At 35.7% G+C, this 72,089-nt stretch overlaps 1 protein-coding gene and 1 long non-coding RNA gene across 2 annotated transcripts; both read left to right on the forward strand.

Annotated features, from left to right (window-relative positions):
- The first annotated feature begins 13,651 nt into the window (after positions 1-13,651).
- Positions 13,652-22,888, forward strand: LOC142614522 (uncharacterized). Its single transcript, XR_012840468.1, has 6 exons — positions 13,652-13,741; positions 15,006-15,161; positions 18,294-18,497; positions 22,034-22,456; positions 22,571-22,741; positions 22,844-22,888. It is a non-coding gene; the product is annotated as an uncharacterized LOC142614522 (long non-coding RNA).
- Positions 22,889-40,474: 17,586 nt separating this feature from the next.
- On the forward strand, positions 40,475-41,860 carry LOC142616905 (protein neprosin-like). The gene is made up of 3 exons (XM_075789658.1): positions 40,475-40,600; positions 40,943-41,086; positions 41,498-41,860. Exons 1-3 carry the CDS (start codon positions 40,475-40,477, stop codon positions 41,858-41,860), a joined length of 633 nt encoding a protein of 210 aa, XP_075645773.1.
- Positions 41,861-72,089: the final 30,229 nt, after the last annotated feature.

Below are 72,089 nucleotides of genomic sequence, written 5' to 3' on the forward strand. Positions count from 1 at the left end.
TGTGGTGTATTAAATACAACCACATCATCTCTAGTTTCATCTATTGGTTGTTCAACTACAGTTTCATTCATTTCAGCCAAAATAACTTTATTTCTAGGAGAATAATTATTCATATAGTCATTTTCTAAGAATTTGGCATTTGTACTAACAAACACTTTATTATCTTTATGACTATAGAATAAACCTCCAACCGTTCCTTTTGGATACCTTACAAAGAAAACCACTTTTGTTTTAGACTGTAACTTGTCAGACTTTCCTTTCAACACATGTGCTAGACAACCCCAAATATGGAGATGTCTCATACTAGGCTTACGCCTAGTCTACAACTCTACAAGTGTTTTAGGAACAGACTTTAAAGGTACCAAATTCATAAGATACATCACAGTATTTAAGGCATATCCCCAAAAGGAAATTAGTAGAGTTGAATAACTCAACATGAATCTAACCATATCCAAAAGAGTCCTATTCCTTCTTTCTGCTACACCATTTTGTTGTGGAGTACCAGGTGCAGTCAACTGGGATATAATCCCATTTTCAGTCAAGTAATCCATGAAATTCCCAAGAAGGTATTCGCCACCTCGATCAAATCAAATGGTCTTTATGCGTTTACCTAATTAATTCTCAACTTCAGCCTTAAACTCTTTGAACTTTTCAAAAACTTCGGACTTCTGTTTCATTGGGTACACATAACCAAATCTAGAGTAATCATCAGTGAAAGTAATGAAATACTCATAGCCACCTCTTGCTTGGATTGACACAAGACCACATACATCTAAATGTACTAGTTCTAGCAACTCTTGGGCTCTTCTACATTTTGCATTAAAAGTTCGTTTGGTAATTTTACCCTCCAAACAAGATTCACAAATTGGAAAACCATCAAAGTCCATGGGTCTTAAGAGTCCATCTTTGATAATCTTTGAATCCTATTTGAATTAATATGACCCAAACGCAAGTGCTAAAGATATGCATCACTAGTAGAAGAAAACTTTCTCTTTAATGATTTCACATGAGAGTTATTATCTAATTCAGAATTATATAATTCATGCTTATCAGGAGTTAAAATATAAATACCATCCACAATATTGCCAGAAAAAATAAACATTTTATCCTTCTTTATTACAACATTGTCTTTCAGGATAACACAATATCCATGTTTATCTAAATAAGTTGCAGAAATTAAATTCCTATGAACATTATGTACATACAAACAGTCTTCCAATATTACAACTCTAGACTCAAAGCACAAATTAAACACTCCAATAGCTACAACCGGAATCCTGCTCCCATTAGCCAAAGTAAGAAATAGCTCTCATTCATTCAACTTTCTGGTCTCCTAGAACCCCTGCAAAGAATTGCAGATATGATTAGTATAACCTAAATCCACACACCAAGAATCCGTGGGATTCTATACTAAACATATTTTAAGAAGAAATAAAATTTTCATACCCTTATTCTTGGTAGCTTTGAAAATTGGACAATTTGTCTTCCAATGTCCTTTCTCACCACAATGGAAACACTTTCCTTTGGTTTTCTTTCCTGTGTTGGCAACTCCTAAGGCAATTTGTTTACCATCTTGCTTGGTGAAGTCCTTCTTCTTCTTCTTCTTACCCTTGCCTTTCGACTTACGTTGAGAAGTAGAAGCTTCAGCCATGTTAGCATCAACACTAAAACTACCAAAGATGCCTTCCGCCACTACCAATTCATTCATTAATTCAGACAAAGAATAAATCTTTTTGTTCATATTATAATTAAGTCTGAATTCCTTGAATGATCCCGGTAGTGACTAGAGTATCATATCCACTTGGGATTCTCCATCAATATCAACACCTAAAACTTCCAGTGTATTCAGATTAGAGATCATTTTAAGACAATGCTCTCTTACTGAAGTGCCCTCAGCCATTTTGGTATCATAAATTTACCTTATAGTTTCTTACCCTACAGAACGGCCTTGCTCACCAAACATCTCCTTCAGACTTAGCATAATGTCCGAAGCTAGTTCTACATCCTGCATTGGATGTTGTAGAACATTTGAAATAGCTGCTAGGATATAGCACTTGGCCATCTCATTAGATTTCTGCCAACGATCATATCACTATTTTTTCTCAAGAGGAGCATCTAATGAAGGAAATTTTGGACATGGTTGAGTAAGCACATATTTGTGCTCTTCAACAATAAGAACAATGTCCAAATTTCTTTCCAGTCAACATAATTGGATCTCGTTAGTTTGTTTTGATTAAGAATAGCAACAAGTGGGCTAAATGATGCCATGTTTAAATCTGAAAATAACAAACATGAATATAAAAAGTAAACCAGACATTATCAATTTAGCATATAAGCATATAGTATGGAACCTTAATAAAATCACAATATAATATATGCAACAATAACCTAATCCCATATTCAATATCCCTTAGCATAGAGTGAATATTAAATACTATGATTGATTGAGAACTATTCTCATTATTAGTGTTATCATGATAACTCTTATCAAACACTAATAATATGCCGTTATACCTTTAGCCTCTAAATAATTATAGTAAGAACTCAGCATAGAGGATACTATAATATATAGTCTAGTGTGTACCATTGTCTAGAATCATGTGTAGCCACATTTCATCTCCCCTAACAAGTTTATCTTGTAGGACTATGATTCAAAACACCCTCTGCATGGAATGCAAAGCTCAAGGCTAAGACAAGGTGTTTGATCAAACTACTATAAACTAGGATGTTCAATCTTCTAGTACCATGAAATAAATACTCTCCGCATGGAATGCTAACCTCGAAAGACAGTATATATTTCATACTACTATGAATCGGCAATGGAGGCCGTGAGATCTAACCTTTGTATCTCTCTCCCACTATATATTTTAAATTAAAGGTTTTTATTTAGAAATCATCTGTAATCCAATCACACACAGCCTTACACTTAATCCATATGAAAAAACTTAGAAAAATTCAAAATTTACTTCTTTCGATCGATCGAATGTGCCCCTCAATCGGTCGAAAAAAAATTAAAAAATTCGGACCTGACAATCTGCCTGGTTCAATCAATACTCCATCGCTGCTTGATCAATCGAAAAATAAAATTCGATTGATTGACTAGCAATCGAATATCAATCGAATCAAGCAAATTGGCCCCTATTTCACTCAATCAATCAAGAGCAACTTTTGACCGATTGAAACTCGTGAACTTTGAATTTCCAGAACTTTTCTAAGGTAGTTTTCAACAATTTTTCATGAACAAACAACCATCATATGAACAAAATACATAGAGATTGATATCAAAACTAAATTTCATTGATGCTATAGCCTTAAAGTTCAATTTAACATACTTGAATCAAAATTTAAACAACATCATAACATCAATATCAGTTTTCATCAAAACATAATTTCAACCAACCATATAGAAAATCAATTGCATAACTTTCTATCATCGTGAAACTATCATCTTTGATTCCAAAACTCACAAAAACATGTTATAAAATTCAAAATTGAAGACCGCTCTGATACCAATTGTTGGAAAAATACATGTTTGTATCGCATACAAAACATACACAGTGGAAAATAAACGGATTTATTTCATTCTAAAATTAATAACATGCACTATGTAAATTTCAAAATTTAAGAACAATAGAGCATACCTTAAAGAGGTGAATTTCAAAAACAAAGATTAGAAGAACTTGGGAACACTTTTAATCTTCACTCCAATTTCACTAACGCCCAAGAAGTGTGGCCTCTTAATCAGTTTCCAAGGGAGTATTAGAGAGTGGCTTTCTTTCATACATACACACCATTTCACAGTAGTGTCACACTTACACAATTCGTATGTTTCTCTCTCTGTATCTAACTGATTATCTAATTGGGCTAACCTTTTGGGCCTTTCCAATTGGGCTTAAGTATGTGGCTTGGAGTGGGACGAAAAGGGACCAATAAGACACTAGCTCCAATAGGCCTTAGGCTTTTCTGTCAACTCTTGACAAGTCCAAAGTTACTATTAACTATACCTAATACCACTATATAAATATAGTTGCACTCTAGGCCTTATTTATAAATTATATCCCAAGACTTTATTGTACATGCAAACCCTTCATAAAATATTCGTAGTAATATAAAGTCAGGAAAGTAGACTGCCACTTTGAAGATTACTAGATCTTAATTCCTTGAGTACTCAGTTTAATCCTTTAATGTTATTCATTATATATTTATGAAATCTAATTTCATAAATATATACTTTAGTAACTCCTTACTAAAGTATATACTTTGAAGATTACTACATCTTAAGTCCTTGAGTACTCGGTTTAATCCTTTAATGTTATTCGTCATATATTTATGAAATCCAATTTTATAAATATATACTTTAGTAACTCCTTACTAAAGTGGTTAAACCTAACACTCTGAATAACCAAACCCATTAAACTTATCTCAAAGGAATATTAAAGCAACCTACACTTCATGATCAAGTCCATTATTCTCTCAAGAGTAAGACTTCATGTAAATAGAAGTTGTGAGATTTATTATTCATTTGACAGTTGTTAGGAGAATAATAAATCTCACAGCGGTCGAGTTCAATATGTTTTAACTCTTAAATCATATCAACATACCAATTAGAAATCTCCATTTCTATGATCGAAACAAATCATCTTAATTGATATGCCACAGTCTTCACAGATGAAATGCCCAATTTCATCACCGACTATGAACTAAAATTCTAAGTTTACAAAGAACTTGTGATTTATATCTTCTGTGACTTTTCACATAAATTACATATTATGCATCTCATGGACTATATGATAATGTCCCAATATTCATGTTACCATTATTTTTAGATAATAATAAAACAACTTTATTAATCACAACATTAATGTCATACATAGTATCATACAATAGGATTTAAGGGCACACATTCTAATAGGCTTCCATACTAGACTTGAACTCTTGTTCCTTGAAGTATTAAACACATCCTAGATCTACCCAATTACAAGTAAAGTGCGTTTTGTTATAGGATTAGCCAATTCTAAATGACATATGTTCTTAACATGATTTACATATGTCCTAACACCTACATATTCTATGAGCTATTTCAACTTCCTATTACACTTTGTCATGGAATAGTGGCAATGATTTGGAAGTTTTGGTGGGGACAACAAGGCACTAGGAGCTAGATTCATTGGGTAAAATGGAGCAAAATGTGTAGGCCTAAATTGGTTGGACGAATGGGGTTTAGGGAGCTCCAAAAATTTAATGATGCCATACTAGCAAAGCAATTTTGGTGGTTGTTGAAGAATCATGACTCTCTTTTTCAGGTTCTTTAAATCAAAATTTTTTTCCCACAGTTCCATTTTTTATACCAAAGATAATAAAGGATCCTTTGTGTGGAAAAGCATTTTTAATGGGCATGATGTCAGTAGAAAAGGTATGAAGTAGAGGATAGGGAATGGATCGAAGGTAAAAATATATCAAGATAATTAGTTACATGGGCCTCAACAAGGGAGAGTTATATCCTATGTGGTTGACTTACCTTCCAATGTTCTCATACCAAGTTTGATTAATCATGATGTGAAGTGCTGGAAGAATTCTAAAATTGGCAGGCTGTTCTTAGGTTCTAAAGCAACTGCGATCAAGGCTATCCCTTTAAGCCTGCTCAATCGAGCTAACCAATTTTTCTTGCCCAACAATCATGATAATAGCTTAAAAGTACAATATTATCTTAGTTTTGGTAGGCATTATCACATATATTTTATGTTTATTTTCACACTTGCACATAAATATGTGAGTTTGCAAGTTTTCTCTAAAATATACTTATTACGTGTATATTTCTCTTGTAGGAGATTTAAATTAATGAGCTAAGCACATAGACGTGAAGCCAAGAGAATCCAAGGGTGAAGATCAATTGAGAAGTGACTTTTGAAGAATTTAGTGAGTCATATATGTTATAGACATATTTTATGTAATTGGCAAATCCTTTGACAAAATGCACTTTACTTGTAATTGGGTAGATCTAGGAATGGTTTAGGACTTCAAGAAACATGTTGTTCAAGTCAAGTGTTAAAGCCATGAAGATTTGACCAAGAAACAAGTGAAGAAAAGTTGTTCATAAAATCTCAACAGCAATCTCAACCGAAAGACTTCTATCAAGGTTTATAGTCAAAGCTCGACAAAAGCTCAGCACAAGCTGTTTCTATCGAGACTTACGAAATCAGAATTTCTAAATCTAATTTTGGGCCCAAGCTGATGTGTATGTGTTGGGTTTCTTTTCTCACAACCCTAGACATATATAAGGCTATTTTAAATGCTGTCACACATGCATTGAGTGACCTAGTGCCTTATTCTCTCTGAAAGAAGCTATTGCATTTTTATGCCAAAGGGTTTTGTAACCAAGGAGCTTCCTGATCTTCATTGTGCATGAAGTGAAGAACTTTGCAGCCAACAACCTTCTTCAAGTTGCTGGAGTTAGTCATGTACTGGGATTCGTGCATCATTGGTTAGTCACGTACTGGGATTCATGCAAAGGAGTTAGTCATGTACTAGGATCCTTGCATCATTAGTTAGTCAAGCATTGGGATTCGTGCATTGAACGGAAAGATTGCCGCTACAATACAAGTCCAATTGGGTATTGGGGTAAGGATTCAACTGCAGGTTGGTATTTCGGGATAGGCCAAAGGGTTTGGTAAGATTCCTTATACTTGTAACTGCTTGTGATTGATAATAGTGGATTCTTGGAAGTGGTGACCTTAAAATCACCCGGTGAGGTTTTGCCTTGGTGGTTTTCCTCATTCATAAAGAAATCACCCGTGTCAAATTTATTTTCCGTTGCATTTAGATAATTTGGTGATTTATTTGTGCTGCCACACTATTGCATAAAATTTGATCTAATTAATTAATTACAAGGGGTCAATTCATTTTAACCCAACAAAATATCCATGGAAACATAAAAGGAAAGAGAGAAATTCATTCGAGCTAAAGATGTAATAGATCCTGGCATGGAAATATTCTGACTAGTTTTAGTATTTTGCCCATATCTTTTTACTCCTATATCAGATTGTCTTGATTCTTGTAGCCCCGGAAAGAGATCTTAAAGATCTAAAAATTTTTAGTTTACCAAAACTTGAGAATGGGTAGTATTAAAGGCCAAATATGGTCTAGAAGTTAACCCACAATTGAAAAACGAAAATTGACATTTTATATTTTCCTTTTTGGGAGGCATGTGTTTAAGGGTTTTGAATATTATAAATATTAAAGGGATGCAAGGGCAGCCATGGTTTTTGGCTTATTTTTCATCAATTTTTAAGAGTTTTTATTTTCTATGGAAGTTTAAGAACTTAAGTTAGGCTTTGGGGTGGATCCCCAATGTTGTAAGTTGTCCATTATTCAATCCAAGCATGTTTTTCACATTTTGATTATTCAAATCAATTGTTCTCTTTTTAAAATTGTTTTATTAGATTGATATTTGATTTCTAATTCTTTCATAAGTCTATTTTTGAATCTTCTTATCGTTAGAATAGGGTTTTATAATGCATCTTAGTAGATTCGAACTATGCAAGAAAAAACATTGTTTTTTAAAAATTGTTTCCAATGAAAAAAAAATCTCTTTTAATCTTGATTGAAAATATTTTTCTTTTTGCAATGACTAATATTTTCATGTTATGGCATTATATCTATGCATCACTTGAATATAAGTTTTATATAATTTATTTATATGAAATTGTTACCAATTTTTGTTTTTTTGGATATATCTTTGGTGAAAACACCATTTTGGTCCTTACATTTTGGTGTCACAATCAATTTGGTCCCTATTATTTTCAACTTCTAGCTAATTTGATCCATACTGTTAACTCACAAATGAAAATGCCTATGTGGCTAACATCGTGTATAATTGGCATACTTAAAGCTTATGTGGCTATAATAAACTTAAATTAATATTAAAAAATTCCACATCACCGTATCAATGAAAAAAAATTATTGTCTTATTATCAAAAAACAAAAACAAAAATCTTAATTTTAAAGAAAGAAAACTTAATTCTTAACCTTAATCCTTATTTTATATTATTTTTCTATTCTTAATTTCTTATACAGTTATACTTTCTTGACAACAAACCATGAATGAACCACCCAAAATTTGGATCTTTTTATTTCTCCCTCACCAAATCACACTAGCTCAGCAAATCAAAACCCAAGAAAACAATCAAACCCACCAAATATAAACTAAACCCAAATCAAGAGAGAGAGCCCAGAACGAAGAGGATGAAATCAACGTTACAACTTGCTCCAAGCCGTTCACTGCCACTAGCCACCATTTGCTTCCTCAATCCCTCTACCTCTACTTATTTGGGACACACCCAACTCTATAATGGAAGCCTTTGTTATTTCGCATGAGGATGTAGTCATGGCTTACAGTCAAGATGACGCCGACGGCTGAGGCTTAGCCTAAGATAGTTACGATAATGGGCATTGCGAGAGAGATGAGATGAGATCAGCTACTAGAGATGGATTTTGGGTTTTCCTTGTTTAGAAATGTAGTGAGATCGTAGTCGTTGGAGAAGTGGTTGCCTTGAGTGGTGGTGATGGATTTGGGTTTGGTTGTGTGTTTTGTGGGGGTGGATATGAGTTTGGTAGTAGCGGATTTGAAGTTTGGTGGTAGTGTTGGATTGTAAGTTGGTGATAATTCAAGTTTGGTGGTAATGGATTATGGTCAGTGTTGGTTTTGAATTATTAGGCTGGTGGTACTTTATGATCAATGGTGGTGAATCAAATTGCAAGTATGCTGTTTCACAACAAAGAAATTGTAAAGAAAGTAAAAAAGAAAATCAAGAAAATTGAAATGAAAATGTGTTTGGTTACTAAGAATTGGTAAGAAATTAAATAATAACTAGTCTCTGAGCACGCGCTCACGTGCGTGCTCGGAGGCTTTTCTATTTTTTGGGTAAGGATTAATTTAGAGTATTTATTATAAAAAATGCCCCCTACAACCCTATGTTTAAGTAGAGACAAAACTAAACAACAATCCAGTAAAAATGCAATTCTAACTCCCAATAAAACATTATCTAAAAAATAGGACCACTCTCTTATTAATTTTCAAATTGATTTATTCACTTATAAATTAGATTTTTAAAATAAAAATTATACATATAAAATAATTAAATACAGTTTTTTTTCTACAAAATAGAACCACTAAAAAAAAGCCTCATCTTTGCTCGATTGATGAGGCTTGTGTAGTTGAAATATTTGAATTCAAATAGAAATATAATAAAGTAGACATTTGAATAAAATAGTAGTAACCATTTTTTCTGGGTAGTGGGTTTTTGGTGGAGTTAAGTTCTTCGAAAATGTTGGTAGTGAAAACTAATAGGGATTAAAGAGATCGTGATAGAGAACATGATAAGAAATATTGGAATTTTGAAATCCGAAAATTTGCAGTAATTTAGGAACCGTTTAGTGGTTGTAGTCTTGCATTGTGTAGAGTGTAGTGTAGACAACTTTAATTGGATAATTTAGATACACTTAAAAGTCACACAAATTCAAAAAATTATAAATTAGATTTACAAAATATAAATTATATATATACAACAATTTCTTAGATAACAACCACTTTATGTGAGGTTTAATACATATAATAATTCTTGTAAAGTCTCTCACCCGAACTTATCTAATATACAATTCCAATGACTCCTCAATGCAATCCAAAAAACTTGTGCATATGTAAACCTGAGAGAGATAAAAGAATTAGGGTTAAACCAAGTTCTTTTAAAAAAAAAAAAAATTAATCAACAAACCAAAGTTAGAATTTAACTCTATCATGGACTTTTTAAAATCTAATCACCACATCATCAACTATTTAAGTAAATAACTAAATAAAAAAATAAAATTTAAAGCTAAAAACATATACAATCATGGTAAAAATAAAAATAAAAAACTAAGAAACTTTAACGCCAAAAACATATACAATGATGGTAAAAAAAAATTCTTAAAAAAAAAATACAAAGAAGGAAAAAAAAAGAAAAAGAAAAAAAAGAAGTGAGTAAATAGAAGATAAAGTTTTTTAGAATTTAACTCTATCATAGACTCTTTAAAATCTAATCACCACATCATCAACTATTTAAATAAATAACTAAATAAAAAAAAAATAACGCCAAAAACATATACAATCACTACAAAACACGCGGGTCTTAGGCCGCGTTTGCAAAAATGTGGCCTAAGACCCTGCTTGAGCTGTGTTTCACTACAGCGCCAGACCCTCAGCCGCATACGTCAAACATAGCCCAAGATCAGGTCTGTGGTCGCATTTATTGGTGTTCTAGTTGCGTTTTTCTGGGTTGGGCTTAAGCCGCGTTTTTAAAATGCGGCTTTAGACCCATCTGAAATGTTTTTTTTTTTTTTTTAAATATATGTCTTGAAGCCGCGTTTTAAAAAAACGGGACTACAGCCCTACTACAAATTGGAAAGAAAAAAAACCCCAAAGGCATTAAATATCAAACACCAAAAAAAGAAAAACTCTGTGTCTCTTCCCTTCGAACCCTAAGCGACTCCCACTAACACTCACCATCGATCCTACACACCGGCGTTGACAAAGCCCAGTCGTCCATTGCTCCCACGCCTCCCACCGCCACCACCTCGTAAGTCTTCCTTCTCTCTCTCTAGATCTCGATTTTTTTTCTCGAGAAACAATCAGATTTCTATGTTTTTTTTTTTATTGGGTTTAGGGTTTCGATTTTGTGTTTAGGGTTTCGATTTTAGGTTTAGGTTTTCAATTTTTGGTTTAGGGTTTCGATTTTCGATTTAGGGTTTCGATTTATTTTTTTTTAGATTTGACAAAAATAGGGTAAGAAAAAAAACAGAAAACTAACGATGTCTCTTTCTCTCCCTCTTTCGCATTTGGCTTTTGTCGCTGGTCTTGGATTTCTAAGGGGGGGGGGGGGAGGGGGTTTGTTGGGAGTGGGCCACGGTGTTTGTTCTAAGTTTGTGGGCTTCATGGGTTAATTTTTGGTGGGTTGTGGTTCCAATTTGGGTCTGGGTGGCGGTGGTTGGTGGTTCCGATTTGGGTTTGGTTTGTGGCTTGCTTCGTGGTTTGGTTTGTGATTTATTGGTGGGTTTGGTCACTGTGATTGGCTTGCATCAGACATGGTGGTTGATGGGTTTGGGTGTTTGGATTATAGGGTAAATTGAGTACACTCCAAACTGAGATTGAGGTGAACTCGTGAATTCTCTCCTCTCTTATTCTTTTTGATTTGACTTTCTTATAAGTTTCTTTCAATGTGTTGTTCCTTTGAACATGTTACTATACAATCTCATGTTCGATTTTTTATTTATAGATTCTGGCTGAGGGCATTTTTTGGATTGATTTGGTTCTCTTCTATTGGAGTGCATTCACTTATTGTTGGCTGGCTGGTAATTAAGGAGTTAAAAATTAGGAATTCACTTTTAAATGAAAATTGGTGTGCAGTATATGTATTTCCAAATCCATTTGTGCAATTTTAAGTAATTTCAGCACTAGTCAACATATTTGTTTTGTGAGGAATGTTTAATTGTCTTAGTGTTGATATGTTTAAAGGAGACGCATTTGTGATTTGGACTTTGCGACAGAGTTTGCACTGTGTTGACTGCAACAATAAGCAAAATTATTTTCTTCTCTTGATTTCACCTTTTGCTTATGATTCTTTCAACCCGTTGTTCAATCTTACATGATATTCCTTGTTCAATTTATTTTTATAGATTTTGGTGCTAGGCTACATTTAAAGACTTTGTTGCACCAAGTTGGCTTTCATAAATCGGTTTGATTTTGTTCTATAGGAGCACATGTATACTTTCTTGCCCCCCCCCCCCCTTTTGTATAGCTGGTAATAGTAAGTTACAAAATTTAAAATCACTTTCTTAATGAAAGTCCGTGCTTCCATTTTGTGTATTTTATTTAATCTCAGTACTCTCAGTATGATTTTAGCTGGCTACTTGTTAAGGAGTTTATTGCAGCAAACTTCGCTTCTCATGATTGCTTGTAAGTGCTTTATATATTGTTCACTTAAACATAATAGTATCCTTTATTAAAATTATTTTATAAATTTTGGTGCTCAACAGTTTTTTTTAAGGTAACTATGTTGTAGCAAAGTTGACTTTTCAAAATCAAGTTGGTTCTCGCTTGCTGGTTAGCAGGTGTTCAAGAATTTAAAATTTCACTTTGTAAATGAAAATTGGTGCTTGCATTGTTTGTATTTTAGGTTGCATTTGTCCAGCTTAATAAACATCTGCACTGCTCAACATGTTTGTCCTGTTTCCTTTTTCCCTTGCCGTTGATTTGTAGTTGTGACAACTTCTAAGAACCTAAGCTCATCGGAAAATACCAAATTCCTTGGACTTGATGCCCAGCATTAGACTTCATTTCCTATCCTCCTTGGGATGTTTAATATCGATTTCATTCTTTGTAAAAAAAAGAAAGCATAAAAATAGTAGTTTTAATTTATATGATTGTCCATTTGGAACATTTTTAAGGGTAAAATTATGTGGAACAAGGTACGTTTTGATACCAAAACTGATGCAAAACAGTGAGTGATCTAATACAAAAACATTGATGCAATGAATCAATTAGAACTGAAAAATAAAAATAAAATCTAGAAATCAGCACCTAGGTTGTTTGGAGTTAGCGCCAAGTGGGGGCAGAAATCTAGGAATCAGCACGAAGGCATTGAAATAATTCCAATAGAAATGTTACTCATTATAAATTGTCTCCATTGGAGTATAATAATGCACATATATATTACCATGAAAAAATCCAATGAACCAATGAAATTAAACTTTTTTTTTTCTTTTTGATATTTTTTTATCGAGTTTTTTTTGTTGGATATGTTTAGATTTGATTCATTTTTGTTTTGGGTTTTCGGATTCTCTATCAAATTTTTTTTTTTCAATATTAAATATGACTTAGGCTTTTGAAAGACTTGATTTTGGTTTAGGGTTACGTTTTTGGTCCAACACCACCTATCTCTAGCTCCATTCAATCACAACCTCAATGGTGATTTTGGTTTAGGGTTATGTTTCTTTGCTCTGTTCGTTGTCTGCCTCCATCACTTCTCTTCAACGGTGTATTCGGAAGGTACGCATGATTTTCTTGGAACTTCTCGCAATCGCTTTTTATTATTTGAATTGGTGAAAGGGCACTAGATTGACCTGTTGAAGGGGTGGGTTTTCTTCAGCAACACATGACAAAAAGGCCGCACCTAGGTTGTTTTGTTTCAATCAATTTGGGTTCTTTCCTTTTTATTTACGACCCTGTTCCTTTCTTCTTCTTCTTCTTCTTTTTTTATATTTTTTTATTTTATTTAAAAAAATCTATTTCTTTCTATTTGAATCTCTTGGCATCCCTCTACCACTCCTTCAAACCCTTTTTTCTTTCCCTCTGCCCAATAATTGATTAGATGCACTTCAGTCCCCACACGTTATGTCCTCCTCCACGACCATTGCCTTGATTGTAATTTTACTTTCTTTTTTAATCTTTTCCGTTGCGGCTTTCTACTCTATATGCTTTTAAGTGCCTAAATTTTGGTGGGTTTGTATTTATGGGTGTTTTTCCCTTTGGTTGCCTTTAGACTTTGGAATTGAAAATTTTGTAATTTTTTGCAATAATCACTTTTTTTTTGTTATAATCTATTTCACTTTCTATAGTACTATTAACATCTTTAAAATACCTTGGTTTGATATTGCAGGGACATTCTCACAACTTTGGAGATTGGTACCTCTCTCCTTGCTCATCAGATATGTATGTACTAACCTGCTTCGCAGTGAGCATAAAGCATTATTGTAAATCAGAATCACAGAAAATAGTGTCCATGTTTGAGCATATATTCAATTGTTCTTCTTCCACGTGTTCATAAAAAATAAAATAAAGGTATCCATGTTTGAGTTCTTAACTAACATCTCCTATCCATGTATAAGAACTGTGTTTTGAAGCATATTTGAATGCCAAATGTTTGTTGAAATGTCTGATAGAAAATCTAATAGCCTATGTGGAAATAAATATTAGTTAGTACACATTGCCAAACCACTTGGACTAACTTTATAACAATTCATTATTATTGCATCTTTTACGTTCCACAAACTTTTATGCTTAGAGCTTTAACATAATATGTAATTCATATCTGATTATTTTAAGAACTCCATTAACTTCAAACACACAACATGGTCAAAGTATAACGTATTTTGATAAGAATTTACCCAAGAGTGAGTAGATTCTATGAGAAATACTATATTCGAGGCAACTGTCCTCCAAGAATGAGAAATAAGATTTAGAGAGAACAGAGAAGATTAGGAGAGAAACTGTTGCTTATTTCATTCAATGGTCCTTACAATCCCCACTCTAGCAAACCACTTATATCCAGTTTTGTTGAGTATTCAAAGCTATTCCAAGTAAAGCCATATATGTTGCATTCTAACAACCTTTCTAACTAACTGACAGCAAATCACAAATGTTAATAGCTTCTATGGTAAAAGACTAACAATTCCCTAACTCTAATGCAACGGCTTAGGACAGGTGTATGTTAGGCAACATCAACAATAACAGCTATGGCAACAAGTCAACTTCAACAGCAACATCACAAGTGTTGCTTGATGACTCCTAACATATTCTATATTTATTAAGTAATAAAATAGCTCGCTATATTTCGATATAATGCATCACTCTTCCCCCCCCCCCCCCCCATTGTTTAGTAATTGAGAAAATGAAGGAAAATAAGCTAAGATAAAATTCTAGAGTTTTAAATGTTTCTCAATTCTGTATAATATAAAAAATCAAAGTACAAGGTGTTTGGAAATAATTCTCCAGATTGGAATGACTGTCATTGATATTTACTTATAGTTGTACAAGTAAGATTATACAAGTTACAAGGAAATTTTTGATGCACAGGTTAAATATGATTTGTCATGATTTATTATTGCATAATATTCTCCTTGAGTTTGGCAATGATTTGATTTGATGCAATGATTTTCTATGCTCGAGTTTTTACCAGAATGAGACTGATTTTTAGGATTTATGATGGCTGAATCAATGCTCATGGTTGGTGGCAATAATGCTCAACTTAAGTTGCTGCATAACTGATGTTGGTGCTGCTGCTGGAGGCTTAATTAGCTACATAATTGCTGGTGTTGTTGTTGGAGGCATGATGGATGCTTTGATTGATTTGGTATGTCATTATATAAACCCATAAATTTAGATTGATAGTATTTATTTCTCATTCAGGAGTAGGATCAAGAAAATAGCTCAGATTGTTATTTACTTTAAGATTTAACAATCAATTTCTGTATTATTTTCAAATTGATAAGGTATGCCTGACTTCACTAAATTTTACCTTCAGTTGGTACTGACTTCCACCTTGAGTAATTTTTCGAATTTTCTTTCTCCTAAATTTTTATTCCATTATCATAGCCCTTTAGTTGTTTGGATTTGTTTACTGTTAGTTGACCCTTTAGAACTAAGAGACTAAATATGATTGAAGAATATGATCATCTAAATATGCATCATGTAACAAAAAATAGGATTTGATATATAAACTTGCATTTCTATAAGTGGTTTGGTAGACGTACTTTGAATAACACCAGATGGTTCGCATCAATATCTGTTTTGTTTTCATGATTTCAATTTAGCCTAAAACATGCTTATAATATCCATATCCGTTTACAATAAGAATAAGTATGTGCTTGAAGCATGAATGATTTCCTGGGGCATGTCATGTTTGTGGTGAATATATTTTTAAAGCCATATCAAATGTTGTCTATACAGATGGATGTTTGAAGTGTAGCTATTGGAAATGGTTGCTAATCTTTTAGTTCTATTAATAGTGATGATCTTTGTGTTTTGTTTGATTGAAACATAATGATGCAGGTAATTTTGGAATAATTACTGGCAAAAATGTTTGTCTTTGTTATGGAATAGTTTTGTTAATTCAAAATTCTTTTCTTTTATTTCATATAAAGTGTTAATGAATATTCTTTCAGCGGATTTATAAAGACCAATGGACTTAAGTGACTTCACAAGTCATCTATGCAATATGTCAACTGTGGTTAATATATATTCATCGTCTCCTTTGTTTTTTATTTTTTTTTTTATATATCTTTTAATTTTGGAATTATTATGTGGTATGTTTTTTCAATTGGTGGTATTGATGTCAAGTTGTCGTTTCTCAATGATGATGAGCTTGAGCTTTTACAAGAGTATGTTAATCGTGATATTCATATTAAAGCTAATAAGGACAATGTAATCATTACTATCATGTAAGCTCCTTGAGGATCAATAACTATATTCTCTTAAACCCACAACCTTCAGAAAAACCTTGAACCAAATCTACATTAGTTATAACTTATAAGATTTCAGTTATCATTTTTTCTAAATCAGGTGTTGATGCCAGGTTGGTCATTCTTAGAACAAGTGTGTCTTTTTTCTTTTTCTTTTATTTCCCTTTCATTCATGCCCTAGGTTTAATCCCATAATCAAAGAAGTGTATAAATGGAATTTTGAGTTATTTGCATTGCGTCTGTGTGCTAATTAAGAGATACTTTAGTTTACAAGAATTTTTCCTTGATATTATTCATATACACATTGATTTTCCAGTTTATAATGTTTACATACTAGGGTTAATTCTTTAGTGCATGTATGAATTTAGTTAGTTTGAATGTAACTGACTGATATTAGCTGATTAGTGGCAATGCTAAAAATAATTTCTAAGAATTCCAGATTGGGTTCCCCTTTGAAACAATTGTTGTTGGTGGCAAATTATTTGATGATATCTGTCATCTCCTTAAATTAGATTCAGTATAGACCAAGAGTGGGGAACTGAGGGAATGCCTATTTCTTTTTTATTTATTATTGTTTTAATTTTTTGGTTTCTTTCTTTCTATTTGGTGTGTGTGTGTGTGTGTGTGTGTGTGTGTGTGTGTTTTATATATATATATATAAAAAGTGGCGTTGGAATTGTGCAATTATTGTTGCATGAAAATATGTGATTTTATTTAGGTTGTATTTTTATTTGCAGGTATATAGAGTTGAATGCACGAAAACTCCCAACAAATTGCTTTGTAATATATACCCACCACATAAAAGGTTATGTTTTGTCTCTAAAAACCCAAGGCTTATTAAAAGAAAGAAAGAAAAAAACTAACATAAAAGGCCTTTTGTTTGTGGTTAGCATGCTTGATATATATCATGTGCTTGATATTTTGTTTCTAGATGAAAACTATTGTTACATATGAAGGGAGTGATATAGATAGAATTTTATAGATAGAATTTTTGCAAGTATAGGACAAATGAGGGGCTGTACAACGCCCACTTGACAAATTTTAATGTATTTTTATGTTGATTGTTTTCTATTACATAAAATGATCCCGCGCATTGCGCGGGTTAAACACTAGTTATAATAATAATAAAAACCCTAGGATTTTATACCACTACCTCCAATTTGACCCATTTGACAAATTTGACCCAACTTATAGTAAGATAAATGAGAGGTTTGGTATGGATTTAGATTTTTCAAATATAAATGGAATAGTTTGTGATAGATTTCTAAAATGTAATAGGGTTGGTCAGTTCAGTATGTAAATTATTTAGAGGATTTGAGGTTGGAAAGACTTTTTATTATCTCAAACTTGAATAAAATTTAGCCTCATAATGAAACTTCTCCTTTTTTATTTTTTATTTTAAAGATGAAGTAATTGATAGGATGATCTAATGAATAGGTTAACTGCCCATAGTCCAGCAATCCAAATAGCTCTCAACTCCTTCACTTATTTATATAAATTCACTTTAAAAAAAAAAAAGGTCGTATATATGGTCACTAGAGTTGAAACAGGGCCATGTGTTACCTAGAAAATAGGTGAACTTTTGAATTTGACAACTTCAAATGAAATTCACCAATGGGTATTGGCTTATTGCTTTGATTGTGAGATTTTATTACAATAGAATGTTGGCTTGAGAGAACCTTAATATATTTAAGCAAAAATCAAGACCTCTGCATCCCTTTTGATCTGTGCTTATAGTGTCAGTTTCTGCAATATCATCATCTAAAGGGTTTACAGCCTCAGTACTCAGTTTTAAGTTTGAACCGATCTTCAGTAAGTTAAGCTATAATTGAACCCATCTCAATTAGTTTCTCATCCATCTAGACCCCTTAGGCATTTGTGCTTAATACTTAATAAAAAATTCTGTTCTATGCTAATTTTGGACTAATAAAGTACTAAAATTACAAGTATGCTGCTATTGCTATCAGATATAAGACATTTTATTTACTCTTATTATCCTTTTCTTTTCTCTCATGTAATTGCAGAGGAAAATAAATAAGTTTCTTGATTACAAGAAAGGTGGAAAAAGCTTCAATGCAGAGGTACACCATATAGGAAGGATTACAGGCACCCTGACTTCCTGGTGCATGCAGTGATGTATGAAGATATTGATCAAATAGGGTCTTGCTTTAGTAAAGATGTATTTGACCCTCATGGATATGACAAAAGTGACTACTATTTTGAAATAGGTCAGTAAACAATTCCTTTGCAGCTCTTTGTCTGCGTGCGTGTGTTGTGTCCTTTTAACAATCATGAAAGTTAACAACTTTTGTCTTTCTAGCATTAGGGTCATGCAATGCAAGAGTTATTGAATTTTTACTTATAAAAAATAAGTTGTTAACTTTTTTATTCCATACTGTGGTTGATATATAGAAATGTGAAGAGTGTACTTCCTTAGCCTTGAATATCTTAGGTGTATTTCTTTTCATAATTGACGGTAAAATTTTATTAGTCTTGGCTTGCCTAGTTGAAGATCTGCAAGGTTTAGGTCCTTTATTTTTTGGGCGTGTGTGTGTGTGTGTTGGGGGGGGGGGGGTGCTTTTTGTTGATCATCTCTTTCTTTCATGTAGTTTGTGGATAAGTACTATAGTTGCTTCTTTTGTGGATAAGAGGAGAGGGTCAGAATAATGGAGCAAGAGTGAAAGGGAGAGTGGGTTATGGAAATTCTTCAAAATTGGATGATCGGAAAGAATAACTCCTTGTAGAAACATTCTTTCCAAGTCCTCCAATTTCATTGGTTTCCTATTATTCCTCCCTTTCACTTGCTTTTCCTACTTTGGTTAATGGGTTTCTTGGACATCTTAATTGGTCTGGTGCTCTTACTTTGTTGGTCACCCTTTCATGTCTCTGTCACCATTCTTGTACTTATTAGTTCTACTAGTCTCTTCTCCATTAAAATTTATTTGGGTGCTTATCAAATTGTAATTTTGACCCAAATTTGCCTAGTTTGAACCTTGTGCAATCTTAGTTTGAGTCTTTACAGTAAAGAATTGGTGTGGTGGCTGTGTATCAGTGTATTATCTATATATGCATTCTGAATTGGTATTTAATCTATGTTTGTGCTCTTTCTTTGGCTAGGTTGGATTACACAAAATTTATTCAGTTATAGACTTAGAATATATGTTAGATAATTTTAAGTCAATGGAGACAATGATATAGTTCACAATCCTATGTGACTTTGCTTGAATCAATTTCATTTTATAAATTATGTGACTTATGTGTCTTTCATGCTGGAAAAGAATCGGGTTGAAGATTCATGGCCAAAGGGAGAGCCAAAAAAAAACAAAGCTATAGCTGCGTTTTTAAAATGGGGCCATAGTAATGGTCTGAAGTCGCGTTTTTAAAACGTGGCCACAGTTGTGGGATAAAGCTGCGTTTTTAAAAACGCGGCTTAAGCTCACAACTAAAAAAAAAAAAAAAAAAAAAAAAAAAAAAAAGAGTTAACATGATACATATAAAAAAATTAAAAAAAAAAGTATAACACAAAGAAAGTCATTCATAAACCAAAGAAAAGAAAACAAAAAGAAACTTACAAAAGATAGAACTTGAAAATTTGTTGTTTGAATGCTTCTTTCAAGCCTTGTTCATTTAAAAAAAAAAAAATAGTTAACGTGAAAAATATAGAAAAAAGAAAAGGAAAAAAGAGAGTTAATGATCAAAATATAAAAAATATAGAAAATTACATTTTAAAAAAAAAAGAAAAAAAAAAGTTAATGTGATACATAAAAAATAAAATATATAAAAAATAAATAAAAAAGAAAAGAAAAGAAAAGTAGAGCTCAAAGAAAGTCAATCATAAACCAAAAAAAAAGAAAACAAAGAGGAATTTGCAAAAGATAAGACCTGAAAATTTGTTAGAGCCTCTGACAATAAATGTCTTTAGTCTGAAGAAAAAGAAAGGAGGATGTAGAACTAAACTGAATATCTTCAATTTGAAGAAGAATGAGAGATAGAAAGTGAGATAGAAACTGCAAAGCGTACGTGAGTTTGTGGGTTTTAAAGTGTAGGAGTTTTAATTTACATATTTATCCTCGTTAGTTGAAAACTTGTAAGTAGATATGATGAGGGTATTTTAGGCATCCAAAATGTGGAATCCAAATAAGGAAAGCCCCTTAAATAGTAGTATAGATAATAAAGAAAATGATAGAATTGGTAAAAGGAAATATATAAATGCTAATGTGACTTCTTTTACCATCGAATAATAATAAAAATGTTGATGTGGCTTTTACTGCCATCTAATTGCTGACGGGGAACCTTAAAATTTAAACACATTAGCATTGGACAAGACATACTGTAGGGACCCCAAATTGACTGCTGCCTAAATATAGGGACCAAATTGACAATGACTCTAAAATGTAGGGACTAAAATGGTATTTCCACCTATATCTTTTTCAATCTTGAAAGAATAGATTTTTCATTTCGCAATGACTTATATTATCTTTGTATATGGAAATATATCTATGCATCTCTTGGATATAAATTTTATATCATTTTGTTATTTTCTATGTGTGAGTAGTGTAATTTTCATCGGGAATCCTTTTGATTACATAAGTTTGAAGGAATTGAATGGTGCGTACTTTTTTGTTTTGGATCCATAGGAGCAACACAAAATTTTGGGACTAATACTTTGTTATTAGAAGTACAAGCACTCCTCCTATAAAAAGTCTGTAGAATATATAAAACAACTCCTAAAATAAATATAAAGGCATATAAGGAAATTTCATTTATGCATTCTTCAAAAAAAAAAAAAAAGAATAAAGTTCTAGCTTTTACAAAATTTAAACCTAAACTTTTCTCACTTCACACTACATTCTTATCTCTACTTCAAAAAACAAAAATGAGATTCGTCTATAATTTTTGAAACACTAAGTCTTACATAACCAAAAATTTTTAGACACCATCCAAAACATAAATCATTACTAAATTTCTCATTGATCTCGTATTCTCTGATTTATGATTTTCTTTAAACAAAATTTAAAATAACAAACCTCCCATATTTTTAGTTTGTGGAAAAGTTCAAAGAGGACAAATTATTTTTCCTTGAATTTTGACCAATCATAAAAATGACAAAAACAAAGAATGGCAGTAGTTTATAGGAAATTTAACAGGGAATTTGTACTTATAAGCTAAAAAAGTTTAAGTAAAATAGATAAATTAAAGTCTTATTTAGACATAGTAAAAAATGAGGTGATCCTTAGTATAGAAGTTTGTATATGTATATATTGATAAATGGCATGTGGAATAGTATAAAGAGGATGAACAAATGCACATTTTAATATCGCAAAGGGGGCGACCAAAGCTAGCTATTGCTGCCACTTGATTCGAGTATTATCTAGTTACTCATGGCACCGCCTTGTGGAAGTGGGAGGAGGTGGAAGAGGGCAGTAAAGTTCACCTTGTTCTTGTTCCTTCTCATACCAATGTCATCAGTTGGAGTTAGGAACACTAACATAATCTTTGATAAGAAACAAAAGCTAGATGTTCAGCAGCAATTGAAGCACCTTAACAAGCCTGCTCTTAAAACCATCTAGGTTATTAATCACTTAATATAACATGTTTGTATCCTATATCGTATTTTTGGCCTTAGTCTTTGAAGAATCATTCACTTTTCTGGGTTATGGTGTCTCCATGACTCCCATGTACAATAGCAGTGTAATTTTATTACAACACTGAGAATTCAAATTAATATCTATGTGTGTGTGATAAGAAAATGTATCTGATACAGAGCTTGGATGGAGATATGATTGATTGCGTAGATATCAAAAAGCAACCAGCTTTTGATCATCCTTTGTTGAAAAATCACACAATTCAGGTGACTAGTTTAATTAACTAAATTTCTTTTGATATATTAATTCGAAACTTATTGTATGCATGGTATGGGCTGGGTTTGCGTTGGTATCTATGTCGAATACCAAAGATGATACCTGGTTCTTACCCAGAAGGGTTTTTATTCAAAGAAAGCAACAACGTCTTTTTGAACTCCAAGCCCATAATTACTCAGCCATGGCACTTGAATGGAAGATGCCCAGAAGGAAGCATTCCCATAAGAAGAACTAAAGAAGAAGATTTATTAAGGGCAAGCACTGTAGCAAATTATGGAAGGAAAAAATACGATATGATTCCTGATGATGATTTCTCAACCCATGGGGTACAACTTAATTTTTAACAAATATTATTAATTGATTTGTGCTTATTGGTATCTACTATAATGAAGGACTCAAATGAACACTCACAACCTTTATTTCTATGGTTGAGTTTCTAGTACGCAGCGATATTAGAGGAAGGAGAAGGAGAGACGTATTATGGAATTAATGCAGAAATAAACCTGTGGAATCCCCAAGTCCAGCAACCAGACGAGTTCAGCTTGGCTCAATTCTGGATGACAGGTGATAATAATGGTGCAATCATTGATACAATTGAAGCTGGAATGATGGTATATATTATTTCATCTATCAGCTTTTCTTTCAGGCGCATGCAAAAGATTGAATTACTAATAATTTCTAATTTTTATAAAATTATTTGTGTGGAGAGACAGGTCTACTATGAATTGTACAGTGATTACGAGACTAGACTCTTCACGTATTGGACTGTACGTGTTTTAATATTTGACTTCCCTGCAGCACTAGCCATGTTTATATTGTTTCTTTTTTGAAAAGTGTCTTTATATATATATATATATATATATATATATATATATATATATATATATATATATATATATATATATATTATCACGGCTGCAGAATAATGGATACCAAAGCGGTTGCTACAATCAACAATGCCCTGGCTTTGTTCAAATCGACAACCGGATTGCGTTTGGGGCAACCTTCTTGCCTTATTCCGTATATGGTGGTGCCCAAACTACACTCAACTTCTATGTCTTTAAGGTAGTACAATATTTCAATTTAATTAATTTATCAATTACTTCTAATTTTTGGATACACATATAAGATCATATCATATGTTATTTCTTTTTTCTCGTGAAAAAATTCATCTTAACAAGTGTTATAGATATGTTTGAAATTCTTCTGGTTTTAGTTGTAACAGTGTATGTTTGAATTTCCTTTTTCTCGTTTTATTTATTTTTATATACAACTTTTTAAATTTTAAAGTTTCAATATTTTTTCTATACACAATTTATTTTTACCTAACTTATTTTTTACAACGGAGAATTTAAGTGTCCATGTTGTTTTGCACAAAAAGATTCATTTTTTTTCCTCTTTCATTAGTCTTTATACCTTCATTTACCTTTCAAAATATTACAAACTAATTTGCATGGCATGTACAATGAGGCAGGATAATGTATATGGACACTGGTGGTTGCAACTTGCTAATACGTATCTAATGGGATATTGCCTATTCTCGTTCCTACCTAATGGCGCTTCAAGGGTTACATGGGGAGGAGAGGTGATAAACAAAGGGTTTGGTGAGCAGCACACCACAGCACAAATGGGCAATGGCCATTTCGCGGAAGAAGGGCCCACCAGGGCTAGTTTTATCCAAAATCTCAAAGTTATAGATCATGAACAAGTTCTCAGGAGACCCAGGGACATTCATGAAATCGTTACGAATCCCAGTTGCTATAATCTTTTAAGACAGAACGACTTCTTTTATTATGGTGGTCGTGGTAGAAGCTTCCTTTGTCCTTGATTATTTAAATTATTGTTCAAAATTAAAGAGAAAGAAGGAAAAATAAAAAGATGAGAATTATTTTCTTTATCTCTTCATGTCACACCAAATGTAACTACAAGCCATACGTGATTTGAAACTCTTCGATTCATTAACGAAAATAAATAGTTATTCTATGTGGTAATAAAATTTTGAAATTATGTAATTTAATATAGTGGAAGTTAAGATTGCATTGTATAGTATATATACACATGCTTTTCTCCATTCCAAACCAAGAAATCTCATCCTCTTCCCTATTCATTCTATCTTCGTTGGTGTACTTTGAGAATGTGTCTGTCTCCCATTATTTTTGGTGTATCAGTGTTTGGGAATGTGATTATGCAAAGGTCTATCAACTTCAAAAACATGGTATCACGTGATAGCCGAAGGAAAGATGAGTTTTTCATGGGTCGCCGTATCCCTATACACATCTATGATAAAAGTGATAAAGTGAGAAGGGAAGTCCATAGAAAAGTCCTCAAAGCAAGAGCATGGGTAAAGACCGACGAACACAATCATAATGACTATCAAATTCACAAAGCAAGAGCAAGTCATATGATTAAATTCTCATGGTCAATGACTGACGAACACAATCATAATGATGATTAAATTCTAAAAGTGAGAGTAAGTCATATGATTAAATTCGCATGGTTAAAAATTGATGAGTACAATCATAATGATGATCAAATTCTCAAAAGGAGAGTAAGTCATATGATTAAATTCGCATGGTGAAAGACCAACAAACACAATCATAATGACGATCAAATTCTCAAAGCGAAAGTAGGTCGTATGACTAAATTCACATGGTTAAAAACCGACAAGCACAATCATAATGACAATCAAATTCTTAAATCGAAAGTAAGTCATATAATTAAATTCGCATGGTTAAAGACCGACGAACTCAATTATAATCACGATCAAATTCTCAAAGCGAGAGTAGGTCATATGATTAAGTTCTCATGGTCAAAGACTGACGAACAAAATCATAGTGATGATCAAATTCTAAATGCAAGAGTAAGTCATATGATTAAATTCGCATGGTGAAAGACCAACAAACACAATCCTAATGACGATCAAATTCTCAAAGCGAAAGCAGGCCGTATGACTAAATTCGCATGGTTAAAAACCGACAAGCACAATCATAATGACGATCAAATTCTTAAATCGAAAGTAAGTCATATAATTAAATTCGCATGGTTAAAGACCGACGAACTCAATTATAATCACGATCAAATTCTCAAAGCAAGAGTAGGTCATATGATTAAGTTCTCATGGTCAAAGACTGACGAACAAAATCATAGTGATGATCAAATTCTAAATGCAAGAGTAAGTCATATGATTAAATTCGTATGGTTAAAAATTGACGAGTGCAATCATAATGACAATCAAATTCTCAAAGGGAGAGTAAGTCATATGATTAAATTCGCATGGTTAAAGACCAACGAACACAATCATAATGACGATCAATTCATGATTATGTGTTTGGGCTTTCTCTTCTCACAACCCTAAACATATATAAGGATTATTTTAAGGGTCATATCAGGTTGTACAGCCAAGAGCACAATTGCACAAGAGCATAATTCCTCAAGTGTGATCGGAAACTTAAATTTGACCTAGTTCTTGAGAAGCTGTTATGTTTGTACACCGTAGGGTTTTGTGACCAAACAACTTTGTGATCTTCATCAGTTGAAGAATAGAAGAACTTTACAGCCAACATTCTTCTTAAGTTGGTGATCAAGTCACATACTGGGATCCGCGCATCTTTTGGTTAGTCACGTACTAGGAGCCGTGAAATACACTGAAAGATTGTCACTACAAAACAAATCCAATTAGGTATTGGGGTAAAGGTTCAACTGTAGGTTGGTATAAGGTACTGGGATTCCTTTACTTGTAACCGCTTGCTTTGATAATAGTGGATTCTCAAGAGTGGTGACCTTAAAATCACCCCGTGGGGTTTTTGCCTCGGAGGTTTTCTACATTCGTAAACAAATCACCATGTCAAATTTAATTTCCACTGTATTTAGATATTTGGTGATTTGTTTGTGCTGCCACACTTATTGCATGAAATTGAACCTAATTAATTCACTTGGCTAATTAATTGGTTAATTCATTAAAAGAGGTCAATACATTTTTGGCCTATCAAATGGTATCAGAGCAAGCACACTCTGATTAGGGTTTAATCTTTGCTGTGAGATCCATTGACCCCTGTTTGTCATAAAAAGAGGAAATTCACTTATTGTACCTCCTTTATTTGATAGAACTAACTATGCATATTGGAAAGTAAGTATGAGAGCTTTCTTGCAGTCCTTAGATGAGAAGGTATGGCTAGCTATGGAGATAGGCTGGACCAAGCCGAAGGAAGCACCAACCGATTGGGATGATGCAAAGATCAAGAAGGATAACCTCAATAGCAGAGTATTAAATGCCTTATTCAGTGTGGTCACAAATGAGGAGTTCAAGAAGATCTCCTCCACTAAAACTACAAAGGAGGCTTGGACCATTCTCCAAACAACCTATGAAGGAACCAAGACTGTCAAAGTTTTGAAGCTTAAGAGGCTCACTACTAGCTTCGAAGAAATCAAGATGGAGAAGGATGAGTCATTTGATGAGTTCTATGTCAGGCTCAAGAACATAGTGAACTCAGCATTTAATCTTGGGGAAACTATTCTTGAACCCAAGATTGTGAGAAAAGTGCTCAGATCTCTGCCTGAGAGATTTCATGCCAAGATCACGGCTATTGAGGAATCAAAGGATATTGATAAAATTCCCTTGACAAAGCTTGTTGGAAATCTGCAGACCTATGAGTTGGGTTTGTCTAGGTTAGGGAAGTCAAGCAAGAGCAAGAGCATGACACTAAAGGCCAAGAGCAATGACACTGATGAGTCTTCTGATGATAAAGATTATAAAATGAAGTCCTACATCATCGAGCAGTTCAAGAAATTCATGAAGAATGCCAATGCAAAGGGCTTCGACAAGGACCGTAGGCAATCAAGTTCTTCACAGTCTAAGAGCCAAGATAAAGGAAAGAATGATGCTAGGGATGGCAGTCAATACAGTGTTCCTTCAGGGCCTAAGTATTTCGGTTGTCAAGGATTTGGTCATATGAAACAAAAGTGTCCTACTTATCTCAAGTCTATTGGGAAAAGCAAGGCACTTACTACTACCTTGAATGACACTGAACCTGAGGATAATTCCGGAAATGAGGATGACGTAATCCTGAATGCTTTCACTACCACTGTCAATCCTACTAAAGGGATTGTAGAAGATGTCGATGAAGAAGAGGACTTAGTGGAGTCAAAATTTGAGAAGATGGATGAGCAAGATGACATCCACACAGCCTATGCAAAACTATACAAGGTCTCGAAGAAACATGAGAAGCTATATAGGTTGGCCACCAAGAAGATCAGTGATGTAGAGCTTGAACGAGAACAACTCTCCACAAAGTTTGATGAAGCAAATCAAACAATTGGAGCACTAAGGTTTAAGAACAATTTCTTAGCTGAGAAAACCAAGAAGCTTGAGGCGGAACTATTCCAAGTGAAAGCTCAGTTGGAGAGGACCTTAAGTGCAAAGCTTGATGAGATGCTAAGCATGTAAAAATCTACCTCTGATCGAACCGGTGTAGGGTATGATTTTTCTTCTGCTAATATTGTTTCTTCTAGTACTACTGTGTTTGTTTTTCCTGCTAACAATGTTGACTCTGAGAATAATGTTGCTAAAAATGTGATAGCTAGTGAGAACATAGACAAGGATAAACCTATCTTAGGAGCATCCCTTAAGCTTGCTAAGAAAGAAACCAAAAATCCTAGGGCTAAGAAGAGCAATGCTCAAAAGTCCAAAGAGAAGAAGCAGCATCTCTATCATCATTGTGGTGCCGCTGGATATACTCGACCTAACTGCTATAAGTGGTTAGTCACTCAACAAAGCAACAACATGATTTCGTCGAGAAGTTAGAATCAGCTCTCGTCCTCTCTTACTCCTCTTAGAGATCTCCTCAAAGCCTTCATGTTCCTTTTGAACTTGAACAATTTCAATTATTTCCCCTCACCGTCGGTTCAAGGGTTTGCTCAAAGGAAAGGTTTACAAGGTATGGAAGGCAAGTGATTCAGTCACTTTTTCTCACTCCCTCATTTCGTTATGCTTGCATTATTTGTGTCTTTTTTTCTTGAGACATTCTAGTTTTTATGCATTGCTTTATTTGGCTTGTTTTTGTTTGGTTGTTTTTCAGTTTTTTTTTTTTTTTTTGTTTCTTTCATAAAATAAAAATTTTGAAAAATTAGAAAAATACAGAAACAGTGTGTGTTTGTGTACATTGGTACTTATGTACCTTGAATGGCCTGAAACCAAGTTTTCTAAACTTTGTATCTTTTGTAGCTTAGATGAGTATCTCTATACACAACTAAGCAAGTGAGTTTTGTGGCTCTTTGTTTGTGATGAGTAAGGTTAAGTGATCATTTGTACTTAACACTCATACTAGAAAATCCTAAGAGAAAGGGATAAATAACTATCTCACCACTGTTGCCCGCCAATCATGAAATGACATCTGTATGCTTCGGCATAGCAAAAGTGCAATGTCAAAAAGCTAAACATAATTGGGTATTTCTTTTCTCTCTTTTATATGCCTATGCATGATATGCTTAATAAAAGAAAAATATGCAAAGAAAAATAAAAGAAAAAAGATCAAAATACTTTATATATGATTGCAAGCGTGTATTCTAGGAGATGTGGGAGCTATAGGATGTACCTCGAAGGTGATAGTCCCCATCAAACAATTATGATCATGTGTGAGTTAAATTGATTTTCTCATATCTCAAATTGTCATAACATAGAGACACTTATGCAATCTTGCAATGTTTTCACACACAACACGCAATATTCTTTGTTAATTCTGATACATGTGCAGGTACAATGTGATTTGGCCATCACAAGTTTTACATGTGTTGATGTATGCTCACTAAACTGTCTTAACTTGTTTTTGAAATATAAAATTAGTTAGACTTGTTGCGCGCGCGCGCGTGTGTGTGTGTGTGTTTTGGATCTAAATGCATGATTTTTTTTTCTTGTTGAGAGATGTTTTGAGAGGTTAAAATGTTGTTTGGATCCTTGGTTGAGTTGCATGTTTGATTGCATTCATGTCTGTGTTTTTCTCTTCTTGAAAAATTGTTTTTAAGCTATCTCAACAGCTCCTCGACACCTAGCTTATCTATCGAGCTCTTCAACTACTTTTTATCACAATCTCGATAGCTTCTCGATAGCTCCTCGATCCATCGAGAAAGTTTATGTCTCCTCGATAACTGCTCGATAGCTCCTTGATATATCGAGCTTGTTTCCGCTATGGACACCTCTAGACACCAGCTCGATAGCTACATCTATCGACCCTTTTAAAGCTCGACACCTCTGACACCTCTCGATCTGTCAAGAATTACTAAGCTTCTATATATAGGGTCAGCGCAATTCGAACCTCATTTCTCTCAATCCCTCTCGATTCCTGTTGTCTCTTCACCTCCCAAAACCTATCTTTCTCACTCCAAACTTCATCTTCAAGGATTTTTTTGCCTAGATCAAGTTTTTCTTCACTTGGTAAGGGTCCTAATCCTTCTTATTCATGCATTTCATGCATTTGACCTAACTTTTTGGGATTTTTTTGAAAAATTTTGGGTTTTTCAAAAATGATGAAGTTTTTGCAAAATTTTTGGGATGGGTTTTGTATATTTGATCTTAAAACATCATGCATTGCATCACATGTGCATTATAATGATGTTTCATGCATTTTAGATGTGTGTTTACATTGCGGAGCTAATTGTGTGATGATAGGTTTGGATTGGGCTGAGCCCATGATGTATTTACTATTGCATATCACATGCTCATGCATTTTCATGCATACATACCTTCAAGTTTCTATATTTTGCTATATTGTCTCTTGTTGGTGCTTTTCTGATTGTCTCTCTCCCTCTCTCTCTCTCTCTTGTTTACGTTAGTTGCGTCATGGCACCTAAATGTAAGTTTACTCCGTCTTAGAACCCTCTTCATTCTAGGGCATCTACCTCTTCTGATCCTACCCCTTCTCATATTCAGTTATGTGATGATAAAGCCCGCAAGGACTTTTCAGAGAACTTTTCTAGACGACGCATTCCTTCGGAACGCCAAGTCATTTTGTCAGACTTCTCTAACACTGACCTACCCACTATCATTCATAGTAGGGGTTGGGAGTCACTGTGTGATGTCCTGGTCACTTGTCCATCTGTACTGATCCAGGAGTTCTAATCCAACATGCATGAATTTGATCATTTAGTACCTCTCTTTATTACTCGCGTTCGAGGTACACGCATTATGGACACTCTGGATATTGTATCCGACATGCTTCATGTCCCTAGGGTAGCGCATCCTAATTACCCTAGTTGTGAGCGTCTTAAGATTGTGTCTAAAGATGCGCTTATTTCTACTTTTTGTGAGCGACCCTCAGATTGGGGTGAGCATCAATTTACTTCTTATTCGACCTTTGCTAAAGGTCCTAGGTTCATTAACATGGTTATGACCTTTGTTTTTCATCCTCTTTCTCACTATAACTCTATTACAGAGCCTCGTGCTTGATTTTTGTTACCCCTCATAGAGCATCTTACCATTGACTTTCCCTCTCACTTCATACTCTCCCTTATAGATGTCTATAAGGATACGGCGACCCGTGATAAACTTATCTTCCCTTCTGCTATCATGAGGATTCTACGCCACTTTTCTGTTCTCTTTCCTGTGTCCGACCACTTCTATGTCATCTATGCCATAGACGCCACTACCGTTAAACGGAGCGAGGCATAGCTACATTCGAGACTATCTGGATCGACAGTTCCTCCAACTTCTATAGCTCCATCCACATCCATTCCCTCTTCTTCTACGGGCGGTGTGACACTCGAGGACATTGTGGCATAGCTTGTGCGCATGGATGCTCGCCTTGACACTCTTAGTGATGAGCTGTGTCAGGTGAACACCCGTGTTGGTTGTATCGCTCGATGACAGGCTATCATAAGTGGCTTCATTGCTTCTCCTCCTCCTACTCCAGAGGCTTCTGAGGATGAGGACGATGATGATGATGTTGAGGATAGTGATGCTAGCTCTTCTGGTGATGACGAGATGTCTACTTGACACTCTTACTCTTTGTCACTAGTGACAAAAAGGAGTAGTAATTTTGGGATGAGAATAGTCATACTCATAGGGGAAAGGTTAGTATAGGAAGTTTTTGTTAAGGGGAGTGTTCATGTTTCTGAGGGATGTAGTGAGGATTTTGATGTATCTTTTTCTTTTCTTTCTTTTAGATACATTCTTCTTGTACCTTAGGTTTTTTGACCTTTTGACATACATTGTACTAATATTTGTGTTATATATATTTTGATGTATGTTATTTCACCTTTCTCTCCATGTGTTGTTTCTTTTCTCTCTTTATACACATTTTTCTTATTATCTGTATGCAATCTTTTATTTCTGTTTCACAAAAAAATGTCTTGATGAGTTTTGTTTAAGTGTTTCAGAAATGCAGGCTGTCAAAGTCTTCTTGCCATAAACTCTCTTCTTGCAAAGGTTTTCAAGAGTTTGTGTTAGGATAGATTTTATTGTACTCAACAAGTGAGTATGAGTTGAGTGATTTATGACTCCTTTCATATGTTCATTTGTTTGTTGTGGTTTTGTCATGGATTGCCAAAGGGGGAGATTGTTATGACATATGTGATTGAATGTTAGAAACATATGTCAACATTTTATACATTGACTAATCCTTTAACAAAACGCATTTTACCTGTAATTGGGTAGATCTAGGATGTGTTTAATGCTTCAAGAAACAAGGTTTTAAGTTCAAATGTTAAAGCCATGCAAGTCTATCTAAGAAACAAGTGAAGAAGTGTTGTTCATTAAAGCTCGACAGCTAGCATCTATCAAGGTTTAAAGAGCTGTTTCAGCCTGAGGCTCGACAGCTGCTCGACAACTAGGGTATCTGTCAAGGTTTATGAAATTTAGATTTTCAGTTCTGATTTTCATCAAATCCGTGATTATGTGTTTGGGCTTTCTTTTTTCACAACCCTAAACATATATACGAATTATTTTAAGGGTCGTATCAGGTTGCACAGCCAAGAGCACAATTGCACAAAAGCATAATTCCTCAAGTGTGACCAGAAACCTAGTTTGCCCTAGTTCTTGAGAAGCTACTATGTTTGTACACCATAGGGTTTTGTGACCAAGCAACTTCATGATCTTCATTGGTTAAAGAACAGAAGAACTTTGCAACCAACATTTTTCTTAAGTTGGTGATCAAGTCGCATACTTGGATCTGCCCATCTTTCGGTTAGTTATGTATTGGGAGCTGTGCAATACAAGGAGAGATTATCACTAGAGAACAAGTCCAATTGGGTATTGGGGTAAGGATTCAACTGTAGGTTGGTATAAGGTACTAAGATTCCTTTACTTGTAACCATTTGTTTTGATAATAGTAGATTCTCAGGAGTGGTGACCTTAAAATCACCCGATGGAGTTTTGGTCTCGGAGGTTTTCCCCATTCGTAAACAAATCACCATGTCAAATTTAATTTTCGCTGCATTTAGTTATTTGGTGATTTGTTTGTACTGCCACTCTTATTGTATGAAATTGAACCTAATTAATTCACTTGGCTAATTAATTGATTAATTCATCACAAGGGGTCAATACATTTTTGGCCTATCAGTACATACCTTCATCTCTTGCCCTCTTTTCTCCTTGACCCCTTTGTCTATTCATGTTAAAAAGGGGGAGAGTATACTCCAGAGTAGTATATCGGAGAGTTTTTTCTTTTCTATATGACTATTTTGGTATATGATTAAGTTGCTCACATGTTTCACATCATGTTTACTTGATCGCAATTTACTTGTTACATTATACTTGTCATTTTATTACTTGCTTTACCTTGAGGGTCTAATGTGTTTTGTGCAAGTGTTTCAAGTTACAGGTATATATATGTTCCAATTTCATCACAACTTCTATGATTCATGATAAAGGGAGTGATATGATAGAGGGAGAAAGAGAGAAAGAGCTTTGTGTTATATTAACTATGTTTATTGTTTTGCTCATAGTTCATGATATAGTTTAGCTATTTAAACTATATTTTATTTGTACCTTTGCTTTGTAGCTTAGTGCTTTTAGTTAATGTTATGCATTTTTCTTTAGTACTTAACACTTGTGCCCTTGTTGGATTGAATATTCTTGATACAACTACCTTGTGTTTTTGTATCGGTTGAGTGTTGGACATGCAAATGATACTTTGCATTGAGCTTATTAGCTTGCATGTCCGGATGTTCATTCCTTGTGTGAATGTTCATTGTGATCACTATTTATAGTGATTGTTCATGTTTGGTCAAGTCATGCTTTATTGCTTTAATCTTTACTACTTGATCACATTGTGCTTGCTCCATATGCACTTCAAGATTTCTGCTTACAATGATCTTCTTGTGTTATTGTTTTCAGGAAAAACTTGTTCGTATGGTTCAAGAGCTCCACAATTTCTAGAGTTAGGTGTGAATGAGTTTTGGCAACTGTTCCCAACTCACATTTTAAGTCTAGAGTCAGTTTTAGGGTTTTGTCACGGAATAGCCAAAAGGGGAGATTGTAAGGTTGAATTTATTCAATCAAGTGTTGGCTTTATTCCGTGCCAAATTTGCTTGTGATATAGCAATCAGTTACCCTGTATTTAGGTGAGAATTATATAAGGGTAGTGTGTAAGAGAGTGTGAAGAAACCTCAAATGTGTGCAATCAAGAAGAGCCTCGCGACTGGATCTCGCGAGTAGCAAGTCACCAAAGGTGACACACATGTGGAGCTAAAGGGTCGTGACAGCTGGAGTACTACAGGATAAAACTTCCAATCTAGATAGGCAGCTAGCTCAAACTCACGACTCGTTCCAGTCGCAAGGTTGAGTCGCCAGAATGCCCTTTTTGGATGAAAACTAACGTTTCACATTTCTCATACACCCTACTATAAATACCCTTATACTCACGAAATGTAGAGAGCTTCTAGAGAGAATTTTGAGAGAGAAATCCTAAAGAAAAACAAGATTGACTCATCCACAATCTTCATCCTTTGATTCTCCAAATTCCTCTACTCTCACCCTTTCCATTGACATATTCTTGAGAGGTACATTTAGCCAAATCCTTATCTCACCATACCCATATCAGTGAGGAGGTATTTTGGTGCTTGGGAAGCAGTTCAGAAGGGTCCAATTCATTTGGTTTATGCAATGGGCGATTGCGGGATCCGATGAGCTAGAGAAGACAAGGTTCGACGTAACTCTGTTGGAGCAAGAAGCTTGGAAGGCTTAGGTGCACTGGGTAGATTAGGCTTGGAGGGTCTGCTATTCATGTATCCCAACTTTATTCTCTAGTAGATTATTGACCGCTTGGAGAGCGGCAAAGAGGTTTTTCACCAAGTGCTTCGGTTTCCTCTTCGATAACACATCGCCGTGTTATCTTTGTGTTTGCATCTCTCTTCTCTTACTCTTACATATTAATTGATGTTGTGTTGTGATTAATTATGGTTTAGAGTGTTTATTATTTTGGGTATTGCTTGTACTTATCATTTTGCATATCTATTGTTTAAGTATAAGCTTGTGTTGTTATTTTTGTAATTGGAGATCTGAACGTTCATTGGTGTTTTATATGCTATTTGAACTTTCACACTTAATAGGCCAAGAATGTATTGATACCTTATGATAAATTAACCAATTGATTTAGCCAAGTTAATTAATTAATTCAATTAACATGCAAGCCACGTGGTAACACAAACAAATCACCAACTAAGATAATATGTAACGAAAAATAAAGTTGACACGGTGATTTGTTTACGAATGAGGAAAACCACCGAAGCAAAATTGCACCAGGTGAATTTAAGGTCACCACTCTTGAGAATCCACTATTATCACAATAAGTGGTTAGAAGTAAAGGAATCCCAGTACCTTATACCAACCTATAGTTGAACCCTTACCCGAATACACAATTGGACTTGTTATGTGGTGACAGTCTCTCCTTTTCAATGCACGGCTCCCAGTACGTAACTAACCAATAGATGTGTGGATCCCAGTACATGACGTAATTGCCAACTTGAGAAAGATGTTGGCTGCAAAGTTCTTCAGTTCATCAATACGATGAAGATCACAAAGTTCCTTAGTCACAAAACCCATCGGCGTACAAACGCAATAGCTTCTTCAAGAGAAAGATGAGCTAGGGCAAATTTTTTCTTCGGTCACAATTTGCATGAACAAAACTTTGCTGCACACTTGCGCAACTATTGCAACCTTTGACAGCCCTTAAAATAATCCTTATATATGTTTAGGGCTATAAGAAAAGAAAGCCTAAACATGTACATAAGGATTGTAGTGAAATCATATCTGAAAAACTGATTTTCATAAATCTCGATAGATAGGTTATCTATTGAGTAGTTGTCGAGCATCGAGCTAAAGCAGCCTTTTAAACCTCGATAGATGCTATCTATTGAGCTAGCTGTCGAGCTTTAAAATTCAGCACTTCTTCACTTGTTTCTTGGACAGATTTGCATGGGTTCAATACTTGAAGTATTAAACACATCCTAAATCTACCCAATTAGAAGTAAAGTGTGTTTTGTCAAAGGATTAGCCAATTCTAAATAACATATGTTTCTAACATGATTCACATATGCCTAACATTTCTAGAACTAATTTTTGGCCAAAGCTGATGTGTATGTGTTGGGTTGCTTTTCTCACAGCCCTACACATATATAAGGCTTATTTTAAAGGTCGTCACACATGCATTGAGTGACCTAGTGCCTTATTCTTTCTGAAAGAAGCCACTGCGTTTTTACTCCAAAGGGTTTTGTAACCAAGTAGCTTCCTGATCTTCATTGTGCACGAAGTGAAGAACTTTGCAGCCAACAACCTTCTTCAAGTTGCTGGAGTTTATCACGTATTGGGATCCGTGCATCATTGATTAGTCACGTACTAAGATTCGTGCATTGAATGGAAATATTGCCACTACAATACAAGTCCAATTGGATATTGGAGTAATGGTTCAATAGTAGGTTGGTATTTCGGGATAGGGCAAAGGGTTTGGTAAGATTCCTTATACTTGTAACTACTTGATTAATAATAGTGGATTCTTGGGAGTGGTGACTTAAAATCACCCGATGGGGTTTTGCCTCGATGGTTTTCCCCATTCATAAACAAATCACCTATGTCAAATTTATTTTCCGTTGCATTTAGATAATTTGGTGATTTGTTTGTGCTACCATGCTATTGCATGAAATTTGATCTAATTAATTAACTTGGGTAATTAATTAATTAATTGAAAGGAGTCAATTCATTTTAACCCAAAAAAATATGTGTGGAAACATAAAAGAAAAGAGAGAAATTCATTCGAGCTAAAGATGTAATAGATCCTAGCATAAAAATATTTTGACCCGTTTTAGTATTTTGGCCATATCGTTTTACTCCTATATCAGACTGTGTTGATTCTTGCAGCCACGGAAAGAGGTCTTAAAGATATAAAACTTTGTAGTTTGCCAAAACTTCAAAATCTGTCGTATTAAAGGCCAAAACCGGTCTAGAAGTTGACCCACTGTTAAAAAACGGGAATTGACATTTTATATCTTCCTTTTTGGGAGGCATGTGTTTAAGGGTTTTGAATATTATAAATATTAAAGGGATGCAAGGGCAGCCATGGTTTTTGGCTGCTAGGAAACCTTATTTTTTATCAATTTTTAAGAGTTTTTATTTTCTATGGAAGTTTAAGAACCTAAGTTAGGCTTTGGGGTGAATCCTCAATTTTATAAGTTGTCCATTATTCAATCCAAGCATGTTTTTCATGTTTTGATTATTGAAATCAATTGTTCTCTTTTTATAATTGTTTTATTAGATTGATATTTGATTTCTAATTATTTCATAAGTCTATTCTTAAATCCTCTTATTGTTAGAATAGGGTTTTATAAAGCCTCTTAGTAGATTCAAACTATGCAAGAAAAGACATTGTTTTTTAAAATTGTTTCCAATGAAAAAAGAAAAATCTCTTTTAATCTTGATAGAAAATATTTTTCATTTTGCAATGACTTATATTTTTATGTTATGGCTATATATCTATGCATCACTTGAATATAAGTTTTATATAATTTATTTATATGAAATTGTTACCAAATTTTTTTTTTTTTAGATATACCTTTGGCGAAAACACCATTTTGGTGTCACAGTCAATTTGGTCCCAATTATTTTCAACTTGCAGTTAATTTGATCCCTACTGTTAACTCAAAAATGGAAAATGTCTATGTGGCTAACACCGTGCATAGTTGGCACACTTAAAGCTTATGTGGCTATAATTAACTTAAATTAATATTAAAAAAATTCCACATCACCATGTGAATGAAAAAATAATAATTTCTTATTATCACAAAAAAAAAAAACAAAAAATCTTAATTTTAAAGAAAGAAAACTTAATTCTTAACCTTAATCCTTATTTTATGTTATTTTTCTGTTCTTAATTTCTAATGCACTTGTACAGTTATACTTTCTTGACAACATACCATGAATGAACCACCCAAAATTTGGATCTTTTTATTTCTGCCTCACCAAATCACACTAGCTCTACAAATCAAAACCCAAGAAAATGATTAAACCCATCTAATATAAACTAAACCAAGATCAAGAGAGAGAACCCAAAATGAAGAGGATGAAATCAGTGTTACAACTTGCTCTCTCCCTCTACCTCTACTTATTTTGGACACACCCAACTTTGTAATGGAGGCCTTTGTCATTTCGCATGAGGATGTAGTCATGGTTTACAGCCAAGATGACGCCGACGGTTGAGGCTTAGCCTGAGACAATTGCGATAATCGGCATTAGGAGAGAGATGAGATGAGATTGGCTGCTAGAGATGGATTTTGGGTTTCCTTGTGCAGAAATGTAGTGAGATCGTAGTCATTGGAGAAGTAGTTGCCTTGAGCGGTGGTGATGGATCGGGTTTGTTTATGTGTTCTGTGCGGGTGGATATGAGTTTGGTATTAGCGGATTGAAGTTTGGTGGTATTGCCTAGATTGTGGGTTGGTTTTGAATTGTTAGGCTGGTGGTACTTTAGGATCAGTGGTGGTGAATCAAATTGCAAGTATGCTATTTGGCTACCAAGAAATTGTAAAAAAAGTACAAAAGAAAATCAAGAAAATTAAAATGTAAATATGTTTGGTGACTAAGAAATGGTAAGAAATTAAATATAAATAATAAATAAAATGATAAAATTGGTAAAAGGATATATATATATATATATATATATATATATATATATATATATAAATGCTAATGTGACTTCTTTTACCATCTAATAATAATAAAAAAGTTGATGTGACTTTTTTTTGGCCATCTAATTGCTGACAGGGACCCTTAAAATTTAAACACATCAGCATTGGACAAGCCAACATGTAGGGACCCCAAATTGACTGCTACCTAAATGTATGGACCAAATTGACAATGACCCTAAAATATAGGGACTAAAATGGTGTTTCCACCTATATCTTTTTCAATCTTTAAAGAATAGATTTTTCATTTCACAATGACTTATATTTTCCTAGTATATGGAAATATATCTATGCATCCCTTGGATATAAATTTTATATCATTTTGTTATTTTCTATGTGTGAGTAGTGTTATTTTCATAGGGAATTTTTTTTTATTACATAAGTTTGAAGGAATTGGATGATACGTACTTTTTGGTTTTGGATCCATAGGAGCAACAAAAAATTTTGGGACTAATACTTTGTTATCAGAAATACAAGCACTCCTCAAAAAAAAAGTCTGTAGGATATTTAAAACTACTCCTAAAATAAATATAAAGGCATATAAGGAAATTTCATTTACGCATTCTTCAAAAAAAAAATGAATAAAATTCTTTTACAACGGAGATTCGTCTCTACTTCTTATCTCTTCTACAAAAAAATGAATAAAAATGAATGAAGTACAAGCACTACATTCTTATCTCTACTTCAAAAAACAAAAATGAGATTCGTCTATAAACAAAAATTTTGGTTATGTATACATAACCAAAAATTTTTAGACACCATCCGAAACATAAATCATTACTAAATTTCTCATTTATCTCATATTCTCTGATTTTATGATTTTCTTTAAGCAAAATTTAAAATAACAAACCTCCCATATTGTTAGCTTGTGGAAAAGTTTAAAGAGGACAAATTATTTGAAGTTTATGTATATATTGATATATCCTAAAAATGACCAATCCTTAAAAAAGACAAAAACAAAGAATGCCATTAGTTTATAGGAAATTTAACAGCGAATTTGTATTTATAAGCTAAAAAAGTTAAAGTAAAATAGCTAAATTAAAGTCTTATTTAGACATAGTAAAAAATAAGGTGATCCTTAGTATAGAAGTTGTTTATGTATATATTGATAAATGGCATGTGGAATAGTATAAAGAGGATGAACAATGCACATTTTAATATCGCAGAGGGGGCGACCAAAACTAGCTATTACTGCCACTTGATTCGAGTATTATCTAGTTACTCATGGCACCGCCTTGTGGAGGTGGGAGGAGGTGGATGAGGGCAGTAAAGTTCACCTTGTGCTTGTTCTTTCTCATACCAATGTCATCAGTTGGAATTAGGAACACTAACACCAACTTTGATAAGAAACAAAAACTAGAGGTTCAGCAGCAATTGAAGCGCCTTAACAAGCCTGCTCTTAAAACCATCGAGGTTATTAATCACTTCATATAACATGTTTGTGTCCTATATATTATTTTCGGCTTTAGTCTTTGAAGAATCATTCACTTTTTTGGGTTGTGGTGTCTCCATGACTCCCATGTACAATAGCAGTGTAATTTTATTACAACACTGAGAATTCAAACTAATATTTGTGTGTAATAAGAAAATGTATCTGATACAGAGCCCCGATGGAGATATAATTGATTGCGTAGATATCAAGAAGCAGCCAGCTTTTGATCATCCTTTGTTGAAAAATCACACAATTCAGGTCACTAGTTTAATTAACTAAATTTCTTTTGATATATTAATTTGATACTTATTGTTTGCATGGTATGGGCTGGGTTTGCATTGGTTTCTATGTCGAATACCATAGATGAGACCTAGTTCTTACCCAGAAGGCTTTTTATTCAAAGAAAGCAACAACGTCTCTTCAAACTCCAAGCCCATAATTACTCAGCGATGGCACTTGAATGGAAGCTGCCCAGAAGGAACCATTCCCATAAGAAGAACTAAAGAAGAAGATTTATTAAGGGCAAGCTCTATAGCAAATTATGGAAGGAAAAAATATGATATGATCCCTAATGATGATCCCTCAACCCATGAGGTACAACTTAATTTTTAACCAATATTATTAATTGATTTGTGCTTATTGGTATCTACTATAATGAAGGACTCAAAAGGAACACTCACAACCTTTATTTTTACGGTTGAGTTTCTAGTACGCAACGATTGTAGAGGAAGGACAAGGAGAGACGTATTATGGAATGAATGCAGAAATAAACCTGTGGAATCCCCATGTCCAGCAATCAAACGAGTTCAGCTTGGCTCAATTCTGGATGACAGGTGATAATAATGGTGCAATCATTGATACAATTGAAGCTGGAATGATGGTATATATTATTTCATCTATCAGCTTTTCTTTCAGGCGCATGCAAAACATTGAATTACAAATAATTTCTAATTTTTACAAAATTATTTGTGTGGAGAGACAGGTCTACTTTGATTTGCACGGTGATTACGAGACTAGACTCTTCACGTATTGGACTGTACGTGTTTAAATATTTGACTTCCCTGCCAGCACTAGCCATGTTTATATTGTTTCTTTTTTGAAAAGTTTTTTTTTTTTTTTTAAATCGAGGCTGCAGAGTGATTCATATTTATATTGCTTCTTTTGTTCAAAATAATTTTTCTTTCTGAAAAGTGTCCTCACATATATATTATCATGGCTGCAGAATGATGGATACCAAAGCGGTTGCTACAATGTGCAGTGCCCTGGCTTTGTTCAAATCGACAACCGGATAGCGTTTGGGGCAACCTTCTTGCCTTATTCCGTATATGGTGGTACCCAAACTTCAGTCAACTTATATGTCTTTAAGGTAGTACAATATTTCAATTTAATTAATTTATCAAATACTTCTAATTTTTGGAAACACATATATGATGATATCATATATTATTTCTTTTTTCTCGTGAAAAAATTCATCGTAACAAGTGTTATAGATATGTTTGAAATTCTTCTGGTTTTATTTGTAACAGTGTATGTTGAATTTCCTTTTTCTCGTTTTATTTATATTTATATACAATTTTTTAAATTTTAAAGTTTCAATTAATGTATTTTCTATACACAATTTATTTTTACCTAGCTTATTTTTTAAGACGGGGAATTTAAGTGTCCATATTGTTTTGCACAAAAAGCTTCATTTTTTTCCTCTTTAATTAGTCTTTATACCTTCATTTATCTTTCAAAATATTACAAACTGATTTGCATGGTATGTACAATGAGGTAGGACAATGTATATGGACACTGGTGGTTGCAAGTTAATCATATGTATCTAATGGGATATTGGCCATCCTCCCTATTCTCGTTCCTGTCTAATAGCGCCGTAAGGGTTACATGGGGAGGAGAGGTGGTAAACCAAAGATCTGGTGGGCAGCACACCACAACACAAATGGGCAGTGGTCATTTCGCTGAAGAAGGGCCCTCCAGGGCTAGTGATTTCCAAAATCTCAAAGTTATAGATCATGAACAAGTTCTCAGGGAACCTAGGGACATTCATGTAGTCGTTACGAATCCCAGTTGCTATAATCTCTTAAGACATAACGACTTCTTTTTTTACGGTGGTCCTGGTAGAAGCCTCAATTGTCCATGATCATTTAAATTATTGTTCAAAATTAGGGAGAAAGAGGGAAAAATAAGAAGAATAAATTACTTTCTTCTTCTCTTCATGTCACACCAAATGTACCAACAAGCCATACATGATTTGAAGCTCTTTGATTCATTAATGAAAATAAATAGTTATCCTATGGGGTAGTAAAATTTTGAAATTATGTAATTAGTGGAAGTTAAGATTGCATGGTATAGTATATATACACATGCTTTTCTCCATTCCAAACCAAGAAATCTCATCCTCTTTTCTATTCATTCTATCTTCACCGGTGTGATTTGAGAGTGTGTCTGTCTTCCATTATTTGTGGTGTATCAGTGTTTGGGAATGTGATTATGTAAAGGTCCACCAACTTCAAAAACATTGTATCAGAGCTAGTAGATTCATGATGAGAATGACATTTTCCAACTAGACGGTATCATTTTAATTTTCATGGGTTACCAATTTCTTTTTAATAATTGAAATATCTGAATGAAGGTGTTTCTTCAGGCTTTCACGACATCATTTATTAACTTTTGAGTCCTCATAATTTTAAAAATCGCTATTTTTAAATGTATTTTTAAATGTTTTATTAAAATCTTGATACATCATATTTTCTTTAAATAGTAGACTATATAAATCCATATACAATTATCCAAAAAATACATAATTCCATATATGAAGTTATACAAATGCAAGAATAATAAATGCATAATGCTAAAATATATTATTTCATATTCAAGTACAATCATAATAAATTTCAATTAATAAATCATAATATTCAAATTTTATATTTAGAGAATAAAAAATAATAGATAATAAAAAATTAGAGAAATATAAAATTACTACAAATTTTATTAAATTAGACTTACAAATTGATGTTGCAATCATCTCCAACGTGGGTAACCTTAGAAAAGACTCCTGCCATAGACATTACACACTTTGGAAAATGGACCTAAATGGCTTAAACCCTAATTCTTAACTTCTCAGATAGTGGGTTTGTCAAGAGGGAGAGAAATGGCTAGTCTATTGATGCATTTCTCTATTCCTATCACTCATCATTTTCTCTAATTTCTGTGTTTTTCTTTTCTCTCTTTTTTCTTCCTTGCTCTATCTCTGTTTCTTGCCGTGGTTGTTCTCCCCTTTCACTGTTCACAACTACGGCATTTTATATAGTCTGTCATGGTAGGATTTACCATTTTTACCCCTCAGCCACTTTTGGATCATTGTGGGTGTCCTTCCAAGACTGTCCACTGGCCTACCGGCTACCCAACCATTACCATTACACTATGCTAGCTATACCACGCCTCATTCCTAGACAAAAATGGCTTATTTTTTCTCCTACCTCTCTTTATTTTCAATATTCTCCTCTAGATAAGGGTTGAATCCCTTCCTTATCTACCTCTATGGCATGCATCTAGTGGCTCCATCTCATACTTACTTCTTTTGGTTAAGATGTCATCCTAGCTGGACATTTCTCCATAAAAAAGTTTGAGCAAAAACCCCAAAATAGACTCTTGTTTCCTCCCCACCACCAGACCACACCCTCTCATACCCTTGACTCATGGCCCACCTCCCATGTATTGGCTGAGTACAAGTAGGTGGTGCCTGGGCCCTGTGTGTATGCTTTACTTCCATTTGAATCCATTACTTTTCTAGCCTTCACGCTTTTGCTATTGCCTCCGTGTTTGTCTGATTCTAATGTATGTTTTGATAAATGTTTAACTCTTGTGGTGTGAAAGACATATGGGCTTTAGACTCACGTTTTCTACCTTTCTTCTCTTCTTTGGACTAGGTACTACTTGCGTGCAAGCCCTCTCCTTCCTGTCTGGCCCATCTTCATTCCTGTGTCTGCGGGTCTGCTATGACACTGCATTGTTTCTGCTATATCATTACCTCTCTTTTTTCATTTGTTACCCGTGGGCCATTGGGCTGATGTTCTTGCTGGTCCACTTCCCATGTCCTTACCTCTTTTGGGCTTTATTGGCCAACATTCCTGTTATGCCAACCCATTTCATTCATCGGGTTTTCTCGACCCATTTACTTCTTCTTTAACTTTTTTACTCCCATAGGCTTTTGCTTAATCCTTTGGGCTTCCTCAGCCCTATTACCACATCTTTGCCTCTTATCACTTTTCGAGCTTATTGGCTTTTAAGCTAACCTAATGAATTTATTAATTCATTTCTTAAGCTTCCCCGGCCCATTTACCTTCTCTTTACCTCTTTTCATTCCCATGGGTTTACTACTTCATTCCTTGGGCTTCCTCAGCCCATTTGCTTCTTCTTTACTTCTTATTATTCTTGTGGGCCTGCTGACTATTATTCCTGCCATTTCGACCTGCTAGGCTTGCTTTACTCTTTTCTTTTCTCGCTTTCTTCATATTGTTGGGCTTCTTCTGCTATTGGGCCTGTTGTCAAAAGTGAGCATCAACATTTAGCCCCCTAACCATATGAATTGCTCCTACAATTCATATGTGAATATTTACGTGATAATTAAAAAATTCTTTTTTTTCGCGAATTTTTTAAATAATGGACCCTGCCTTGTTTCCTTTCTTTCCATGAACAGGCTTTTCTCTTCAAATTTCCCAGTTTAGAAATTATTTTGGAACAGAACCTCTACTTCAATAATACGATGCTTCTTTTGATGGCTCACTAGTTGCTTCCTTTCACGTTACTTTTATTGTCTTTAGTCCTCTTTTCTTTTCACCGTCTTTCACAAAATTTCACTACCCATCTTCTCCGTTCAAGCAACCCATCATGTCACCAGCAAAAGGTGAAGGTTCTTCCTACCGTAAGGGGAAAGAGATTACCGCCGACGATCTGCTTGCCAAGACCGTGGGTGAAGAGACTCCCCACTCTAAATCAGACCACTCTGAGGAGGAGGAGGGGGTTCATGATCCAGATAATGAGTGGCCTCCCCTCATTGACCCATGGTACGACACTTACATCCACTTCCCCGTAATGCCCAGTGACTATTGGCCTCTGCCACCGAGCCGTGTGTGGCTTTCTATTTGCCGTCGTGACATGGAGGTTTCTTAGGCCCTTTTGGCTTCCACCATTCCCAACCTTGATATCCAGCAAGGAATTTCACTTCCTGTGCCCATTCTCTTCGAATTTAGGTTGGGTACTTCCTTGGGTTGGAAAGAATGGGCGAACAAAGAGTTATCCAATGTGGGTTTCATGGTGTCATTACAGCAGGCCGGTGTGTTAAAGGCCATCATTTCATCTTCGTGTTTGTCCAACTATCGAGATTTTTTCAACCTTCGTCACTGATGGTGCATTGCCACCCATACCTTCTTCTTTTTTTACGATGAGATCACCGTGGCATTAGAGGATATAGCGAACCAACTATTGCTACCCATCCTCAGTGATATGGACCCTAAGGATATTGAGCTTTCTACCGAGTAGGAGGTTGTGGAGGCTAAGTTGAGGAAAATGATGAGTGGGAATGCGAAGTTGTCTCATTGGGTTGGGGCTTTCTCCAAGGCTTCCACCGCATCCACGATGCAGCTTTCATCGCGTTTTGGCTTTGTAAGTTTATCTTTGGCTCTCACCCATATTATGCCATAAAGCCTCTTTACTTTCGGTTAGCCATAAAAATTTATGTTGGGTCATTTGTATGTACAGCTGGATATTCTGCAAGGTGTGAGAGGCAAGTAGGTTCTTGCCACATAGTTACAACCTCCACTCATAGTACCATATGTTGGGGTTTATGCCCTAAAATCCAATTCATTGGCATGTCATAAATAATTAAATTATTTAATTATATGAGACTATTTATAAATGAACTAATGGGACATTATCTTAGTCCATGAGATGCATTATATGCGATTTATGTGATTTAGTCACAGAAGATGTAAATCACAAGTTCCTTGTAAACTCAAAATGTAGTTCGTAGTCGGTGATGAAATTGGGCATTTCATCTGCTAAGACTATAACATATCAACTAAGATGATTTGTCTTGATCATGGAAATGGAGATTTCTAGTTGGTATGTTGATATGTTTTAAGAGTTAAAACATATTGAACTGGACTGCTGTGAGACTCATTATTCTCCTAACGATTGTCAAATGAATAATAAGATATATCAGGAGATGTAGGTTGCTTTGATATATCAGGAGTGAGATCTAAAAGTCACGATCAAAACCTCAATATGTTGGGCAGCCACATTTAGTGTTGATGGAACATATATTCTCAAGATAGAATTCATAATTTCTTAACGGAGATATAAAATATTCCCTTGAGATAAGTTTAATGGATTTGGTTATTCAGAGAGTTGGGCCCAACCACTTTAGTAAGGAGTTACTAAAGTATATATATTTATGAAATTAGATTTCATAAATATATGATGAATAACATAAAGGATTAAACCGGATACTCAAGGATTAAGATGTAGTAATCTTTAAAGTGGCAGTCTACATTCATGACTTTGTATTACTACGAATATTTTATGAAAGGGTTGCATGTACAATAAAGTCTTGGGATATAATTTATAGATAAAGCCTAGAGTGCAACTATATTTATCTAGTGGTATTAAATATAGTTAATGGTAACTTTGGACTTGTTAAGAGTTGACAAAAAAGTCTAAGACTCATTGGAGCTAGTGTCTTATTGGTCCCTTTTGGTCCCACTCCAAGCCACACACAATAGCCCAATTGGAATGGTCCAAAAGGCTAGCCCAATTAGATAATCAGTTATATATAAGGAGAAAAATTTATAGAATTTCATTAAGGTTTTCATAAGTGTTTTCATGATGAACATACAAGGAATGAAATGGTTTGTATGTGAGTGTTGGACACTCTCCTATTCTCTCCTTGAAAACTGATTGAGAGACCACACTTCTTGGGCATTAAGTGGAATTAGAGTAAAGATTAATAGTGTTCCCAAGTGCTTTTGATCTTCGGTTTGAATTTCACCGCACCAAGGTACGCTTTCTTGTTCTTAAATTCTGAAATTTACATAGTACATGTTATCAATTGTGAATGAAGTAGATCTGTTATTTTTCCGATGTGCATGTTTTATATAAGATACAAACACGTATTTTCCATGTATTTTTCCAACACCATACTACAGCACCTATTGTGGGAATGTTGTGCCAGGCATTTGGCTAAGTGCAAGTCTATTCATTTTGCCAATGAGAAGTACCAATCTTGTCTGAAAGTGATTACTGATTTTTGTGGTCATTTTGCTTTTGATTTTCTGTTGGCTTACCACTGGGTTGGGTTGAAGCCATTTGGGCATCTTGCCGTTGAGTTCTTTGACAAGGGAGTTGGTTTTTCTTGAAGGGCCTACAAAGATTTAGGCAGTGGGTTTACTTGTGCTGATTCGGTCATGGGTCCCTTTATGGTCACTACTAGGACCACAACCCTGTTGACTGCTTTTGATGAGAAGGGGATCATGTACTTAGCAACCACCAATGCTGGGTGGTTGCCTTATCTGGCCAATGAGGGCATCCACTTTGTTCATTATTCTGCCAATAGGGTAAGAATGCAATTTGGGCTAGATCAAGATACACCTGATGATTTCACTGCCATCTTGGAATCTACTACTTTTGTCGTGATTTTGAGTTTTGGAGCAAGCACTTCACAACAGTCAACATTCCAAGCTCACAGAGAGAGGGCCATTGCACTACTCCAATGCACGGGTATTGGTAGGCCATGATGACTTCTTTTAGCCAAGAGTTGCTAGGTGGTCGTGGGTTTTCTCTTATTTTTCTTGAGGGTCTTCTTGCAATTATTTCTACCAACCCATGGCTATTACTTCCCACCAAGTCTGTGGTGGTGTATGCTAGGAAGCAAAGCAAGTCCTCCATGTTTTAGTGGCAAGACAAGAAAAAGGGGTGGTATTTGTATGCTAGTGAGTATCCTCTGGGTTGGGAGAAGGTGAACTTGGTGAACCTTCTTATTATGGTGAAGAAGGGCTCGATGTCTCGGACCGCCATCTTCAACGTAGTCCTTGAGAGCGCTTTTCCCCCTTCTACTTGTAGCCATTCCAGTAGGCATTCTACTGCAAGTAAGCCCAAACCTTCTGCTCCAAGGCCATCCATGGATGCCCCTTCTTCGAACAGGATCCATGGCAGTAAAAGGAAGACATCTCCACCAACCCCATCTACCACTATCAAGAGGAAAGTATGTTATCTCTAAACCTCATTCTTTCTTTATTTTAGTTATTCATGGGGCTTTCCTGCAGCTAACTCCGTATGTATATTTTTTTTTTCTTCTTCTTCCTTGGTAGTCTTAACACAAGGAAGACACTTCAACCACTCATCCTATATTGCTTAATGAGCCCAAGTTTGAGGTATACTTCTTTCCTTTGCATGCATCTTCATTTTTTGTCATTATCACATATTGCCATGTGTTTTCTCTCTCTTCTCTCTTTTTTTGGATGTTTATTTATCCCTCCTCTGCCTTAACACTTCTTTCTTAGATTGATCCCAAACCCCTTTATATTTATCACCCCACGACTGGGGAGGTTCCTACTTCTATAGGCACACCCATGGAAGGCTTCTCTGATGGCGCAGATGTCGTAGCCAAGGCCATGGCCTTCACTTCTGCTATTGCTACACAGGGAGCTCCTACGAAAGCTCTAGTCCCTCCATCTGAGCCCATTCCTGCCAAAGGGAGTACCCAAGCCAAGAGAGCTATTAACGGTGAGTCTGCTCCTATTTTTGCTGAGATCCCCACTCCTCAAAAGGAAGTAACTCCTACAGGTGTGTCCCAACTCGAGAGTACTTCTCCTACTACTCATCTAGTCATTTCTACCAGCGATCCCTTCATTGCCCTTTCCCAGGCCGTGAATGATGTTTCTTCCTTGGTGGTCACTCCGTCTTCCATCCCTAGTTCTGCTACTTAAGGGCTTTATGTAGATTTGTCTTCTGATGAGGGGTTAGAGAAGGTCCTTGAGGACTACGAGGAAGAACCCGTCATGAAGACAAGAGTTTCTAACTCCAATGAGGACATCAATGGTGATGAACAGGAGGCTGAGTCTATGGGTTTGTGTGTTTCATCCCTAGTAAATCTTTTTTTCTTCTCTTCCTGCCATTTCTCAATATATCCCTCTAATCACTTTGCATGTCATCCTCGCAGCTACAGATATACCTAAGGAGCTTGAGACTATAGTAGACCCCACATGCCCACTACCCCTGTTTTTGTTGTACTCGTAGCCCCCACTTAAGTGGGTCTTGTGGTAATTTTCTTACCATCGTGCTTTCTTCAATTAAAGCCTTCATCATTACATTCATTTCTTTACTTTACTTTTTCCTTGTAGAATCATGTTGTACCTTGTGTTCCTTTTCAGGTCCATCTCTTGTTGAGGTGGCTTTGACCTCTCAGTTTGAGATTGGTAGCAGTTCTACCACCTTGCTTGACCTTGCGAGTGAGGCTGCTGCCTTCTTTACCCAATTTGACTAGGCTAAGACCAATGAACTTGATCCTGCAGACTTTTGGGGTGCTGGAGCTCCTTATGTTAACTTTCATGGCTTTTGGGTTCCTAATGAGTGCATCACCCATTTGGACATGGTTTATAGGAGCCACTAAAATTTCATGTAGGGATTCCTCTTTGTTCATTCTGTGAGGGAACACTTCCTCAAGTTGTTGGGGCGCAAGACGAATGACATTTCATTGACACCATGTCTGCGGAGAGGATCTTGCAATGGAGGGCTGTGGTTCACGAGTTTTTTAGGGTCGGGTTTGATGTAGAGTTTTTGTTGGATCACTTACGAGAGATTGCTTGGGTTTTCTTCACAAAGAAGGTCTAGCCTGTTGTGGCTGCTATAAATGCTCGCATCAAGAGTTTGAAGGGCAGACTTAAAGGCACGTCGTGAGCATCCTCTTTTTGGTGTTGTTGACTCTAGCCACTTTGAGGATCAAAATCTTATTTGAAGCCTTTTATTAGACTTTTACCTGTTATGTAGCCTTATTTCCTTCCTCCATGTTTACTTCTTTCCCCTTTCTCTCTGCACAGTACACTTTATTTCTGTAGCACTTATTGTTAAGTCTAGTTTAACTTATATATTTTAGGTTTGTAATCTATTACGCTACATCTGCTACAACCACTACAATGCTTTATGATACAGTATATTTCGGTAATACTCCATGATCTTCATTACTTTCTATTCTTGCTCTTAATCATGAATTACAAGTAAAACATACTACAATGCTTTCTTGTGACACTATCCCTTGCAAGGGTGGTCACTTGGAGGAAAGGAAAAAAAAGAAAGGAATAATAACATAGTATTTCCCAGCATAATAACGATTCAGCCACTTGCCATTAATGGGGTCCATTAAATCTTTTCCATCCATTTGGGCCAAACGGTAATACCCACTTGCATGTGCTTCACTTGCCACGAAGGGTCCCTCCCATTTTGGCGAGAATTTAGATGGTCCTGCCATACCTTGCTTGACATGGTCTGCTATCCTCAACACGAGCTGTCCTTCTATAAACATTCTTTCTTTAATTTTCTTGCCATAAGCTTCGGTCATTCTTTACCTGTATCTAAGGCTACACTCTGGGGCTTCCTCCCTCTTTTCGTCTAGCCCCTCCAAGTCCTTGCGTCTTTCTACCGTAAAGACTTCTTTCTCCTTTTCCTTTCCTCATGCCTGCATAACCCTTAGGGAATCCTTTCCTCACTTATATCTGTATCTCCTTTTCCTTTCCTCCATTATTTTCACTGGGCTCATCACTTTTGTCCAATAAAATATGGATAAGGGAAAGAATCTTGTGGCAAATTTGGGTGAACTTTGGTAAGCTTAAAGCACATCTAGCAAATCATCGCCCAACCACCACTGTACACCTAGCTCACCATAGTGATGATCTTGATAAGTGTTTTGTTTGTTGCTTCTGCCTGCCCATTCCCCTGGGGGTAAAAAGGCGATGACCGATGATGCTTCACCTGATAAAACTCTAACATTCTCCTTACCACCCTATTAACAAATGGAGTACCATTGTCACTTATTATTCTGTGAGGCACCCTAAATCGAACAATTATATTTTCTTTAATGAAATTTGTCATAGCTCCTCTAGTGGCTTTATGGAGTGGTATGGCATCCGCCCATTTAGTGAAATATTTTCTAGTCATAAGGATCCATATGTACCCATAAGAATGTGGATTGACTGGACCTACCAAATCAAGCCCCCAAGTGTGAAAGAGCTAAGGAGTGACCATGCTATGTAAGCTTTGTGGGTAGGTGTGGATCAAATTGGCTTGCACTTGGCAGTTATGACACTTTTTTATGACTTTTGTTGTATCCCTTTTCATATTGGGCCAATAATAACCCATCTACAATATGCATTGATATAGCTTCTTCTTTCCTTGATGTTCTCTACATTTTCTTGCGTGCACCTCCCTTATCATCTTGCCAACTTCATTTGGACTTAAACATTGTATCCCTTCTTGAAAAGAATTCCTTCATGCAAGAAATAGTGTGTTACCAGCTTCTTGAGTTTATTCCTTTCATATGCTTCTATGGCAGGGCACCTTCTGTCAGGTAGTGTATGAACGGGCTTCTCCAATTCTCAGTGGCAAACATGGCATAGCTTTCTTCCCTGTCTACAGCCAAGTGGTATGCCTCACATTGGGTTTGGATCAGGTCTGCATCCTCGCCCAAGTTTGGCGAATAAAAATCCGCTCTTTGCAACCTATGGTATAGTTTGATCTTGCCGCAAGACCCACAAGTTTTGTTGTACACTTCGTTCAATTTTTTTTGGGCCTCTTCATGCCCTACGCATCTTGATAGAATTGCTCGAGGCATTCTGCAATAAACCTCCCCTTTCATCAGGACATAGTTCTTTAATGTCTTCAATTCTGCCACGTCTCCCTCCTTCAATAGGGTTTCCTTGATAGGAACCATCCAATCTTCTTCACATCCTTGCTTTTTCGAAAGCTTTTCTTGAAGTAGTTCAATGATGGACTCTCTTCACTTGTTGATCTCAACTTCAGTACTACTTCCTTCAATGGCTATCTGTGAGCCCAACACAGCTAGCGCATCCATGTTTCGATTCTCACTCTCTCAATGTGCTCTATTTCAAACGTGGAAAACTTTTCCTCCATTCTCTGGGCTAATGTTCTGTACGGAGCCAGACTTGGTTCATTTAAAGGGACACTCCCCTTAGCTTGGCAGACCACCAAATTGGAGTCGCCTATCACCTTCAAAAGTTTAATCCCCATCTCAAGGGTTGTTGCCAACCATTTTAGTTAGGCCTCATATTCTATAGTATTGTTTGAACATGGATACTCCAGCTTGAATGAGAGTGCCACGGCCTCTTTACTGTTATGATAAAGGACCATGTTGGGAAACTTAGACCCCAGTTGATAGAATTAACAAGTTTTAAACCCAAGTTGTTAATTAGATTTATTATGAATAAATCTTGTTAAAACAAACAAACATCAATATCATGCACAACGGAATAGTAAATATGACAAGATATGATGACTCAAGAAAACCAATGAAACAAACTATTTTCAGAGTATAAAACTTGGGGGGATACCTTCCCGAAAAGAAATCCATTATAATAAAGAGAAGTTTCAGATCTAGTACTAACCAACGATGCACAGATTCCAGTACGTGACTAACTCCAACAACTTGAAAAAGCTGTTGTTAGCTACAAAGTTCTTCACTTCATCAACAATGAAGATCAAGAAGTACTTGGTTACAAAACTCTAAAGCGCAAAAGACGCAGTAACTTCTTACAGAGAGAATAAGGCACTCAGTCACTTTTTCATATGTTCTTTATATACATACGCACTATGACAGCCTTTAAAATAAGCCTCGTATATGTCTAAGGTTGTGAGAAAAGAAACCCTACACAAATATGTCAACATGGGCCGAAAATCAAATCTGGAAATTCTAATTTTGTACATCTCGATAAATTCAGCTTCTGTCAAGCTTCCTTCATTAAGTCTCGATAGATTTTCTATCAAGGTAAATCTGTCGAGCTTTAATGAACAGCTTTTCTTTACTTGTTTCTTTAATGAACAATATGTTTCTTGAAGTACTAAACACATCCTAGATCTACCCAATTACAAGTAAAGTGCATTTTGTCAAAGGATTAGCCAATTACATAGAATATGTCCTAACAAACCACTCCTGCACCTCCCGAGTTTTTGGTAAAGGAGCCATCGAACTTCATGACCCACTGTTCTTCGGTCACATCTGCTATAGTCAATTCTCCCGATACTTATCATCAAGCATACCTTCAAGACATGGCCTATGTAGTAGACTGGTTGTTCATGCCACCTCCAACCTTCTAGGCTATCAAAGCTCTGATGGCAGACAGGCTTGAAGCTAAGTAAAGTAGCAATGGTTTCTTGTAAACTGGGGCTGGTACCATGGGGATGTTCATCATGATCTGCTATAGCTTCTGAAAAGCTACCTGCTGTATTTCCCCCCACTTGAAGCCTTGTCCTTTCTTCATTAACTTCATGAAAGCCAAAGTGATTGATGCTAAACCAGGGATGAACCTCCTGATGTAGGAGACTTTTCCCAGAAAACTCTTCAATTCCTTAACTGAGGCTAATGGCTTCATGTTTGCTATTGCCATTGCTTTGGCTAGATCTACATCTATTCCTCTATTGTGGACCAAAAACTCTAGGGATTTCCCATTAGACACTCTGAAGGTGGATTTAATGGGTTCATTCTTAGCTTGAAAAGTCTGCAGCTTTTGAATATCTTTTTTTAATACTTTGACATGATCTCCTCACTTTCCTGATTTTATCACTATGTCATCTACATAGTCTTCTAATTCTTGGTGCATCATTTCGTGAAATATAGCGGTCATTGTGCGTTGGTAAGTCGCACCTGCATTTTTCAATCCGAAGGGCATCATAGTGTAGTAGAAATTTCCTATAGGCGTCCTGAAAGTAGTTTTCTACGCATCCTTTGGCACCATTTAAATCTTGTTGTACCCTCTGAACCCGTTAATGAAGGAAAACATGGCATTTCCTATGGTAGAGTGGGAACTCGTCTTTGGGACAAACTTGATTAAGATTTTTGAAATCAACAGCACCATATCTACCCATTTTTCTTCTTCACTGGTACAATGTTAGACAACCACCACGGCTATTGGATGGGTTTGATGAAACTGGCCGCTAACAACTTTTGTACTTCCTTTACTATTTTCTTCTCTATTCCAATGTGGAACACTCTATCAGGCTGAGCCACTGGCTTAGCCTTGGGATCCACATTGAGCGTACATACCACTAGCCCTGCATCTATCCTAGACATCTCATTGTAGTCCCATGCAAAGACATCTCTAAATTCCTTCAACAGTAAGATTAATTCTTCCTTTTCTTCCTCTGATAACTTTGAACTTATTGAAATTGGTTTTGGCTTTTGTGGGTCCGTGCTCAAGTCAACTTCTTCTACCGTTACTTGCACGTCCTATGATGTCACAATCTCTTTTTCACTTCCCATGTTGTTTTCCTCCTTTGAACCATCCTCGGCCACACAGCATACTAGACTCTTATGCTACGGCCCTCCTCTAAGACCCCCTTGCATGTCATAGGTGGGTCTCACCCACCTTCATAATTTGTAAACAATCCTACTGTCAGGTTTTCAGACCCTAACACATCGTGGCATACCGCTTAGTTCCAAAGTTGGCACTTCTTTCCTTTTCTACCTATGCATCAACAGCTCTCTCAAGTCAGGTTTTGGATCATCCTGGACGTCCTTCCACTTAGGGACAAAGGTGCCTTGTGGTTTGGATACTGAGATTTCACCAGACGGTGCCCATTCGCTGTAGAACATACTTTCTACTAAATGGGCTTCTGCTTACTCAAATGGTGATAGGTTCGCTACTATCTGTATCATCCTGCCATTCAATCTCGCTTCACACACTAGTGATAGGTAGTCAGAATTAGGCGATACTTATGCAACCATGGTCTTCCTAGTAATATATGATAAAATATATGATAGGAAACTTCTGTCTTTACCACATGAAAATGAGCTAAGGAGGCTATTGGTCCTACCTTCAGCCATAGCTATATGTGGCCTGCGGTATACTCACATCTTCCTCTAAACCCTATTACTTCCATTAGACATCCCTGAATCTTGCTTTCTGGAATTCCTGCTGCATGCAATGTATTGAGTGGGATGAGATTCACCGAAGTGCTTGTATTAACTAGGGCTCTCTTAATAGGGATTTAGTTTATGAAGGCTACCAAGTAGAAAGGTCTCCTGTGGTATGTGTACCCCACTTCCATGTCCTCATCGTTGAAAGTAATCTCGTTGGTGTCTTGTAGGAAAGCTTTGTCAGCTCTAGTTTCTGTTACGAGACATTCTACTCTTGCCCTTGAGGCAATACTTACCAGAGCCTCCGTGGCAGTTCTTTCGTTCGTTATCCATGAACTCCAGTTGGTCAAACAAGTTCATGAACCAAGAACTCCTCTGTAAGGTAATAATGGTTGTGGAAGGCAAATCCAGCCTTTCTTCTTCGTCCTCTTCGCAATCTGCACAAATAACAAGTCCTGCTACTCCATTTTCCTTGTGATTCGGGAATGGGTTTTTCTACACTTCTAGTTAGGACAACTCAAGAGTTCCCTCTCTAATTCTGTAATGCACTATTTTGCAAAGTGCTTAGCATTCTACGGTGGCATGCTGCACATAATTATGCAGACAATAGAAACATAGGTCCCTCCGTTCTTCCTCAATGGGCTCTCTAAAAACTTGATTGGGTTTGAAAACTACATCTACAATCCATTTGTCCAGGAGCATGTCTAGCTCCTTTGGTGTACATGGTATTGGCGAAGGTTCTTGTACTTCCTTCCGTCCAATTTCCTCTTTTTCTCGCCGGTGGACGCTATCATGGCTTACGGCATGGATCTCCGTTCTTTGGGCTTGTCAAAGCTAAGCTTGACTGATTAAGTAGTCTTTCTAGCTTTTTGCAATAGTTGCGCAAACTAAGTGATTTTCAAGTTTTCTAGGACAGCTTTGTATTTCATGATCATGTTGCCCATGCACATTTCCACCAACGTATAGTGGTTATAGCAATCGAGGGCTATGTCTCTATAGACACTGCAGTTTGTACCCCTTATAACTCATGCCCCATTCCCCAATGATGCACGAATTCAAAGGCCTAAGGCCAGTTTAGAGCCTAATCAAATATTAAATTGACTTGGGGAGAGTTAAAATGGAAAATATAAACTTTTAAATGAGCACAAATCTTTTTTTGGAAATAAAATTACCAAAGTGGCCCTCAGCCTGCGTACATGAGACCTTTTCTGGTACCAATCCTTTTAGTTTAACGTTGCTAATTACTTTTCTTATTGGTTTGTGAATAGATTTGACTGAGGTGAGCGGTCAAAATCAAGCTTGGAAAGCTTTTGTTTAAGGTATTGGGTCTAACCCTTTCTCTTTATTTTTTTTTCTTTTCTACTTTTCTTTCAGTGTTTTAGTTTATGTTTTTGTATGTCTGTTTAAGTTAGTTTTTTAGTTCTTTTCATGTTTTGTGCACGTTAGGTTGTTAGATTTTCGTTTTAAAGTTCTGCTCAGTTTTTGCATTTTTTAAGTTTTCTAGGCAAGGACTTATGTACACATAATCTTGCCTGCGCACACAGGCTTGATTATGTGCACGCAGGCCTATTCTAGCATGCATGATGTTGTTGCCCAGAAACCCTAAATTTTTGTTTGTTTGTTGTCTCTGCCTTCACATGTTTGTTCTATTTTAGGCTCTATAGGTTCTTGTTTACCTCTTTCACATGCTTGTTTGCTATAACATGTTTAGATTAGGGTTTGTCTTAGCTTTGATACCATGCCATTCATTTACATGCCTATTCATCAATGTCATAGGTGTTGTGTTGCTGCAAGGTAAGTAAGGTAAGTCATGCATTCACATGAACATGCATGTTGTTTGTTTAATCCACCTTTGAGATACAAAGTCAATACCTTGTTCATAAAATGATTTGCTTGCTTTTGATGATATTCTTGCTGCCTTAGTTTAGATGAATGCTAGGGTGTCTTTTGTATGTTTGGCTCTCTTTTGTTTGGTAGATAGATAAGTATGTTTGTTGGGATGAAAGATGCCATGTTGTATGCTAGATGCATGTTAGTGTGTGTGTGAGTCTAGGATATAAGTGTTGAGTTAGTTTTTAATAGGGTTAAGGTATAAGACAATTATGGGAGGCTAACCTTAAGTTTAGGTGATCTTGAGTGCCTAAAATCTTCCCAAGAGCATACCTAAACTCCGTACTCATATCTCTGGTAGTAAGTGTTAGGATTAGTGCCCTTAAATCCTATTGTATGATGCTATGTTTGTTATTATTTATGACATTATGTATGACTTAATGTTGTGTTTAATAAAGTTGTTTTATTATTATCTAAAAATAATGGTAACATGAATATTGGGACATTATCATATAGTCCATGAGATGCATTGTATGTGATTTATGTGATTTAGTCACAGAAAATGTAAATCACAAGTTCCTTGTAAACTCAAAATGTAGTTCGTAGTCGGTGATGAAAATTGGGCATTTCATCTGCGAAGACTATAACATATCAACTAAGATGATTTGTCTTGATCATGAAAATGGAGATTTCTAATTGGTATGTTGATCTGTTGATATGTTTTAAGAGTTAAAACATATTGAACTGGGCCGTGTGAGATTTATTATTCTTCCAACGACTGTCAAATGAATAATAAACTCATGACTTATATTTGCATGAACTCTTAATCCTAAGAGAATAATGGACTTGATCATGAGGTGTAAGTTGCTTTGATATATTAGGAGTGAGATCTAGAGTAACAGTCAAAACCTCAGTATGTTGGGCAACCACATTTAATGTTGATGGAACATATGTTCTCAAGATGGAATTCATAGTGTCTTAACGGAGATACAAAATATTCCCTTAAGATAAGTTTAATGGGTTTGTTACTTAGAGAGTTAAGCCTAACCACTTTAGTAATGAGGTACTAAAGTATATATATTTATGGAATTGAATTTCATAAATATATGATGAATAACTTAAAGGATTAAACCGGGTACTCAAGGATAAGATGTAGTAATTTACAAAGTGGCAGTCTACATTCATGACTTTGTATTACTACAAATATTTTAATGAAGGGGTTGCATGTACAATAAAGTCTTGGGATATAATTTATAGATAAGGCCTAGAGTGCAACTATATTTATATAGTGGTATTAAATATAGTTAATGGTAACTTTGGACTTGTCAAGAGTTGACAGAATAGCCCAAGGCCCATTGGAGCTAGTGTCTTATTGGTCCCTTTTGGTCTCACTCCAAGCCACACACTTAAGCCCAATTGGATAGGCCTAAAAGGCTAGCCCAATTAGATAATCAGTTAGACACAAAGGAAGAAACATACAGAATTTTCTGTAGATAATTGAATAAACACTATTGTGAAGTGGTGTAAGAAGTGTTAGACACTCCTTGACATTCTCCCTTTGGAACTGATTGAGAGACCACACATCTTCGGTGTTAGTGGAATTGGAGTGAAGATTGAAAGTGTTCCCAAGTGCTTCTGATCTTCGGTTTTGAAATTCACCACTCCAAGGTACACTCTCTTGTTCTTAAATTCTGAAACTTGTATAGTACATGTTAACTTTTATGAATGAAGTAGATACGTTTTTTTTTTTTTTCCTCTGTGCACATGCATTTTTCCATCAGTAAGATCAAAAGTTTCTTCCTCGAAGGGATGCTATATATATGGTTCCTAGACCATTATAGAAACTAGGTGGCGACTTCCCCCTTGTGTCCATAGTCCCTGAACCTCTTGATGTACTCCATCAGTCTTCACCGTTTTTCCACTTAGTTCCTTGCAAAGTTGCAAGCGTTACTGTTTTCTCTATATGAAAATGATGATGCAGAACACGTCTACCATGTCACCCCATGTCGGGATCAATCCCGGCTTCAAGCTAGTGTACCAGGTGTATGCCCGATCACTCAAGGATTTTGAAAATTCTCACAAACACAAGTCCTCGTTCGCTATGTAGGACCAAGGGTGTCAATAAACTTGCTTATGTGCTCAACAGCACTTCCCCTTCTGCCATCATACTGAGCGAAAGATCGCGGTTCATATCTCTGAAGATATGGCTTACTGAATATCGTCAGCGGATAGGGAGGTCTTCGTGCGTAAAATCTCTCCTTGGGTGCCTTGGCCCTTTCCTGCTCCAAAAGTGTTGCAACTTCAGCCATCATAACGAAACGTTTTTCTGTGTTCTGCGGGCCACCACCCACAGTGGTTTCTTCCTTGTCTGCCACATGCTTGAGGTGATGTTAGCTTCCTTTCACCTTAGTCTTATCTGCCTTCATCTGGCGAATCTCTTCCATCAGCTGCTATTGAGAATGCTATACAGAGTGTAACACTTCAATAAAGAAGTTAGTGTTGTCAGTAGGAATCCTTTGTTGCTACTACAGCCTAGCCCCACTTCGTTAGCACCTTTTGCCTAGTTGGGCTAGTGTGGCGTGGCTGGCCTTGATTTTGGCTACGATGGCATGATACTTATGTTTCACGTCGTCTTTGATCGTAGCGGCATAACTTACAAGGGATCTATCTGCTCTACCTGCCTTTTTCCCAACTCCCTAGTAAAGTCATCAATTTAAATGTGGTGGGCCTTTTATGTTGTTAGGCTTTAATTTCTCTTGCTGCACTATGACTCGTGATTTTGAGATAGGAGAGTTGGGACTGGCCTTAGTGAAACACATCTTAGGCCAGCTTGTGCACAAGTCGGGCAATCCCAGTATAGACACACCTTGCTAGGAGTCTTAAATGTACAGCATGCTCATGGCAGAAATAACTATTACAAATATTATAGCAAGAAACACAATACAACAAGATAGCTTAAATATTTTAGGAATAACACTAACATCTAAACAACACAATGAAGGAATATAACAAAATCACGACAGAATAGTACAATCATGAATAACAAGATTACGGCAAGCAATTCGATAATAATATAAGAAGCTAATCAATTATCAACTAAAAGGTAAAACTCGTCTGCCAAAGAAAATGAGCTTTAGCTTTTCAACAAACACAAGTCTAAAAAGGGAGCCAATCTCCAATGTGGGTAACCTTAGAGAAGAAGATTACACGCTTTGGAAAAAGGACTTAGATGGCTTAAACCCTAAATCTTAACTTCTCAAAGAGTGGGTTTGTCAAGAGGGAGAAAAATTGGTAGTCTATTGATGCAAGCCTCTATTCCTGTCACACATCCTTTCCTCAAATTTCTGTGTTTTTCTTTTCTCTCTTTTTTCTTCCTTGCTCTATCTCTATTTCTTCCCATGATTGTTCTCCCTTTTCATTGTTCACAACTATGACCATTTATACAATCTGTCATGGTAGGATTTACCATTTTTACCCCTCAACCACTTTTGACTCGTTGTGGGCATCCTTCTAAGACTCCCCACTGGCCTGCTAGCTACCCAGCCACTATCGTTACACTATGCTGGCTACAACACGCCTTAGTCCCAAACAAAAATGGCTTGTTTTTTCTCTTACCTCTTTGTTTTCAATATTCTTCTCTAGATAAGGGTCAAACCCCTCCCTCATCTACCTCTATGGCATGCATCTAGTGGCTTCAGCTCATACTTACTTCTTTTGGTTGAAATGCCATCCCAGCAGGACATTTCTCCTCAAAGAAGTTTGAGCAGGAACCCCAAAATAAACTTCCCCTTTCTCCCCACTGCCAGACCACATCCTCTCATAACCTTGACCAGTGGCCCACCTCCCATGTATTGGCTGGGTACCAGTAGGTGGTGCCTAGGCCTTGTGTGTATGCTCTACTTCTGTCTAAATCCATTACTTTTCTGGCCTTCACGCCTTTTCTATTGCCTCTATGTTTGTCTCATTCTACTGTACGTTCTGGTAAGAGTTTAACTCTAGTGACGTGAAAGACATATGGGCTTTTGGGCTCACGTTTTCTGCCTTCCATCTCTTCTTTGGACTGGATACCGCTTGGGTGTAAGCCCTCTCCTTCCTACCTGGCCCATCTTACTTCGTGTGGCTGTGGGCCTTTTAGCTAGGGGTCCTGCTATGACGCTGCATTGTTCCTCCTATATTATTACCTCTCTTTTATTCCATTGTTACCCATGGGCCTTTGGGCTGATGCTCTTACCGGTCCACTTCCTACACCTTTACCTCTTTTGGGCTCTACTGGCTAACATTCTTGCCACACTAGCCCTCTTTCACATCCTTACCTCTTTTGGGCTTTATTGGCCAACATTTCTACTATGCCAGCCTATTTCCCACGTCCTTACCTTTTTTGGATTTTATTGGCCAACATTCTTGTTGTACTAACCCATTTCATTTCTTGGGCTTCCTCAGCCCATTTGCTTCTTCTTTACCACTTTTACTTTCATGGGCTTTTGCTAAATCCTTTGGGCTTCCTCGGCCTAATTACCCATCTTTACCTTTTGTCACTTTTCAAGCTTATTGGCTTTTAAGCCAACCCAATGAATTTATTAATTCATTTCTTCGGCATACTCGACTTATTTACCTCCTCTTTACCTCTTATTATTTCCATAGGTTTACTACATTCCTTGGGCTTCCTCGGCCAATTTGTTTCTTCTTTACTTCTTATTATTCTTGTTGGCCTGCTGACCATTATTTCTGCCATTCCAGCCTGCTTGGCTTGCTTTACTATTTTCTCTTCCCACATTATTTATATTGTTGGGCTTCTTCTAATGTTGGGCCTTTTGTCAAAAGTGAGCAACAACAGGGAGCTTCTTCGCAATCTACATTGAAAATTCAATCTACCCTAGGTGTGTGCTGGTGATTTCAATGAATACTTAAAATCCCATGAGAAGTTTGGTGAGGTAACAAGAAGTGAAGCAGCGATAAGAGCCTTTCAGGAGGTGGAAGTTGAGTGTAGTTTTATGGACCTAGGGTATATGGGAAAAAAATTTACATGAGAGGAAAGCAAGGGGACATGGTTTTGGAGAGACTTGATTGTGCCCTTGCCACCCAATCTTGGTTTGCTTTGAACCTAGCGACCTGAGTTTAGTATCTTTGGTCCAATGCTTCTGACCACAACCCCATTGTCATTAAACCAAAAGGCACTATGAGCAGGATGAATAAACCCTTTCGGTTCGAGTAGATGTGGATGAAGGAGCGTGGTTGTGGAGACACGATCAGAGCTACTTGGGCTTCTCCCATTCCTAACACCTCCTCTCTATTAGTGCATGAAAAAATTAAGGTGTGTGGTGACAAGCTGATGGAATAGAGTAGGCATTCTTTTGGTTGTGTCTCGAAAACAACTATAGGAGAAATCAAAAATGTTGGAGAAGGCAGAAGTTGCTGCTGCTATGGGGGCAGATTATGAGGTGGTTAGGTTGCTCAGAGTGGAAGTTAATGAATTGCTGGATAAAGAAAGTTTGATGTGGCAACAGAGGTCATAGGTGTTACACCTTAGCTTCGGTGATAGCAATACTCACTTGAAAAGTTCTTGTTTTGAGGTATATGTTCTAAACTCTTTTCCTTTCATTTTTGCTATTAATCATGTTTTAATCTATTTTCTTTCTTTATTTATGTGTTAATATGTTTGTTTAGTTTAGGTTTTTGTACTTTTTATGTTTTGAAACATGTTAGGTTGTTAGATTTGTTGGTCTTAAGTTCTGCTCCATTTTTTGTGTTTTTCTGTTCTGGGTTTAGGTTCTTCAGGCGTGTTTGCGTACGCATGATTCTGATTGCACACGCAGACTCATAATATGTGTATGCATACAACTGGCCTGCATTTGCAGGCCTATGTATGCACACACATACTCATGCCCAAAAACCCTAAGTCAAGTTGTTTATGTTTCTTTGTTTCTTTCATGTTATATGCTTATGTTTTATTCTATTTTATGCTTTCTAAGTCTCTTTGCCTCTATTTAGTTGTTTGTTTGTCTTTAACCTGCTAGATTAGGGTTTTCTCTTTGTTTCTTACTTTGATACCATGAACATGCATTAATATAATCATGCATTAATGCCATAGGTACTGTGATGCAGTGACATAAGTGAGGTAAGAAATGCATTGGAATGAACATGCATTTTAAATGATGAATATGTTTGTTTAATACTTGATTTCATGCCTAGATGTCTGGGATACATTTGATGAGTAATAATTTGGTCCCATGTTTCTGCCATGATTTGTTCCTTGCCTTGGATAAAATGATATGATATGTGCGATAGATGTATGCTTGGCTTGAGATGAGTGCCATGATAGATGTATGCTAGGGTTTATGATGTGATTGCCATGATAGATATATGCTAGGGTTTATGATGTGATGAGATGCCATGATAGATGTATGTTAGGGTTGGTTGATTAGCATGATAGATGAATGTTAGGTTTTGGGATCAAATGTCATGTTATATGCTTAGATGTATGCTAGTTTGTATGTGTGTTTAAGATGCAATATTGAATGCACATTTAATAGGATTAAGACATAGGACACAATGAGTAAAAGCCGACCCACGGGGTGGTGGTTTTGGGTGCCTAACACCTTCCCAAGACTGTACCCAAACACCAAGCCCATACTCTAGTAGTAAGATTAGTCCTTCCACGTTAGGACGCTATATTCATGATTCCTAGACCATAAAACTAGGTGGTGTCTCCTTTTCTCTGCCCTGGTCCCCTCGACTGATGCATAATCCCCAAAAGCAGCACGACCACGCATTGTGTCCACACTAGGTTTCATGGCTCTCAAGCTTGATATTATTAAGGTGCATGATCATGTTGAATGGTCTTTCCTAGATTATTTGTTGTAAAAAAATGGGTTTTCACAGTAAATAGGTCGCTTTAATGATGCAGTGCATTACTATTGTCTCCTATTCCATCTTGATTAATGAGGAACCTACAAACATCATTCACCCTAGTATAGGTATAAGGCGGAGGGGCCCTCTATCTTCCTATCTCTTTCTCTTTTGCACTAAGGGTTTACATGCTTTACTCACCAAAGTTGTTGCATCAGTTGATATCAAAGGGATTCCATTTGCAGGAATGGGCCTAGATTAACCCATTTATTTTTTGCAGATGACAGTCTCTTGTTTTGCAGAGCTTCTATCCAAGAATGTCATCATATCCAATGCCTCCTAACAACTTATGAAGAAATATCCAGTCAAAAGTTAAATAGAGACAAAACAACTTTGTTTTTTAGTAAAGACACAGCTGTTGAAGTTCAAGATTCCATTAAAATTTTGTTGTGGGTTCTAGAGATTAAGTAGTAAGAGAAGTATTCGGGCATTCCCTCCTTTATAGGTTGGAATAAAAAAGGTAGTTTGTTTTGTGTTGGGAAATTTAGACCTCAGTTGATAGGTGTTGGGAAATTTAAACCCCAATTAATAGAATTAACAAGTTTTAAACCCAAGTTGTTAATTAGATTTATTATGAATAAACCTTGTTAAAAAAAACTAACGTCAATATGATGTCAATATCATGCACAGTGGAATAGTAAATAAGACAAGATATGATGACTCAAGAAAACCAATGAAACAAACTAGTTTCACAATAAAAAAAACCTGGGGGGAAACCTTCGCAAAAAGCAATCCACTACAATAAAGAGAAGTTTCAGATCTAGTACAAAACCTTTATCCCTAGACTCTACAATTCCTGTAGATGAACTTGCAGTCAAAACCTTCTACCACTTAAGAACCTCTGAACTCTTCAATATATAAACGCCTCCCTTTTGCATAGATCCCAGTATGTGACTAACCAATGATGCACAGCTTCTAGTACATGACTAACTCCAACAACTTGAAGAAGATGTTGTTGGCTGCAATATTCTTCATTTCATAAACAATGAAGATCAAGAAGTACTTCGTTACAAAACCCTAAGGCGCAAAAGACACAGTAACCTCTTACAAAGAGAATAAGGCACTCGGTCACTTTTTCATATGTTCTCTATGTTTATACCCACTATGAATGCCTTTAAAATAAGCCTTATATATGTCTAGGGTTGTGAGAAAAGAAACCCTACACAAATATTTCAGCATGGGCTGAAAATCAGATCTAAAAATTCTGATTTCATAAGTCTCGATAAATTCAACTTCTGTCGAGCTTCCTTCATTATGTCTCAATAGATTTTTTGTTGAGCTTTGATGAACAGCTTTTCTTCACTTGTTTCTTGGTCAAACCTTCATGGCTTTAACACTTGACTTGAACAACATGTTTCTTAAAGTCTTAAACCCATCCTAGATCTACCCAATTACAGGTAAAGTACATTTTGTCAAAGGATTAGCCAATTACATAAAATATGTCCTCAACAATCTCCCCCTTTGGCAATCCGTGACAAAACCACAAAAAGAAAAATAATAATCGTGAGAGAAGTCTTAAATCACTCAACTTATAACCACTTGTTGTATTGCAAAATAAATCTAACCCTAACACAAACTCTTGAAAAACTTTACAAGAAGAGAGTTCATGGCAAGATATACTTTCACAATCTGTCTTCCTGAAACATTTAAACAAAACTCATCAAGGCATCATGTGTGAAACAGAAATAAAAGATTGCATACATAAAGAAATATGTGTATAAAGAGAGAAAAGAAACGGCACATGTAAAGATAGGTGAAGAAGACCTACATCATATATATATATATATATATATATATATATATATATATATATATATATATAACAAGGAGGTAAACACTCCCCCTAATAAAATGAAACACAACTCCCCCTTACAGAGGCATATATTTCTCCACCTAATATATAGAATCTTAAGTAGAAACCACATATTCTCCCCCTTTTAGTCATGATTGACAAAGGGTACAAGAAGCTATAAAGCTTCACCCAAGAAACATAAAAGAAGATCTAAGATGATCAAAGGAGGCACAAGAAATCCATATAAATGCATGAATGTAATGAAATAAGATGCTATAGATGACAAGATAATAGAAAGATGCAAAATATGTGAAAAATAATGCATACAAGAGGGTCTCGACAGATCAAGAAGCTGTTGAGATGCTATCATAAGAAAACCCAGATGTCTCGATGGATCAAGGATCTATCGAGAATCTATCAAGCAGATAGAGAGCTCAGAAAAATCCCTCGATGGATCGACCTAGCTGTCAACAATCTGTTGAGGTCAAACCCAAAAATCTCGATAAAAGAGGTATGTATCGAGATTCTGTTGAGAAGCTATCGAGGATGTAGAAAAGAGGTCTTTCAAGGGGGAAAAACACATAAAATGAGAAAGCAACAAGATGGCTACTCCAATAAGCATCCAAGCAACATGTTAAGCACTCAAACCACACCTCAACTCTAGATGCAAATCAGTCCTAGATCCACAAACACACTAAACAAGTCTAACCAACTTTATATTTCAAAAACAAGTTAAGACAATTTAGTGAGAATATACTAACATATGTATCCCTTGTGATGGCCAAATCACATTGTACCTGCACATGTATCAAGAGTAGCAAAGAATTTGAGTCTTGTGTGAAAAGAACATAACAAGAGTGCATAAATGTCTCATATTATGACGATTTGAGATATGAGAAAATCAAATACACTCACACATAATCATAACTACTTGATGGGGATTATCACCTTCGTGGTACATCATATAACCCCCACATCTCCTAAAAACACACTTGCAACCAGATTCAAAAGCATTTTTATTCTTTTTGCTTTTATTTTTCTTTACATATTGTCTTTTTGAACATATTATGCACGGGCATAATTTGAGAGAGAAGAAATACCCAATTACGTAAGCCAAAATATCATAATTTTGCTATTCCAAAGCACACAAATGTTATACATGATTGGCGGGCTATAGTGTTGAGATGCTTATTTATGCCTTTTTCTTAGGATTTTTTAGTCCTTCCCGTCAAAAAGAGAGATATGAGTATTAAGTGTAAAAGAGACAAACATAATCGTACTCATCACAAACATGAGCCACAAAGCTCACTTGCTTAGTAGTGCATTAAAGTGCTCATCTAAGCTACAAGAGATACAAAATTTAGAAAACTTTGTTTCAATGGCCATCCAAGGTATACAAGTACCAATATACACATACACACACTGTTTTTTTTTTTTTTCTCTTTTTATTTTGAAAAACAAACAAAATAAAGACTAAACAACCAAACAGAAATAGACAAACAACATGAAAGCATTAAAGAAAGATGCAGATGCATAAAAGCATGATTCCAAAAAAAGATAAGAAATCAAGTAAGAAAGTCCTATTTTAGATAGAAAGAATTAAAACAGAGGATAACAGAAAAGACAATCAAGTCTTGGGCTCCTTTCTTACCCACACAGCACGAGTCTTTGGCCATGAAGATGAAAAGGCACGTGTCCTAGTATGTCTACTAAAGGACATAGAAGAATTAGAATTCTCCTAAAATTGAGTTAAAAAGTTTAAAACTTTTAATAACTCTCCAAACAAAGGTGTAGTTCCTTGAAATGAAAATTGTGACCGTTTGGACACTTACTTTTGAGGATACAACTTAAAGCAATTAGGACGAATGTGTCCAGAAACACCATAATGGTGACAAACATGAGCAGTTTTAGGACTACTAGACTTCCTAGAGTGAGGTCTAACAAATGATTTAGAATTAGACAAATCAGTTATGGATTTCATACCTTTATCACCTTTCTTAGATTGGGGCCCAAAGACAGTCTTTCATTCGAAAGCCATGGAAGAGGAGGGACCGGAGGAAAGAGCATATCCTAAGCCAGTCTTATCAAAACTAGGCTTTTGAGCACTTAATACCTTAACAAGCTTTGCACTAGACATCGTCTCCATTTGAGTTCTAGCTTGACTAATCTCAACCTCAAGATTCTTGACCTTCTCTTCTAATGAGGTGTTCTCCACAACAAGAGTCTCAACTAACCTTGTAGTCTCATCTAGTTTGACTAACAATTTAACTTTTTCAATTTTTACCTCATTAAGCTCTTTTCTACAAAGATGAGAAGGCTTTTCAGATTTTATAAATTTGGTGCATACCTTATCATAGGCTTCTTGAAGGGTTAACTTCTTGGGTACTTCATCAGAAAAATCCTCATTGTCACTAGCACTCTCCACAATCACCTTATCGGTTGTGGCAGCAAAAGCCATAAAGTGACCACATTCATCCACATACTCATCAAAAGAGTCATTGTCAATATCACTCCAAGTAGCAACCAACCCTTTATCTTTTGACTTCTTAGTTTTTTCCTTCATAAGATAGTTTGAGCACTCTATCTTCATATGGCGAAAATCTTTGCACGCATAGCATTGGATGAAGGGTTTCTCATTGTTGCCCTTCCTAAAGGATTTAGATTTCCTAGAAGGTTTTTCCTTATCCTTTTTCCTATATTGAAGAAGATTGATAATCTCATTAGCTATGAAGGTTGGATCCTCATCCTCATCCTCATTACCATCTTCATCTTCATCTTCACTTTCATCTACATCTTTAGAGTCATCAATATCTTCCTCTATAGCCTTAAGAGCCAAGTTTCTACTCATTCCACCTTTTCCCATTAAACCTAATCCCATCTCATAGGTTTGAAGGTTCCCTACAAGCTCAGTCAAAGGAATTTGATCAATGTCCTTCACTTCTTCAATGGCAGTGATTTTGGCATGGAATCTTTCAGGTAAGGACCTAAGGATTTTCCTAACAATTTTAGATTCTGCTATAGATTCTCCAAGGTTGAAAGCAGAATTCACAATATCCTTGAGTTTAGCATAGACCTCATCAAATGTCTCATCCTCCTCCATCCTTATTTCTTCAAAACTACTAGTGAGTCTTTGAAGCTTCACAGTCTTTACTACCTTGGTACCTTCATAGGTGGCCTTAAGAATAGTCCATGGATGATATTTTCTTGAATTTCTCATTCCTCACCCCACAAGACAAAGTATCCAATGTCCTACTGTTGAAATTTTCCACTTTGATTGTTACTTCATCCCAATCCACCGTGCTTCCTTTGGCTTAATCTAACCAACTTCAACAGCTTGCAATACCTTTTCACCTAGAGCCTGCAAAAAAGCTTTAATATAAACTTTCCAATATGCATAATTAGTTCCATCAAATATACGAGGAATCAAAAGAGATTGTCCACGATCCATGACAACGAGGATCAAGGATCACACTCAAAAAATTAATCCAATCAGAGTGTACCCGCTCTAATACCACTTGTTGGGAAATTTAGACCGCGGTTGATAGAATTAACGAGTTTTAAACCCAAGTTGTTAATTAGATTTATTATAAATGTACCTTTTTAAAACAAACTAACATCAATATGATGTCAATATCATGCATAGCAGAACAGTAAATAAGGCAAGATATGATGACCTAAGAAAACCAATGAAACAAACTAGTTTCACAGTAAAAAACCTGAGGGGGGGGAACCTTCCTAAAAAGTAATCTACTATAATAAAAAGAAGTTTCAAATCTAGTACAAAACCTTTGTCCCTAGACTCTACAATCCCCATAGATGAACTTACAATAGAAACCTTCTACAACTTCAGAACCTCTGAACTCTTCAATATATGAATGCCACACTTTTGCATGGATCCCAGTACGTGACTAACCAATGATGCACGGCTCCCAATACGTGACTAAGTCCAACAACTTGAAGAAGATGTTGTTGGCTGCAAAGTTCTTCACTTCATCAATAATGAAGATCAAGAAGTACTTGGTTACAAAACCCTAAGGCGCAAAAGACGCAGTAACTTCTTATAGAGAGAATAAGGTACTCGGTCACTTTTTCATATGTTCTCTATGTGCAAACCCATAGTGACAGCCTTTAAAATAAGTCTTATATATGTCCAGGGTTGTGAGAAAATAAACCCTACACAAATATTTCAACTTGGGCAAAAAATCAGATTTGAAAATTCTGATTCTGTAAGTCTCAATAGATTTAGCTTCTGTAAAGCTTCCTTCATTAAGTCTCAATAGATTTTCTGTCGAGGTGTCTGTCGAGCTTTAATGAACAACTTTTTTTCACTTGTTTCTTGGTCAGACCCTCATGGCCTTAACACATAACTTGAACAACATGTTTCTTGAAATCTTAAACCCATCCTAGATCTACCCAATTACAAGTAAGGTGCATTTTGTCAAAGGGTTAACCAATTACATAAAAATGTCCTTAACAGTCTGTATCAAATAAAGGATTTGGTCTAAGCTTCAAAGTTGAAAAGAGAAGCTGTTATCTCAAGCCAGTAGGGATGTTCTCTTAAAGGCAATGGTGCAAGCTATCCCTACATATTCTATGAGCTGTTTCAAACTTCCTATTACACTTTGTCATGAAATAAAGGCAATGATTAGGAAGTTTTGGCGGGGACAACAAGGCACTAGAAGTTGGATTCATTGGTAAAATGGAGCAAAATGTGTAGGCCTAAATTGGTTCAAGGAATGGGGTTTAGGGAGCTTCAAAATTTTAATGATGCCATGCTAGCAAAGCAATTTTGGTGGTTGTTGAAGAATCAGGACTCTCTCTTTTTCAGGTTCTTCAAATAAAAATTTTTCCTCCACGGTTCCATTTTTTATGCCAAAGATAATAAAGGATACTTTGCATGGGATAGCATTTTCAAGAGGCATGATGTCATTGTTGGGGTTTATGCCCTAAAATCCAATTTATTGGTATGTCATAAATAACTAAATTGTTTAATTATATGAGACTATTTATAAATGAACTAATGGGACATTATCTTAGTCCATGTGATGCATTGTATGTGATTTAGTCACAGAAGATAGAGTTAAGACATATTGAACTGGACCGCTGTGAGATTTATTATTCTCCTAACGACTGTCAAATGAATAATAAATCTCACGACTTCTATTTACATGACTCTTAATCCTGAGAGGATAATGGACCTAATCATAAAGTGTAGGTTGCTTTGATATATCAAGAGTGAGATCTATTAGTCACGATTAAAACCTCAGTATGTTGGGTAACCACATTTAGTGTTGATGGAACATATATTCTCAAGATGGAATTCATAGTCTCTTAACGGAGATACAAAAATTTCCTTGAGATAAGTTTAATGAATTTGGTTATTCAGAGAGTTGGGCCCAGTCACTTTAGTAAGGAGTTACTAAAGTATATATTTATGGAATTGGATTTCATAAATATATAATAAATAACTTAAAGGATTAAACCGGCTACTCAAGGATTAAGATGTAGTAATCTTCAAAGTGGCAATCTTTGTTCATGACTTTGTATTACTTCAAATATTTTATGAAAGAATTGCATGTACTATAAAGTCTTAGGATATAATTTATAGATAAGGCCTAGAGTGTAACTAAATTTATATAGTGGTATTAAATATAGTTAATGGCAACTTTGGACTTGTCAAGAGTTAACAGAAAAACCCAAGGCCCATTGGAGCTAGTGTCTTATTGCTCCCACTCCAAGCCACACACAAAAGCCTAATTGGAATGGCCCAAAAGGCTAGCCCAATCAAATAATCAGTTATATATAAGGAAAGAAACATACAGAATTGAAGAATGAAACAACATAATTGTGAAATGGTTTGTATGTGAGTGTTGGACACTCTCTTAGTCTCTCCTTGGAAACTGATTGAGAGACCACACTTCTTGGGCATTAAGTGGAATTGGAGTGAAGATTGAAAGTGTTCTCAGGTGTTTCTGATCTTCAGTTTTGAAATTCACTGCTCCAAGGTACGCTTTCTTGTTCTCTAATTCTGAAACTTTCATAGTACATGTTATCAATTGCGAATGAAGTAGATCCGTTATTTTTCCGCTACGCATGTTTTGTATGAGATACAAACACATTTTTTCCATGTATTTTCCAACCGTCATTAGAAAAGGTATGAAGTAGAGGATAGGGAATGGATCAGAGGTGAAAATATATCAAGATGATTAGTTACCAGGGCCTTGGCAAGGGAGAGTTATATCCCCTGTGGTTGATTTACCTTCTAATGCTCTGGTATCAAGTTTGATTAATCATGATGTGAAATGCTAGAAGTATTTTGAAACTAACAGGTTGTTCTTAGCTTCTAAAGTTGCTGCTATCAAGGCTATCCCTCTATACCTGTTCAATCGAGCTAACCAATTTTTCTGGCCCTACAACCATGATAATAGCTTCAAAATACAATATTATCTTAGTTTTGGTAGAAATTATCAAATCTATTTTGTTTTTATTTTTACACTTACATGTAAATAAGAGAGTTTGCAAGTTTTCTCTAAAATATACTGATTATGTGTATTTTTCTCTTGTAAGAGATTTATACTAATGAGCTAAGCACGCTGACATGAAGCCAAGAGAATCCAAGGGTGAAGATCAATTGAGGAGTGGCTTTTGAAGAATTTAGTGAGACAAATATGTGTGGAAACATAAAAGGAAAGAGAGAAATTC

Source organism: Castanea sativa, chromosome 11, assembly GCF_040712315.1.
Source record: "Castanea sativa cultivar Marrone di Chiusa Pesio chromosome 11, ASM4071231v1".
NCBI classification, from domain to species: Eukaryota; Viridiplantae; Streptophyta; class Magnoliopsida; order Fagales; family Fagaceae; genus Castanea; species Castanea sativa.

Coding starts and splice junctions, on each gene's coding strand:
- LOC142616905 (XM_075789658.1), top strand. CDS start 40,475: ATGAATGCAGAAATAAACCTGTGGAATCCCCATGTCCAGCAATCAAAC. Junction 40,601..40,942: donor CAATTGAAGCTGGAATGATG/GTATATATTATT, acceptor TCATGGCTGCAG/AATGATGGATACCAAAGCGG. Junction 41,087..41,497: donor TCAACTTATATGTCTTTAAG/GTAGTACAATAT, acceptor ACAATGAGGTAG/GACAATGTATATGGACACTG.